At 43.6% G+C, this 71,712-nt stretch overlaps 5 protein-coding genes across 6 annotated transcripts; 3 read left to right on the forward strand and 2 right to left on the reverse strand.

The window, feature by feature from the left end:
• The first annotated feature begins 4,600 nt into the window (after window positions 1-4,600).
• Window positions 4,601-7,589, forward strand: hopx (HOP homeobox). The gene is made up of 2 exons (XM_084456544.1): window positions 4,601-4,812; window positions 7,347-7,589. The coding sequence occupies exons 1-2, from the start codon at window positions 4,663-4,665 to the stop codon at window positions 7,422-7,424; spliced, it is 228 nt and encodes a 75-aa protein (XP_084312670.1). The 5' UTR covers window positions 4,601-4,662; the 3' UTR covers window positions 7,425-7,589.
• A 9,634-nt stretch (window positions 7,590-17,223) lies between these two features.
• On the reverse strand, window positions 17,224-21,754 carry arl9 (ADP-ribosylation factor-like 9; the record flags this gene model as incomplete). Its single annotated transcript, XM_084456562.1, has 4 exons — window positions 17,224-18,178; window positions 18,554-18,729; window positions 19,297-19,471; window positions 21,509-21,754. 4 exons carry the CDS (start codon window positions 21,752-21,754, stop codon window positions 17,999-18,001), a joined length of 777 nt encoding a protein of 258 aa, XP_084312688.1. The 3' UTR covers window positions 17,224-17,998.
• A 533-nt stretch (window positions 21,755-22,287) lies between these two features.
• Window positions 22,288-31,701, reverse strand: srp72 (signal recognition particle 72). The gene is made up of 19 exons (XM_084456396.1): window positions 31,598-31,701; window positions 30,912-31,032; window positions 30,657-30,780; window positions 30,253-30,396; window positions 29,833-29,944; window positions 29,702-29,733; window positions 26,343-26,467; window positions 26,024-26,081; window positions 25,778-25,909; window positions 25,510-25,638; window positions 25,280-25,352; window positions 25,054-25,118; window positions 24,832-24,927; window positions 24,585-24,688; window positions 24,375-24,452; window positions 23,776-23,913; window positions 23,628-23,665; window positions 23,344-23,503; window positions 22,288-23,056 (listed from the first exon to the last, which is right to left on the reverse strand). Exons 1-19 carry the CDS (start codon window positions 31,698-31,700, stop codon window positions 22,876-22,878), a joined length of 2,013 nt encoding a protein of 670 aa, XP_084312522.1. The 5' UTR covers window position 31,701; the 3' UTR covers window positions 22,288-22,875.
• A 3,737-nt stretch (window positions 31,702-35,438) lies between these two features.
• LOC311324160 (centromere/kinetochore protein zw10 homolog) lies at window positions 35,439-40,876 on the forward strand (the record flags this gene model as incomplete). The annotated part of the gene is made up of 10 exons (XM_084456563.1): window positions 35,439-35,543; window positions 36,346-36,480; window positions 36,993-37,031; window positions 37,192-37,266; window positions 37,491-37,684; window positions 38,035-38,150; window positions 38,979-39,173; window positions 39,485-39,621; window positions 40,248-40,376; window positions 40,745-40,876. 10 exons carry the CDS (start codon window positions 35,439-35,441, stop codon window positions 40,874-40,876), a joined length of 1,257 nt encoding a protein of 418 aa, XP_084312689.1.
• Window positions 40,877-41,231: 355 nt separating this feature from the next.
• Window positions 41,232-44,887, forward strand: LOC311324254 (leptin receptor overlapping transcript-like 1). 2 transcript variants are annotated; one of them, XM_084456678.1, is made up of 5 exons: window positions 41,232-41,326; window positions 42,126-42,201; window positions 42,310-42,496; window positions 42,714-42,826; window positions 43,004-44,887. In XM_084456678.1, coding segments are annotated over exons 1-5 (393 nt in total). In that variant the 5' UTR covers window positions 41,232-41,310; the 3' UTR covers window positions 43,005-44,887. The 2 variants fall into 2 exon arrangements, with proteins under 2 accessions (XP_084312804.1, XP_084312803.1); XM_084456677.1 differs by having other exon boundaries at window positions 42,714-44,887.
• Window positions 44,888-71,712: the final 26,825 nt, after the last annotated feature.

The following is a 71,712-nucleotide window of genomic DNA, read 5'->3' on the forward strand; positions in this document are numbered from 1 at the left end:
TCAGTCCAGGGCCCCCTTCCCTCATCCCAAGCCCCCCCACTCCTCCCCACACACACACACACCACAGCACGCCTTTGATATTTTCATAGTCATTATGTCACAGTTTCCCATTCAGCCTTGTACTATGACCACATTCTCCCATCTTGAAATCCAGAAAAGTTCTGTCCTTGTTATGACTACAGCAAATGTACATCTGATTTGAGTCAATCATTCAGAGATGTGCTTCCTTACCTCCTTTCTTCCTTTTTGGTTTTCTCAAAGGAAACTGAAGTGGACGTCTTGGCTCATGTTGTTAAAGCTATCTACTATGATACGGTGTTTGTAGTTTTTGGGGTGAAGCCATTGCTCCACTAGAAAGTTAATGATGTGCCTGTCTTCTAAGCTTACAATGGGGTATTGTTTGACAGGATATACCACAGATAACAGCGGTAGTCAAAATAGGGAACGATGTTCTTTGTAGTATGTAAAGGAAAAATAAAGTTGAAAGCCATATTATCTCCTCTCCACCCCTATGGTAAAATAAATGGCTCTCCTACATTTACTTGATATATCTTTTAGACATGTTTATTTTCATATATCACATAAAACATATGTCATCTGAGGATATAGTACTACTTTATTGTTGGTAGTTCTACTTCAACATCTGCTACCTTTAAAAAAAAAAAAATATTTTATACACAACCCAGTCTCTCTACACGGCTATTTAGCCTAAATGGAAGCTTCACATTCTAGTTCTCATCACCTCTGTTTATCACCCAGTGTTAGGGGACAGAGTGAACACAACACTGTTTGTTCAGCTTTCCTGCAGCCTGAAACACAGCACATGGACAAACTCCCGGGCCCTCCTCCTCCTCCCGGGCCCTCCTCCTCCCTCTCCAACGCAGGCCGTTTATTTTGATGAGCATTCCTTCTGGAACAGGCCTGACTTCTGAACCTGAACCATATGCAGGGTGTCCTGTGAGCCACTTGGCTGGAGGCTTCCATGGAGACCTTTTGTCCCCCACAGTATATCAAGTCGTTTGCTTACAGAGTAAATACAACTTTCTTTTTTTTCATGAAAGACTGCATGGGTAAATCAAGTGATGTGAAATGTTTGGGGAGATGTACTGTATTCATTGTCAATGGCTGATGCAGACTCAGTATCATTGCTGTTTTTTTGAAGATGTAATCTCTCTCAGCTCTTTGAAAAGCCTGAGCTCTTGAGCATGGTAAGGTCAGCTCGGGGCCAACAGACTACCCCAGCCAACAGACTCCTGGAGTAGTTACCTAACACGTGGAGGTGTCACTAGAGTGCCTATAGAGGCCCTGTCCTGATGTCACAATGAATAAATCTGCATCCTGTCACTGCGCTCTAAAGCTCAGCTGCTCCGCCCTTCACACTGAACCTCTTCATTGGTTGGCTGCCTCAACCCGCAGGAAGTCCTTTCCTGCTTCTTGCACGAAGACTTGGCTTCCTTCGCTGCCGCTGGTCATCGGTACAGTGTTCAGGGCTTCCTCTCGGAGTCGTCTGGCTGTGCAGCGCAGACCGTTCCATCTCTCTCTAGCTCCGTCTCTCCCTCTCCGTCTCTCCAAACACTCAATAACATAGGAGGCTCATTTCCGCCCCTTCCAGGTCCATGTGAATTTGAGTCCAGATCCTATTTCCAGATGTTTTTGTTGGTCCCGGGGTGGGGAGTTGGAGGGGAGGACCGGTCTTATGTAAGACCCGCGTGCTGACCGCCACCTCCTTGAATAACTGACTCGTGCTCCCTGGCCTTTCTAGGCAGCAGCATCCGTTCCAGATCTCTTTAATGGAAAGGAGACTCCTGGTCTGGAGGCAGAGGGGTTAACATGGAGGAACAGAGCACTGGTCTGGAGGCAGAGGGGTTAACATGGAGGAACAGAGCACTGGTCTGGAGGCAGAGGGGTTAACATGGAGGAACAGAGCACTGCAGAGGTTTAGACCTGGTAGCCCTTCCTTCCTAGCAGGTCATCTATAGACTGTTTTTCAGACATGCGTCTCCATTTCTGGAAGCGGATTTAAAGGAGCAGTAAAGGGAAAAATCATGTTTATCCCTGTTTTAAGGTTACTTATGATCATATACAATGGTTCAGATTAAAACGTTGACAAAACTAGCACTTTTTGAGAAAGTCTGATAATTGCTCTACCACCGTTTAGGTCATACAATGGATGTGGGTGGGCACCCTGAAAAATCTTTCAAAAACATGTTAAACTCTCGATTTCAAAGACAAGAAGCTCACCGAGGAGGTAATGAGAGTGTGTGTGTGTGTGTGTGTGTGTGTGTGTGTGTGTGTGCGCGCGCGCGCGCGCGCGTGCGTGCGTGCGTGTGTGGGGGGGATATGGCATAGGGCCCTGTAAGTCGAAGATCATGACATAAGCATGATAAGCATCAAGTCTTTCCTCCGCCTGTGTGCGTACTGTACTATGCATACTGTACTATGCATACTGTACTATGCATACTGTACTACACCACGTCAGTCAGGGCAGTGCATTACCAAACATAGTAGGACATGATATCAGCCTTTCATTCACTATAGTTCAGACAGAGGTCCGGTGATGAGTTGTACTTTGACATCCCCCCTGTCATTAGTATGTGTCAAAACAACCCCTCGCCTCTAACCTGTATGCTATATAGCTCTGGAACAGACTTAACTCAGACCTATAGAGAAAATGACCCGTCTCACTTTGAGAACGTTGCGTGTGCGAGACCATGAGTCAGACTGGAACTGGAACAAAACATAGCCAGTAAAGTACAGAATTTTATCTGTTCACCGTCATTCTGTGTTTGATTCCATGAATGGTTAGTTTATTGTGTTAATTACAGTAGGATATGATATGGTCGCTGAAGAACGTTATCATATCAAACAGAGGGTATCCTCCTGTGGGTCAGGGTTCTGCGGTCTTAGGGTCATGATTCCGGATATGTTGAGACTGGCCTGTGTAATATTGGGAGTTCTCAGGCACTGACCATTATCTCATTTCAAACAGTGCGAACATGATCCTGTTGTGGGGTGTCTAGTTTTTGTATTTCAAAAACAGACCTATTACCTATACCTGTAGTTCTCTCTTCAACTCGATATGTAGGCCTATAACAGCCGCATGCTTGATTCCTCCCAAGGTGGCTAAGGCAGGAATGGTAATGCATTCACTGCACACTAATATTTATTAGGCCTAACATCATGTTAATTTGCTAAAATAAAAACATTAAAAGATGCCAGTCAGTCTGGGGACAGTAACCAGGGGGCTTTAACTTATGAAATAGTGGTGAGTGATGGTCCTTTCACAGAACTGTAGGTTTAATACTTAATGATAACTGTCCCTCTATCCTTTTATAATCTATGTTGAGATTTCCTGAGATATTATTTGGGTTGCAAAATACCCCTGAACTTTGGATCAACCAGGATCTGTCTTATCGGTGAGTGGTGTGCGTTCGCGCTCTTGACCAATGTTTACCTTGCAAAAATATTGCAGTCATAAACTGACAGTTTGGTGTTGTAACATTTTACTCTAGGTGTCGTTTTACACCTCCTGTTTTGCTTGCCAGTCAACGTGGAATTTATTGTCTTTTATAGCATCCGAGTAGGAAAGCAATTATGAACCCTAACAGGTGCATTGAAAGAAAACACAGAAGGATGCTATGAGCTACTAAACTCTTCAGTCCATCCATCACCAATGGAATCAAGGCAGGGCTTCTAACATGGCCTCTAAGCCTACTCCTACTCCAGCTGTTCTGTGAAAGGGGCTCATAATTATGGGTCTAATCCAAATCTAAAAATAGCATCAAAAGGAACTCTGTAGAGAGTTGTGGACATTTTCGTGCCAGTATTTACTCAATTTTCATGAGAAAGTAAACAAGGCTACATGCCATGGGCATTTCTGCTGAAATGATAAGGTCAAATTACTGTAGGCTACTTAAGAGTTGTAAGAACAATTACTGAATAAAGAACGTTGACTTATTGGCGCTATGTCTAATAACATTTGCTTATAGAGCTTTATGAGCCATCAAAGTGGTGATTTTTTAAGAGAGCAGAAAATAGCATTTTGATATAGGTACGGGCTACTGTTTAACAAACCATAATATTTCGCTCAATTTTCAAAAGCATTTGGCAGAACATTGACTGTAGTCTACCTTGGATGGAATAACCTCCTGGCAGGCTATGGGTTACAGGTGCAACGCGTCTAACAGCGTCACGTTCTTCTAAATGCCGGACGAACAATTGTGGCATGTTGTTTCACAAGAGTTAGGAATTGAGATAGGCCTATTTGACCTTTTCAATAAATATGCAACTGTGTGGGCTTCTGCCACTTTAAATTGTTGTCCATACTTTGCGTCAAAGTGAAATCACATTGTATTTTGAAGGGGAGGGCTTTGCAGATTTGGTTAGGGTGTTGGAGGGGGGGGGGGGGGTAGACAGCTGACAGTAGTAGCTTTCCACACAGTTCGCTCTCATTGTCAGTGTGGCATCAGTCGGGTTGTTGCTGTAGACTACAACTGCTAGGCAATTTGTGTTTGTCCTTATCTAAAGCCTAGCCTACTTTCTAGCTGCGGCTGTTCACTGACGAACACGCGTCATTTGCATGGGAAGTTAATCTGCGAAGGGTTCTAATTCAGTGCGTTAAAAACAACTTCTGTGACTGCGCGCTGTTTACGCGTGGGAGGAATGGCTTCTAACGGGATGGAGAGTATGCAGTTAGCGGAGGACCAGATCAAAGTTCTCGAGGAGAATTTCTCAAGAGTCAGCAAGCATCCTGATGAAGCCACGCTCATGCTGATCGCGGCGGAGTGCGGACTCTCTGAAACAGAGACAGCGGTGAGTTTTCAGTGTTAGGTTGAACTTCCACAGACTAGATCATAGGCTAGGCGACCATATGGATGGAGAGATAGACGCAACCTAAAGTGTTACAATGAGTTGCAATGTTCTCATAGCAAATTCGTGCCATCTCTGTTGTCGATATCTGAAATAACCAGCGCGTTCTGAATTCTTTCTGGAAACCTGTGTTAAACTTGACGTTCAAATGTCCTGGCAGTGAATGCAGTGCTTTCCAGCGAGTTCTCTCCTCGTTACGCACGCATCATTGAACAAATACTATGCAGCGACTCTAGAATGTATGGTTCGGTTACTGAATAGTTTCCCCTTGCCTGTCCCGTGGCGTGGTCGTCTGTTTGCCAGATACTTGTCATTTGTTTTCCAAATGTGTTTTTCCATAGTAGCCTAGAAGCTTTGACAACGTAGCCTATCCAGAACAAGTTCTGTCTGCGCGCGTCAAGCTGGTCGCATGTCCCCTGCGGATCATCACTGTCGCATGCCATCCTGACCTGTCCACCAAAATAACACGATGACAGGACGCATCATCACTGTCATTCCAGCCTCTTTTATCATGCAATACCTGTAGCTGTAGCCCCTGGAAGGCCCGAATTATTTAGACTAGATGGATTGGACTCAATGCTGCAGTAGGCTAGGCCCATAAATCATCATTATACCTGGTTAATAGCCTGTATCAACATGGTCAGGGAGGGAACTCCTCCATCACAATCAGAGGATGAAACAGTCCATTTTGTGAGTAAATGATAAGTAAATTATGGGTATTCAGTTAGATTAATAGGTTATAGTTTGTACAGGAACTGGCAATTGAGTGGCTATTGTGCAGTGAAGAAGCAGATGTAAAGTTTCAGGGCATGTTTGGAAGGCAAGTGATAAGGTCAGTGATAACACCAATGCGAACTCTGAAGGCGTTGACAACACCTTACAAGTATGCAGACGTTTCTAAGCATTCCACTGATTGCTTTCTCAGTCCTCCATTTCAGTATGGTGACATTGGAGAAATGCCATACTGTAGATTGAAGTTGTTATTTTCTTAATTGTTCTTTGTGGGCCTGCTTTGATCTAACTTGCAAATATATCAGCCCATTCAGTATTATCTCACTGACATCACCTGACCTCAGGTTAATTTCATAGTCAAATATCAACCACGGTGGTGTGTGTGTGTGTGTGTGTGTGAGTGCAAGACAACAATGAACCATTCCCAATGGCCGTACGCCTAATGTCTGCGAGTGAATTGTGTCCCGCTGCCGCACATAATTTGCCTACAAGTCAAGTATTGTCAACAACACAGATCAACCCAGTGCCTCGTGCCTCTCTGGAGCTGTCGTCTTCTCCCTCCCAGACCGGTTGGGCCTGCTCTGCTGCACTGACGACGTGTTTCCAGCGGGAGTGTAGAAAGGTGGCAGAGGCCCTTTCCATCTTGACTGGGCGGAGTGTGTGAGCTCCTGGAAGTGAGGTCAAATTATTGGCCTCTCATCAAAAGACCTGACGTCACTGAAAGCTGACGTTACAGCTCTCACGTCTCATGACTGGAACAGCAACAAAGCCATGTTTGATATGAAGAACACACCCTGCTCCCACTCACAATGAAGCAAAAGCATTTATATTAACAATGTGTTTCTACCTCTTTATGGCATGTTTCACTTCTCTCCATAGGTCTGTCTGTTTCTAAAGCACAAAAGTGGCCAAAGGGTCACATGGAAATACTGTAGTGATTTCCTCAGCTAATCCCCGAAATAGTCATCTGGAGGAGCAGCGTTTAGGATTATGTAGTTACGCACCATCTATAATGGAGGAATTATATTTTGAGTGTATGGGTTGCCCTGATACTACAGATTATACTGAAGCTGATTAAATTAAAATCACGTGTTCAGTCAGGAATGTGCAAATGATTCTCCACCGGGGTGTTGCTCCGAATGGAGTCATGATGAGGAACATGGCAGCGGTGCGCTGGCTGGGTCATCGTGAGTTGTTAAATGCGTTCTTAACCCCCCCTCATGTCCCAGCCTTGTCTAGATGATCTCACCACTGCTGTGGGTTCCTTGACAACCTGGATTCCAAAACAATGACATGTCAGGCATGGTCTAATCATTTAGCGGAATCAGTTTCTGGTGAATGGTGAACGTTTGTTGTAAACCAAGACGGCTCTGGTTAGTGATGAAATGCTGGTATAAACTGTCAGAAGACAGCCAGTTGTTTTCTCAGTGTGTCAGTTTAACATTATATTGGAAATTATGTAGAAGTTTTTTTTTATTACTAGAAGAAGAGCACCTCCATAGACAACACTATTGTATGTTGCTTTGGGGGACAATTCTCTGGAATATTACTATCCTGTCTTATTTTACAGGATGTGTTCCATAAGTGATTACCTCACCCATATCAGGTTACAGGTCCTGTAACTATTTGTGCTGAAAATGACTGTTGTTTGGAACTAAACACCTTTGGAGGACAATAGGAGTGATGTCGGTGGTACTGTCACCTGTCTCTGACACCCCCCTGGGGTTTTGTCTTGTTTGTTTCAGAAGTGGTTCAGGCTACGCAACGCGCAATGGAGGCAAGCAGAGGGTCTTCCTGCTCAACTGGGATCAGTGAAAGACTGAGACTGATGTCACACAAGAACCTCCGACGTCTCCTCTTGCCTTCTCCCACCCGCGCCCCTACTGACCAACTCCCCGGAAGATTCTCCCTTCTCATGTCTTTCTCTCTTTTCTATCTATTCTAAGCTATTTTCACTTACGGAATGTGAAGCGTTTGCGAGTCGTGTGTTATGCCAATATATAACCTCCATGTTTACATAAATAAATGTTATATGTTATTATAAGTTAAAGCTGTCGTAGAATGTTTTGAAGCTGTATGTTTCGTGTGTCCTGTGATGCTCTGTGGAGGTCTAATGAGGAAGCAGAGTCACAATGGCGGGAAATAGACTTGGTTGTGTTGTTTGTCGCTCAACAGGGAGCAGGACAACAATAAACTTTTCATGGGACTATAAAAGATGTAAGGGACTGCTCGCGTTACAATACCTTCAACAGGAATCAAATCAAACATCGGCAATGCCGAAACACACACACACACACAAGTGGCTGGAGCGTCCACTGATGGAAATTTTCTCCTGCTCTTAACCCATCCCATAATCCTTCCCCCAAGGGCAGCTGAAAGCATCAGACAGCGTTAGCAAACTGTTCTTCTGCATGTTTTTGCATATTAGGTTATAGGGTTCTTCATGGGGGAAACCCTTGGTTATAGGGTTCTTCATGGGGGAAACCCTTGGTTATAGGGTTCTTCATGGGGGAAACCCTTGCGAACACCGGGAGAAGAAAGAAAGGCCTGAGGCGACAGTATTAGGTACTGCGCCACCGTGACGCATGTGAGCGATTTGGGGGTTCAGAGTCTTGCACAAGGACACTTCAGCACACTCCTGAAGCTGGGATTGAACCGGGGACCTTGTGCTCCCCAGCCGGCTGCTCTACATCCTGAGCTGTGTGCTGCCCCGCAATTTACCATCGACCCAGACTGGTCGGTCTGCGGTGCCAATTTAGAGGCAAATTTAGAGTGAGAGACATGTTTACGGTCACCAGAGTAAACAACCAGCAGGTGATGTCATCTCATTATCTTGTCTTGCCCCCTATCTGATGGGTGGTACAGCAGAGGTACAAACGGTCCAGGAAAGAGATGGACATAATTATGCTGAGAGAGAGGGGGGGGGGGGTGAGATAGAAGCCTGATACTAAACTCCCTGTGCAGGGGGATGGAGGGGGGAGGTAGATGGAAAGTGGAGATGCTGTTGCTCGCCAAAAAACCCAGAGCACAGACGGCACAGGTCGTGGGAACTGTCAGCATAACAAGCTCAACAGAAACGGATACCGACCCAACAGGTAGTTCAGGTCGCAATCAAACACCCCTGGGTTTGACCCAGTCTGTTGTGAGTGAATGTATGCAGGAACATAGAGCTCTGTGGGGTTTCATTCCTGGGCCTGGGGGGTTTTTCCCCCGAGAGCACAGCTGGGTGTGAAAAAGAGTCACACCCACAGAAAAACAAATACGTTTGTTCCTGAACAGTGAACACAGCAACTCAGAGAAGCCAACACTCAAACCAGTTTGAAACCTAACATCCACTGCATTTCCCTTCTTCCCTCCGAATCCCTCTAACAACATAATATGCACGCAGATACAAATGTAGAATTTGGTCTGTTGTTCTGCTAGTACCACTGTAAACATTGTAATAGCTTTTTGTCACCCATTAACTGAAACAAATGAATAACAAAAGTAATGTTTAAAACTCCAGATATTTAAGAAACATATCCCTCCAATTAACATTCTGTTAGTTAACTGATAGATCATAACATGGAGACAACGCCATATGCCTCATTATGTAATTTCAACCACAACTGAGTGGACTGAAAGGCTTGTTGGAGTGGTGGATGATGGTGTGTGCTAGGAGGGCTTGGTGTTGTGTAGAGAATTTGAATGGACTGGGGCATTGTCTGTTGCTAAGAGGAGTTAACAGGGGCTTGTGGAATCTGTCACTGCAGGCCTGGTGGTGGTCAGAGGCAGGAAGATTCACTGGTCCAGCTGGCTCCATTGGATTTGACTTCAGAAGTGTCCAAGCCAGACCGCCAGACACAGGGAGGGCTGCCCGCCTCCTACCGTTGACTGAGCAGTGCTGTGGGGCCATGATGCTCCCAGATACCCTTATTGAATCTGACACGGTTATGGTTACCTAAGGGTACCATTTGTAATCAAGGGTGCATGATCATCTAAGATCAGAACAAAACCACAACAAACTGAGTTCCAATTCAGCGGATCACAGTATGTTTGCAAAGAACCTTACATAACTACTTCTCTGTCAATATATTCCTAGACTAGAAGACTTATTGCATCAACGGGAAATGTGGTTTAACTGAAGATGCAACACCCTTTCCGTGAGGTTGCTACACATCACTACATTTTCTTTGCATCAAGAACTTGGACTTGAATAGTCCAAGTTTACTTTATTGTCATTGCACTGAGCACAACTAAATTAAATGGCAACACGTATAGTGCTTTTACATATAACAAACAGTTTTATACACATACTATACACTATTATTATTATGATTATTATTAATAATAATAATTATTATAATTATTTATTTATTTTCATTTTTCGTCACCAAAGGCATTATGAGAAGGATTGACAGAGTGAAACCTTGGGGGACAAAGCACCATCTTACCAGTGCATTCAAAGCACCATCTTACCAGTGCATTCAAAGCCAACAAACAGACTTCTCTCGCATTAATACTAATCAGTGTGCTTCCTGACAAACTGCCAGCAGCCAGATTGAGACAACCTTATCAGTGTCACTGTCTGCTGCCACAGACAGATAACCTACAGCAAAGGTTCGAACTCCCAGCCAGAATCAGTGACACCATGGGAACAGCAGTCACTCACATGAGGCACACTTGAGGTGCAGTACAAATTGTCCTTTACCCCAGATATACTGTAGGATCATCTTACCACACCAACTACAATGATGACTGAATAGGTTCTGTGTTTATGTGTGCCGTGACACGTTGACAAGTCAATCACACCCCTCCTCCTCTTGGTTTCACCTTAGCTGTGTTCGGAATCGCTCCCTATTCACTATATAGTGCACTATATAGGGCGTCAGCCATTTTGTTTGTAGTGTCCGAATTCTCCACGGAATTTTCGTTCCCTATATAGTCCACTATTTATTACCCACAATTCACCTTGATTTGCAGGGAACAGTGCATGTACCCTACATTTTCTCCGTTCCCTAGGTAGTTCACTACATGGTGAACCCTATAGGGAATAGGGAGTGAGGGAACGAGGGAGCGATTCCGAACACAGCTCTTGTCTCACTTTACCCAGCAGTCTCAGTTCACCTGCAGTCTAATCCCACATGATGTCCCACGCTGGCAGAATCTCCAGGCCAGCATGGCCCCTCTGTGGCCCCCCCCCCCCCAACGGAGCTGGCTGCCCTATACCCTCTCCTGAAGGGCTCTGAAATCCACACAGGCACCTTTGAAATCCATCTGGCTGCTTTTGACACAACCTGTACATGTGCCTGTATCGTATATATAGTGATTTTAAGACAAACTCACAGCATCCTTCGTAAATTAAACCGTGGCCATCTTGTGGGGTTTTACACAAAAGTGGACCTTTCTAGAGGAATTTGAAGCAACAAAATATGATTTATTAGTTTGTGTGTTGGAATGTATGTGTTCTTTTCTTTTAACTCAAGCAATGAGATAGCACTGTCTACATGCGGGAAATCTTGCAAACAGGTGGTTATAATATTAACAGAAAACCCCCAAATGATTGAAAGTAGAAGTGCACATGAGGATCATTTTACCATACCTTTGCTCATTTCAAAATATGGGAATGCATTCACTGGAGAATGAGGGACTTTTGGATCTGGGAGGAAGTGAAGGAGAAGCAAACAACTCAAATTGTCAGAAAGCAGCCAATTTGGTTTGGTCATTTGCTAAAGTCAATGAACTGTGTTTTAAGGCTTCGGTTTTTATCCATTAAGTTATCCAAGCATAAGTCTCATTGCACATGATTACAACACCAGAGGAAGGGACACAGAGCTGCTGGTCTTACTAAAGCAGATCCTATACCAAACACATTCTTTTAAAATGAGATGTTATCGTGAGAGAATGTTTCAACATTTTATGAATATGTTTGGCTCCGCTGCCATTTTGTCCCCCCCCCCACCATGGGACACCAACTGGGGCTTGTTGGGGATCACAATGGTACCAGGGTTCTACCACGAGTCCATACTGGCTCTCTCAGTGGAATGTAGTCCTTAGAGAGCTCCCTTGCCACTGAGAGGGCTTGTATACGAGAGGATGCTGTGGCATTCTTTGCTCCCTTTGAAACCTGTTACAACACACAAACGCATACTGGGAATCTATGCCTGTTTATGAAACCATTTACTGCATTTAAAACCATTGAGTTTTGAATTTGTAACTTTTTACTGAACTAAAGCTTACCACTATCTCAGATCACAACAATAAAACGGTGTCACTAGGTCAAAAAGTTGAACTGTGTTATGTGGTGTGCGTGTGTGTGTGTGCGTGTGTGTTGAGGGAGTGTTCTCACCAGCCATATGGGTTCCTCTGGACGGCCTCGCTCAAAGAACATCTTACTGTCCTTCCGCCTGGGCAGCGAGAGCTGGTCAAGCCTTGAGGTGGTATGGGCCACTTTGGCAGCAGGGGAAATGTATGTTGGCACATTCTTCAACACAGAGAGAGGAGACTTCCTCAGTATGCTTTTTTTCAACCAGAGATTGAGTGCCCAGAATTTCATCTCTTCCTTAAGGCATTAGCAACACCCGGGTGCATGTTGACTTGATTTGCTTAATTGAGCACATAACTGCACAGTTACCCACTGAACTGAATGACTAATACACCTGTGAGGCCAAGCACTTACCTCCTTGCTACTTCTGAAGCTGGGATGGTCCTGTTTAGGCTTGGCTAGCTGAAGTAGGCGTGGCGTGGTCTCTGCAGCTTTCGCCCGGCGGTCGAGGTGCCAGATAGGACAGCTGTGCTCACACCACAAGGTATGAGGAGGCCTGCGGGACCAACACAGAACACTTCCTGTACCCACAAACAATAGTTTTCCACAAACATCAATACCTCAACAAAACTCCGCACAGACGCAAACTTTCCCTTTCTTCATGGTATGCCTACAGCAGTGAGTGATAACTGAACAATGACAAGAACCCACACTGTTCCCTATGCTCATTGTGTTGTCATGAGAATCCTGGCTGGGTCTGAGCCCAACAGCACGTTGCTGCCGTTTTTTAAGATTTATAAAAAGACTTCCGCTGCGGTCTGTGAGCGTCCCAGGGGTTTGAGCTGTGAACAATAGCCCCTATTGTCCATTTTGTCTCCTCTCGCCCACAGTTTTCTACTGAAATAACACATGGCTTCCTAGTCCAGAGAGGACTCATTTTAGACCTGGGCCAGATTGCTTTGCCTACCTTCATACCCAGCCTCTTGATATGCGTTTTGTTTTGGTCAAGTTTGAGTGACTTGGGTCTTTTACCCCATTTCCTGGGAGCTGCGTCTCCTGGACTTGGGTGTTGACAGGTGGACAATGTGCTGGTACTGGGACACGCTGGAGGAAGGACGGGATGTCTTCCTGGAGGAGTTTGACTCCTCCTCCTCTTTCCTGCAGGGAAACAGGAGCAACTGCCACCTATAAATAGGATGTCTCGTGCCAGAGAAGGAAAAATACATTTCCTCCCAATGACCTATTGTTGAAGATGAGTAGGGTAGATTACTACTGATGCCAGTCATAGAGGAATTGTACAGAATCCCTGTCGACCCACACATTTTTAATAAAATGAGATTTTGTTAAACACTTAGGCATATATATTATATATATTAGGTGTAGATGAAACATCACTAGTGCCAAAAAAATGTTTGTATGCCAGCAGCACCCGAGCAGCTGAATTTAGTTTCTTCATTCTCTCATTTTGGCCCCATAGTTTGGTCATAAACAGCAAACTCTGAAAAATGGCAAATATCTGTCTCAAATTAGGTAGTAGGGTGAGGTTGTATGTGGTGAATCTCAAAGGAATTCAAACATTTGCACATCTCTGTGAAATCAAATGCAGAGCTTTCCACTGTGTAGGCCATGCAGCTGTTTCATCCCTTACAACACATGCTGCCATATTCAGTTGAGTAGATTCATTATTCATAGAGATTGGCTTCCAGGGAGGACATCTGATCAAATTGTACATTTTATCTAATGTCCTGGGCTCTACCGAAATGAAAGCTGTGGATGAAATAAAGGACTATGAACATAGTCAACACATACAATATACCCTTGGGCATTACTGAGTAGCATATTTCTCAGAGCAATCACCTCTCATGTGGATTGCAACTTCACCATTAGGATCTGGCAAAGAGCCTGATCATATACTTGCAGTCCAAGCTTTTAGAGTCAGTCGAAAAACATCAGACTTCAGCAGCAGTGTAGTGGTGAGTGAGTGAAGAAGTGGTATACATATAGTGGAGGAACCAAACCCTCAGCATTTGGAGATACCCCTCCAAATAGAACAAAACGGGACTTTTTTTTCATATCTTTAATATGTCCCCTTCATGAAATGGATTGTCCCAAGTTTTACTTTTACAGTACTGCAAAAGTCATGAAATTCATCCATGAAGTGACTTACCCCGCCTAACCTGAAAGAGGGAATTCCAAGATAATCCTTTGTCATTTTCTACCAGATGGTTGTTTTTACATCATACTTGCACAGATGGTCTACAGGTAGTGTCCCTACATCCCAAAGCAACAAGGATGCCAATATTTGGTTCTATTTTGAATCAGCAGCCTCCTATATAAGGCCTTATTATAGGCGGAAATAGCAAAAGGTTATTTTGTATGAGGAATATTCACCTTTAATCCTGGTCCTACTCTTCTATCAGGGATAGAACAAAACCTGACCTTATTTTTTCATAACTTTGACTTATCCCCTTCATAAAATGAATAATGAGACGTTTTACTTGTTTTGAAAAAGCCATGAAATTCTTCAATAAAGTGATTCACCACATTCACAAAAAAGAGCCAAATACTCCAGGCCTGCCCTGAAAAAGGAGTTCCAAGGTAATCCTGCATCATTTCCCATCTACTGGTTGGATTTACTTTATATTTCCACAGATTGTCTACAGGTAGAACCCTAACACCCCAAACCAACCAAAGTGTCACAATATGAATAGCCAATTGCACAACTCCAGTACTTCCTGAAATCAGATATGCTTCTCTATTTCCTGTCCTACACTATTGGATGAAGTGATTAATCAGGTGTGCCTGACTGCAGCACAATGATCAGGCTCACCTGAATAATCATTTCATCCAATAGTGTGAGACAGGAAATAGAGAAGCATGTCTAATTTCAGGAAGTACTGGAGTTGTGCATATAGTGAATTGTATTGTGAATCAGCAGGCTTTTATAGACTACTAGGCCGTGTTACAGACAGATACGTCAAAGTTTTTTTTTTTCATGAGTTTCTAATCCTGGTGTAATAATACTGTAAAATGCCTTCATACAACACAATGACTGCTTAATAACAGGGAATACAATTTGATAAAATGTTTTCACCCACTTCATATTCATATGTAATCTATAGATGACAATTATCTTGGAATTCCCTCTTTCAGGTTAAGCGTTTTTTGCACTGTTTTGGCCTATGGGGTAAGTCACTTCACGGATGAATTTCATGACTTTTGCAGTAAAAGTAAAACTTCGGACAATCCATTTCATGAAGGGGACATATTAAAGATATGAAAAAACAATGTCCTGTGTTGTTCTACCCCGTGGAGGGGTATTTCAAAAACTGGTTGTGAACGCGGATCTACGCAAGTATTTTGGAGCGCGCCTTGCGTCAGTGTCCCTATCGGTTCGTTAGTAAATAGCACTTGCGCTCGCGTAAAGTACCATTTTTGTCATGACACACGTTTCTACGCAAGGACGCGTCAACGTCACCTTGCGTAGCTAGCGTAGCTTGCGTTGACTATGAATGGGTCTAAGGCTCTTTTTGAGGGTTGGTTCCTCCACTAATACTATAACAGCCAATATTCTGAAATTGTACCACTTTTACATCAGTGGTAGATAAAAAGTGAGTATACTATGTTGTCTGTTGATAAGGAAGTGTGTATACTGTGTGTCTGTTGATAAGAAAGTGTGTTTACTGTGTATAACCACTGTGTACACCCTCGACTACTCTAGTGGATTTCAGCAAAAGAAATTCCCACTTTTATGGCAATGCAGCACAATAACAGCAAGACTGAGCATAAGCACTGACTATGCTTGTTTTCTCAGAATGGCTGACTCATACTTTTTTCATAAAGTCATCAATAATAGCCATGGTGCAATTAGGGTACAATTACCTCAGCGCTGAGAAGTCTCTTTTGTGCCTAGCCAGGTATTGGATTCTTTGTGTTGGAACGGCTCCCAGTGCAGAGTAAGACAGGGGCACTATAGACTCCTGGTTACCCCAGATGAGCTTCCTACTGGGTCAGTAAGATTATATACTTTCAAAAATCACTTACACATTGTCATCAATATTGATGTCTAACAAAAAGGCCTGGATGTGCAATTTTTGGTTTCATTTGTTGGGGTTAACACAAAACTAAGGTGCAAAGCATTGGCCTGCTCAACTACATGGAGAGTCCAGTATCTAATATGTAGAACAGAGCTTATGAGTAAAACCTTTTTCTATTCAAACCGACATTCAGTGTAAAAGTACTTACCAGGGTGTTGTCACCCATATTGTTTTGGACTCTTTGTGCTGGGCAAGTTCCATGATTCTACAACAGAGTGCAATTAATTCATTAGATTATCTCGTATTACAATAAAAAAAGAAGAAAATCTGCATAATGAACAATACAAGTTCCTTGTCTTTTTGAACATCGAACAACATAAGAAATTCATAAAGATTTGCACCTGTTTGATGGACAGGTTCTGGATTGAATTCCTACAAAAAAGTTATCAAGACAAAATTATTTTGACATTATGCACCTAGTGATCAGTGGTAGACGTTAGAATTGTTGGCTATATTGCCAATGTGAGCATTTGCTCCACATCTACCTGCTTTTCCAGATCCCATCTCCCCAGGACAGATAAGCTCTGTGTGCTCAGTGCAAGGGCTGGACTGCCACCGCCTGTGTGACAATGGGCTTTGTTGTTGTTGTGACACTGGGAGTCCTTAGCAACTCATCACATGGCTGGGACTCCTTCTTGAGAGGCAACAGGCTGAAAGAGGAGTCCTCTAGCGCCTCTCCAGTGTGCTTCTACACTGTGTCTCAAGACTTCCGACAGGAAGTTACATGAAAAGTGATATATCAAGGTCAGCAAGGGACAGTTGCTTAAGTATTTATGGGGAGCTGTTTATAAAGAATTCCAAAAATAAATGTGTGCTGATAAGAGTATGTCAGCAGCTAGCCTGTTGAGATAAATTGTAATTTAGACCAAACCTCAATACTGTACGTTCTAATTCCTAATTCCTTATTTCAGTTATAATGAGATGTAAGATTGCTGTAATGCTCTTTCTGGCCTACCAAAAAAAGCCCCCAGCCTTTGAAACACCCTGCCAGAGGACCTGAGAATGTCCAAGACCGTGGTAACTTTTAAGCGACACCTTTTTAATATTGCTTTTACCACATTGATTTTTTGTTTCTTTTGAATCTGTTCTCTGAATCTGTTGTCTTTACATGATTTATTAGTAGCTTTTTATGTAAAGCACTATGTGGTACATTGATTTGTATGAATAGTGCTATAGAAATAAAATGACATTGACATGTACAGCAAGAAAGGTGTCACAGATACCATTGTCACCGCAAGGTTTTTTATTTATTAACATCAGTCAAGTTTGTGACTAAATAGAAGAAGTACCATAAAAAGGATAACAAATTACACTGAAATAACCAGAATAACTGAAGATGTTTAATAATTGAACTGAGCATGTTTAAGTTTAGTCAAATCAATCTGAATCTTTATCATGACAGTGATTCAATTTGCACATCTCTGGGTGCACTTAAAAGTCTTAAATACCAGTGTTTTGAAATGAATAATTGGACATATCAGCAAAAGATTGTGTAGGTAATTTGGCATCTTCTTGAAATGCTTCAGAATATTTTGATTCATTTAGATAAATATCAAACCATGTTGAGAAAATATACCTATTTCTACATTCTCTTTTAAGACACAAAATGTTTCCATAAAAAATAAACAATATGCACAGTGCACCTATAGAGTCTTATACTATAATTATAAAAGACTATAGTCTTATACTACAGTTATATAGGACTATCTATCAACAGAAACTGTCTAGTAGTGTTTTGTGCTCTACCAAATAAATAAACCTTCACCTGTACCATAGATCTTACAAATAAATAAAATCTTTGGTGACCACAACACTCCTTAATGCACACCAGATGAAAACAGGCAGAGGTTAGATTAAGGGCAACACATGATGCTAGAGAGTCCTAGCTTGTAACCACCACCCCTAGGATACAATATGTTTGTTTTCTCTCTTTAGGTTTCCATCAGTTAGGCTTAATTTTGCAAGCATACAACTGATTCAATTATCCCAAGTGCTGAACACACACTGTAAGACATACCAAATGTAATGAGGAGAAAACAAACATTATTTGGGCTCTTTATCTTCCAGCATACACCATTTGAACGATCAGGTCCCGCGCATCCTGCACGCCAGTGTTGACTTCCTGGTCCCCCTTCTTCACGTGAGTGCCGATGAGGAACAGCTTGCGCTCCTCCCCCACCTCAGCCAAGGCCAGGGCTTCATGGAGCTCTGTGATGCTGCAGGCCCCGGGTAAGTCCTGGAGATTAGACAAACACACAAAGACATCCGTTTGTGCTTATGCTTGTAGACGCTGGAGCAGATTCTTCTTCAACGTTCATGTTTGATTGGTGGTAGTGAAATTTGAGTGGATGGTAGGGGAATCGAGAGATATGCATTCAGCCTACTGGGCAGAAACTACTAATTTAGATAAACAAAACATGATAACAATAAGAAACTATGATCAAACAATACCCTTTTCATCATAATTAGAGGCAGAACTTGAGTCATAAAAGTGAGCCTGAGATTTGAATGGAAAGCTGAGCAAATGGAGACATCTTCCCATTGTCTGTGCCTGGGAGGAATAGCCAATCACAACGCAACACTGACCTAGTGTTCGCCTAGTCACTCTCACCTGCTTATTGGCCAGTACCACTAACGGAAGGTGGGGGTCTGATGCAATCAAGTCATGAAGATGTTCCTTGGCCAGAGTAAACTGGTCAGCTTTGGATGAGTCCACCACGAACACCAGCACCATGGCCTTGGGCATGTACCTTGTCCAATATGCCCGCAAGTTCTCTGTACCACCAACTACATGACAAAGGATAACCACAATTCATTCCTCAGTCAGATTATCTTTTAAGTGATTGCATGGTAATAACACATCTTTTGCCATGTTATACACCTCAGCCTCATCAACAAGGCTCGTGTCCCCCACTGACAACCCCCCACCCCCACCCCCACCCCACCCCACCCCAACCCCGCCACCATTGAGACACTTGCACATGCCCACTGAATGTACAGTACATAGGACGCACCGCACTCACATATCACGCCAGACACACTATATACATATATACTCACGTACACATTACACTTGCACACTCACTGTATGTACACTGACCACACCACATTTTGTATATTGTTTTCTATCTTATCTTACTTTGCACTCGTATTTTGTACTTGCTCTTTGCACTGTCCTGTCTTTGCACTGTTCCGTCTTATCCCCGCACCCTCTCTAATGTTGTCTCCATGTTTTTCACCATGGACGAAACAAATTCCTATTAATTCCAATAAAACGATTTCTGATTCTGATAATTCTCTCTTCTTGTGTGTGAACTATGGTGTCCTGTCCTGTATAGGCTAAGTTGTATTTACTTTCTAGGAACTCGATCTGCAGGTCCTCTCTATTGATGGAGACAGCATTGAAGCCTTTGGTAGGGGCCACATCCTGCTCAAGGCTCCCAGTGGCGAAACAGTGAAGCAGGCTAGTCTTCCCTGCCCCATCCAGGCCCAGGACTAGCACCTGCTTCCCTTTCTCTGCAGGCTTTGCCTAGGACACAAAGAGACACAAACTAGGGCTGTGCAATAGAATTGATACAGCAATAAATCGCAATATTTTTTCCTGTGAAACTGTATCGATTTTCTGCAGTACAGTATTGATACAGAAAAAAAAAGCAATATATATATTTTACATTAATCATGTTTAAAATGTCCTTAGATTTAAAATGTCCTTATATTCCCTCTGCCCTCTGAATCACCTTCAGGGTGTGGGCGAAGAACTTAATTGTATTTTCAGTTGTATTTTAACATTTTCAGTAAATTATGTAGAGTATCACAATGTATTGCATCGCATCAGAATGTATCCATATCATATCATGACCCATGCATAGTGATATGCATCATGAGTAGGGCTGTATATCATCTTGGATTTCGCGATACGATACGCATCACGATACACAGGTCACGATTCGATACGTATCACGATACAGAGGTCACGATACAATACGATACGATACGTATTGCGATACACACATCATTTACTGAAAGATTTTAAGTGTTCAAGACTGAAAACTGAATGGCTCAAATGCACTATATAGATAACTCAAACTCAATGACTGGACAGAGAGCTAGCTAATAAATATTTTACATTTGATATCCATGCTTTTTAAACTGTCAACATTGTAGTATTTATGGTTTTTCAAAATTATTTATATGTATGCTTTTTTAACTTAATATTGTAGAATATGCTTTTTAAACTGGATTTAAATTTTTTTTTTTTTTTTTTTTTTTTTTTTAATTTTACAGCGCCCGGCTGTATCGATACTCCGGGCTGAAAGATCGATACAGTATCGCGAGACTACGTACCGCGATGCATCGTTGTATCGATACAATCCTACAGCCCTAATCATGAGGTCCTTGCCCAGCCACATACATGTGCAAAATGTGCCTTGCAGGCAGCATTTCGGTTGTTGTTGTTGGTGGTGTATTTTGAGAACCCCAAAAACGTTGATCATACACTCGTAACTAGCCTGGGGCCTATTTGCTTTGCAGTTGTGGTTTCCGGTCTAAGTGAATAGTGAAAACCAGGCATACCCATAAACGATGCGATGTGACAAGGACTTCTTCTGGAATAGGCTACTTCGTTTGGTAAACAAAGCGAATAGAAACCAGTGACGCGAGCTTATAGGTCCATGGACTCATATCCCCACGAAACCAGGCCAGGTCCAGCCTGGCTTATGTGTGTTGGCTGGCTTGTTTCTGTGTGGGACTGGTAGGACGGTAATGTCTGATAAATAAAGATGGGTCTTGTCACCTGGACACATCAGTTCCAATGCTTCCAATGCTAATCCAGCACAATGAGAGCAGGATAGCCAGTTAGCTCATGAGCTCACAACAACTAGCAGCAGCTTCCATAACATTAATAGTAGCAGTCAGTGGCTAAAGCAGTTACACTGATGATTCCTGTAATGTTAGCTATTTTGCTGCAATGGGTTCAACTTTTGTTTCTGGATAACGTTCATGACTTGCTGTTTTGCACTTCCCTTTAGGTGGTGAATAAGTAGACCCAGGACACAGTGGGTTATTTGGACATCTACTAGGATCTTGATATTATATTGATATGAAAAGATATGAAAGTAAAGTATTTGCCCCTAGAAGTAAATTGTAATTAAAATGGTTCATTGTAACATAAGTGTAAGCAGACTTGAAAGGTCACTTGACCACTGCCTCTTGTGGTAGCAACATAGAACTGCAGGTCAACAACGACAAGGAGGAAGGGAGCGACCAATAGGATTCCCTCTTCTTGGTGTGTCGGCTTACAGCCAACACACAAAAAGCGTTGAACTGCAAAGGCGCATGCGCCAGATCTGCTGCGTTGTTAGCAAGGCACGAGAAAACAGTAGGCTGTGGTTAAAAATAGGATTTTAATCTTCTGCACAACCCGAGCACGCATGATATTCGTACTCCAAAACATTGCATAGTAATAATGGGCATACAAACATAAACATGCACTGCGGTCAAAAGCGTACGTTACCTCGACACATCTTTTCTGCATTAAAAGGTAAAACACGTTAGCGGACCTACCAACCTCGCTTACAGCTGCTGGGGGTTTTTGAGCTTCCAACGTTACGTCTTGTTTTTGAACACTTTCTTCTCTCGTATCCTTAGTTTGTTTTTGTGCGGGTTTTGAGGTGTATGCACACCGCCCTCTTGGCCTCCGTGCCCTTTTCTCCTCCGAAGACACATAAGACACATAAGTCCAGATGAAGTATGCGACTCCTCCCGTGAGTGCCAGACCCACGCCCACCCACCCAGCGTCTCTGAACCCAGGCATGGTCGAGGAAGGTTGGAAACGTGTTCAATATTTGGTTTATAGTGTGTAGCAGGAAGTTTGCGCTTCTTTTCACAACAAGTGGATTGGAAGTACACTAAAACGTAATTTCCGGCCTGGTGGAGAACACAGGAAGTGAATTTAACAAATACAATTGTGACTTTTGCCTAAAAGACAAAACGTTCACTCTGCTCAAAGGGAATGGCAGGTTCCCTATGTGAGAAAATTAGAGTAGGAAAGATTCACATAATCAAACTGATTGACAGGTCGATATCCACTTGACACCCAGTTGGTGAAGTTGATTTTTAACAATTTGCAACCACAAGCAAGATAGCTCCACCTAGTGTGCTTAGGTGTGTAAAGACTGAACTAAAGATTGGGGTACATCCATATTGCCTTGGGTAGCCAGCTCCAATATTTACAACTCAAGCAGAGGTTGCAAATATTGGCAGATACAGCCAACAAGTTGGACATCTTTTTTTAACAGACAGAAAGAAGACAAAGGGCAGAGTCAGTTGTCAAGGAACCCTATTTATTAAGACATAACCAAAGGGACACGCATTTGGCCAAATCGTTTGCTTTTATCATTGTAAATAGTTCCAAAAACAATGTGCAAACGACATATTTCCACCCAAGAAAACATTGGACTTTTCAGTTGAGACTAATTTAAAAATAAATATTTGAAATTTGCATAAGCAACCTGACTTTTTGGTTGATCATGAGGTTGAGGGATTGAAACTGAATGGGTAAGTTAAATCAATTAATGTTTATGGTACAGCAGCCTCAACTTTATCAGGCCCTGTTAAATGAAAATACTGTAGGTAGGGGAGATGACAAGAGAACAGAAGAAACTCCAGACATCGATTCGGTCATTTGTTCTCTATATCTTAGAAGAATCCCTCAACTCAAGGGAGGTAGCAGGGCAGGGCATAGGGGCCTTCTACAAAATTTATTTTTAACGTATACAACTAAACATTCATTGTACAGTTGTTTGGATGGTGTAAAAATAAGAGGAAAAGTTAACTTAAAATAAGACGACAAAGGCTCATCATTTTCTGTGATTTCCTGGCCATGTAATGCAATTCCTCCCCCTTGGATCAGCAGCTTATCGTGGCATCCTGTGTCTACCAGCCTCCCTTGCCTCCTTTCTTCTTCTTCTGAGGGGCCTTCTTGCGGGTGGCCCCTGGGGCTGCGGGCTTCTGCTGCCGTGGGGGGACCCCATTGCCGCCGGGGGCCGAGGACGCAGCGGCAGCTGAGCCTGGTCGAGGGGAGGTGGGGGGACTGCTGGCCGTCTTACTGGCGTCCCTGGAGCACAAGAACAGTTAGTTGTTAGACGTGCTTACAATTATGTTTACATGCACTTGCGTGTGTGTGTATGTGTATATATATATATATGTGTGTGTGTGTGTGTGTGTGTACAAGTTGAGTGATCCGTCACTGAATGTGTGGGTGACTAAACAGTGTAGATGATCAATGTTCACTCTAAGAGAGCTCTAGTGGACAGACAATAAGCAATGTCAGGATGAAACTCAAGTATCAAGATTCAATTCATGTTGATATAATGGTGCTGTGGAAGCTGAGAGTTGACTGACAGGTCAGAGGCGGCTCCTGACGTGGCTCCCTGCGTTCCCTTCCCCACTTGGTCCTTCTTCTTGCCCTTCTTCTTGCCTCTGTAGTAGGTGCGCTCCCTCATAGGCAACCACCGCTCAGGGTCAGGGGTCGCCTTGGGGTCACAATTCTTGGGCAACTTGCCTAAACATTGATGAGAGAAAATAAAATGTCGGATTTTATTACCTTGTGGCAAAGGAACATGAATTTCATTTTCTTTGTCTACTGTTGTGTGGGCAATAACTGAAATCAAATACTTATGACATACCCTTCTTTTTCTTCTTCTTCTTCTTGATATCGCCCTGACTGTAAAGGGAACCAATACTGATTATGTTACCACTTCCAGGTTAAACAACTTCCACGATCAACGACTTCCATGTTTACATGCACTCAGATCTAGCAGTGTGTCGTCTCACCCTTGTTCATTAGGAAGGTTCTCCCCAGTCACTTTAGCAGCCTTCTTCCTGACATAGTTGGCTCCGTGAGAGTTCTCCAGCTCGTCTACGTCCACGTTCAAAGCCATCTTGTCAGGGGAGGGGAGGTGCTTGCTGAGGCTAGGAGAAATGGTTAAGGATACAACTACAGTGCATCCAGAAAATATTCAGATCCCTTCACTCCTTTTTCCACATTTTGGTATATGCTTATTCTAAAATGATTATTTTTTTCTCCTCATAAATCTACACACAATACCCCATAACAAGGGGCACAGCAGGACAAGCCAACACAGGTTTTTCCAAATTTTGGCAAATGTATAAAAAAGTAGACATAGTTTGCTCTTTTCAATTAGTCCAAAATATATTCTTATCAGGTGCATGAGCCAGAAACATGAGATAAAAATGGAAAGAGCTTGCACACTGACACTGCACACTGACAAAGGGATGTCCATTTTATTATGCTCTTATTTTTTTAGGATAAAATGTATGTCTTTTGGGCTGAAACTGTTCAAAAAGGGTCTCTAGATTCCTTCAACAGTGATTCACTTCATTTAAACCATAGGAGTCTGAAGAAAGGATACGACTTAGCTTTATCTGTGTCCACCAAAGAGTAGGCCGAGATGAGTTGCGCCAACGTGTGGATGTCATTGGTGTTCTGCCTATATGACGAGCAGAGCCATGTTAACTTGCGACAAATACTACACAGATCAATGTCCAGTACCATCACAACACATGCTATAACACAATAAAACATATACTGTACAACAGGAGGACCTGAGAGCGATACCCACTTCCACAGCTGTTCCAGGTCACTGATGGCCTCTTTTTTCCTTCCATACTTCAGCTTGAAATTAGCAGCTTCTCGTACAAGTGCCAGGTGAGCAGAAGAACCAGGCTGCGGTCAATAAAAAGACATTCAGAAACAACATTGATAGTTTCTCTGTATTAGAGTGAACAATACTATGCCCGGATCAGTCGGTTTTGTATAGGTTAAATTGGCAAATAAAGTATGTAATTAAGCTTGGTGCTGACACAAACCTGTTCCGCTTGGTAGAACTGAATAGCTTGGCTGAAAACGTCAATAGCACTGTCGATGTCCTCCTCATGACTGTACATTGTTACGAGAGCTGAAATCTGAGAGAACAAGTACTATTTGTAAGCTGTGTATTCCACAATTAATGTCCTTGTGTAAAATCAGAACACTGAAATGCAAAGTGATGATAACATCAAAAAGGGTGTTGGAATGTGATGTGGACTTGCCATCCCCTGCTTGTGCTTGAAATCTTCAATCGACCTCAAAATGTCACAGGCTTTTGTAACATGACCTATGGAGAAAAACCCCATAAGGGAATTAGTAAAGACCCCTAAATGTTATAACTTGCATCTCAAATAAGTAAACATTATATAGTTGATGCAGGCTTAAGTGGGCGGTTTATCCTAAAGAGCAACATTTGTAAGCAGAAAGGACTTGAGAATACAACAATACCTTGAGTCAAATACAGTTGTGCCATTGTAAGTTTGATACCGGACGCACTCTCGGGATGCTGATCGGAGAAGCACTAGAAGAGACAGAGACTGAGTTCAGAAGGAGATATAATTGGTATAATTGAGTAAAGATATTACCCACAATGATGTAATATTCAACAAACCAGACAATCCAGAGCTGTTGGTTGTAAGTATAGAGGGGGGGCTGGGGGGTAAAGTTTTGCCCCCTACCTGCAGTAGCTCAATGGCTTTAGAATGCTGCTTCTCTCTACACAGCTGGGCAACCTGGATGAGAACCGGCCGCGGGTGACCCGGGTTCTGGGACTGGAGACAGGAAGACAGCTTCCTGCACTGGTCTGCCTGTTAGAGGAGAGGGAGAGCGAGACAGAAATGGACAAAGTATTCATGGTAGCTGTGTGACTGGGCAAAAAAAAATAATGAAGAGGTTCAAATGGTGTGTTTGAGCATGACACTTTGGTATTGGGTTTCAGCATGTTACCTGGTTAGTGTACATAGCCAAAAGGGCCTTGTTGAAATCAATGGCCTGCAGCTGCATCTTGGCCAGTTTATACTCCACACCATCAGCATTTGTCAGCTTCACTTTCTTCTTTGAGTCAAACACATTTTGGTCCTGGGACAAAAGATTAAAAAAAGGACATGAGCGAACCATTTCATCCACGCCCAAAGCCAGCTAAGTTTATTTCCCATCTTTTCCCAGCATTATGGTGAATATTCATGTACCCACCTTGTTTATTGTAATGATGTTGTTGGCAGTTACAGCTAGCAGTCCAACATCAGATGGCCTACAATTTAGAAAACAAAACAAAGACTTTAACTTTTTCAGTTGCACCATCTAAAACAGTAACACTTCATAGACATTAAACATTCTTATACTTGAATGGGCACAGTTGCTGAAATCCAAAGAGTGGATGACCAAATTAACAACGAATCAATCACCCAAAAATAATGTAGCCATAAATAGTAGCATCTGTCCCATGTGATCAGCAGCAGGGGATAGTTCAGGGATGCAACATCTGAATGCCCTGCTATGGAAGGACACTCACTTGAGCTTGATGACTTGATTGTAAAGCTGCAGTGCCTCGTCTGTCCGGCCCTGCAACTGCATGACGTAGGCCATCTGAGAGTGGATGACGGCCAGTTCAGACTCGATGTCTTCCTCAGTGACATCCTGGACAAGACAACAGAACACTGACTATATTAGAACACTGACGAAACATCTCTAAACTGTAAATGTATGTCACCACCTATTAGGGATGTGCACGGTTAACCAATTTCTCGAGTACCCGAGTAGGCAATCTGCTAGTCGGAAAATAAATACTACTCGGTTAATCTAAAGGCTATACAATATGGCATGTTTGGCCGTGAAAGCGCGCATTTCTGAGCGCCTGTGCCCTTTTTCAATTGTTACCAAAGAGGATAGAGCATTGGCGGCTGCCTGGAGAAAAGCGCTGTATACAGTCTTTTTTCGAGCGCTCCGGCTTTTTGAAAACATTGCCATCTCAACTTTTCAGAAAGGTGCTGCCAACGTCACTGCGGCTCTTTCAGGCAACCAATGATCAGATATTAGATAGGGCATGACTCGTCAGCTGTCTGGGAATCCCGGGGGAACCCCTGCCTGGCTATTAAACGGAATATCTGAAAGTGCACCGATCGTAAAAATAATAAATGCAGCCAGTTGTCAGGCAAGGCAAGGCAAGGCAAGGCAAGGCAAGGCAAGGCAAGGCAAGGCAAGGCAAGGCAAGGCAAGGCAAGGCAAGGCAAGGCAAGGCAAGGCAAGGCAAGGCAAGGCAAGGCAAGGCAAGGCAAGGCAAGGCAAGGCAAGGCAAGGCAAGGCAAGGCAAGGCAAGGCAAGGCAAGGCAAGGCAAGGCAAGGCAAGGCAAGGCAAGGCAAGGCAAGGCAAGGCAAGGCAAGGCAAGGCAAGGCAAGGCAAGGCAAGGCAAGGCAAGGCAAGGCAAGGCAAGGCAAGGCAAGGCAAGGCAAGGCAAGGCAAGGCAAGGCAAGGCAAGGCAAGGCAAGGCAAGGCAAGGCAAGGCAAGGCAAGGCAAGGCAAGGCAAGGCAAGGCAAGGCAAGGCAAGGCAAGGCAAGGCAAGGCAAGGCAAGGCAAGGCAAGGCAAGGCAAGGCAAGGCAAGGCAAGGCAAGGCAAGGCAAGGCAAGGCAAGGCAAGGCAAGGCAAGGCAAGGCAAGGCAAGGCAAGGCAAGGCAAGGCAAGGCAAGGCAAGGCAAGGCAAGGCAAGGCAAGGCAAGGCAAGGCAAGGCAAGGCAAGGCAAGGCAAGGCAAGGCAAGGCAAGGCAAGGCAAGGCAAGGCAAGGCAAGGCAAGGCAAGTTTATTTATATAGCACATTTCAGCCACAGGGCAATTCAAGGTGCTTTACATGAGACATTAAAAGCATTAAAACAAAAAGCAAGACATTAAAGACATTTAAAACAAAAGGCAGGACAAATTAAAAGCATTAAAACAAAAAGCAAGTCATTGTAGACATTTAAACAAAAAGCAGGACAAATAGAATACAGGAATAAAAGTTACAGTGCAGTATACTGATAAACATAGCTCCTCTTAGAAAGCAGTGGCAAAAAGAAAAGTCTTCAGGCTTGTTTTAAAAGGGGCAGTGATGACTGATTACTAGTTGATTACTGTCTAGCCAGCTAACTGGTTACGTTTTAAAAGCTATATTTATTTACATGGACACAGTTCTTGGGTGCAAAGTTACGTGGTCACAAAAACTAGCAATAATTAGCCCATGGGCTTGCTAATGCTCGCTATCCATGGTTCGGTTTTCCATACTGTTAAGCATTTTCGGATCAAACTACACCGTGGTTTTGCATAGTGTTAAAGCATTTTATGGATCGAGCCTCGGACTTTCAAACCTGTTACAGCGTAGGTAGCCTATGAGAGAACTATAGACTTAAGCCTATATACAGTATATGCCACTTCATTTGTTTTGTTTTGACAATTAAACGCTGGTACCGGGTCTCTGGTTTTGTTTATCTGCATACTGTGCATAGTAGGCAGTGGTGTGAGTGAACTTTGTACTCTGGCTCCAGGCAGCACTCCCATCATTTAGCGGTAGGCTAATCATGTTGGTAATGAGGTGGTGCTGAAAAAGACAGCGAGTACCAGCACAGGTCCATGTGCGTATAGCCTACTCCTATAGTTTTCCAGCCTGCTATACATACATATTGAATGAATAGGCCTGTTGTTCAATAAATCTATTTAGTTTTGCATGGACATTTCTCTAATGAAGGCTTGACGCCAAAACATCCATTATTGTCCAATAAATTGGAAATAGGCAGTGAGTGCCGCGGTGCTTTTAAGATAACGCTAAAAATTAATTCACTTGTTATCCGGCATCGGCAGTAAAGGCTTGGTTTAATACTTAATTTATATTAGTAAATTGGTTGCATATTGTAGGCTTAGAGTTTTCAGAGTAGCCTAACGATAGGCTTAATAGGCTATGAGCTGGGCAGTGCATCCACATTAAAAGGCTGCGTTTTTCGATTCCGATAGCTTCATGAAAACCTATGGGTTATTCAATCTGATGATAAGTAATGCATCCAACCACACATCAGCTTTTAAATATGTTTATTTGCAAGGGCATGGACGAGACATGAAAGCACCGCCACGGTAATAACGGCGGAAAAAAACGTATTCCCCTCCGAGGGGGCCGGGGTTAAATGCGCTCTGTCTGGACGGTATCTTTTTTTGAGTAATCTTTTTTTTGAGTAATCGGTTACTCGAGTAGGATCAGGTTAGGTTACTCGGTTTTAAAATTAGTCGAAATTCCCATCCCTACCACCTATAGACCCAAATGGCTGTAGAGCTTTGGTCCCCAACCATCGGGCCGCGGACTGGCCTCGGAAAGTATAGCGTAAAATTTATTTTAAAAAATAAATAAAAATAAATAAATAAAAACGTTTTTTGGGGGGTGGTGGGGTAATACATTTATTACATTGAACTGCGTTCAGTCTGTTGGTAATTTTTTCACCAGTAACCACTATCTGTGATCCCCACAACAATTTACAGATTTTGAACCTCCGACCTGGAAGTTCCAAATAAAGGAGCACTTCCAAGTTGATCTTGAGCTAGCCACGTTTATATCAGTGTGTTGTTAGGCCTACTTAAACTTATTATTAGGCCTATAATAATAATAATAAATGCATGTAATGTGTTTAAATCAGGCCTACTTCAACTTATGAAAAAGCGACTACACTACAACGTTATAGGCTAAAAAAAAACAAAAACAGTTTTAGGCTACCCCCTGCGCCTCGGAAAATGTGGCTATATGAAACCGGTCCTCGGTCCCTGTTGGGGACCCTTGCTGTAGAGTATATCCTTGAGTATAGTCTTTGAGTAAGGTCAAAGTGTCCATGGAATTATAGTAAACAAAATAGTACACTTACAGAATCTTCTGACAAGGAAATCCGACAAAGCTCTGTAAAACAGAAAATGCAAATTTTTAATGAAAAGAATGTAAAACCAGAAACACCCTATCATATGGGCTGTATGAAGACAGAGTTTGAATGAGACTGACCTTCAGCTTGCCGTAGTTTATTGAGGGCTTCTGTAAGCTGGCCCTGGCCAATGAGAGTACAGGCAGCATTGTAGCACAGCTCATATGTCGTCTCAGGCAAGCCTAAATCATCCTGCAGAAAGAGTTCAAAATCATTAGTAACAGAGGGATTAACACCCAACACACAGGGGTTGTGAGAGTTGAGAGTATCAACCAGAGAATATCAAATTGACATACAAATCAAATCATATCATGCATGCATGAACATATACGATATGCAATATTAGATCCCAGCACTTTCATTTGCACAGTGCTTACAGAAACACCAAAGGAATGCCAGGGCATTCAAAGGGCAGGAAAGGAGTGCCAGGGCATTCAAATAGTCAGAGGAGCCCAGAATTGAGTGTGTATTGTAGGTAGACAGCCAGACAGAGGACCCACCGGAGAGGCTTTCTCCCAGGTGCTCATAGCAGCCACCACGGCAGACAGGTTGGTCTTCCTCTCCTCCTCGTACTCATCTTGGGAGTTCCTGATCAGGTCTTTATACACAGCCTTGCACTCATCATAGCGCTCCAATCTGTACAGCTACACAATGATACAAGGGGTGTGGTGATTTTTGTGTCAGACAAAATATTACCAGTGGGATTATATTAGACTATAAACCTACCAATCACGTTATGCTGAGGTTAATCACTATTGGTCAAATTACGATCGATAGTTCAAAATAACAGGTCATTTGTACGATAGGTTAGGTTTTATTTTAATTTTAAATAAAGCATCTTAAATGTTTTGTCTTTTGTCATCTTATGTGCAGAGTAGATGCGTGAGTATTAGCCTAAACATACCACTTGACCATAAAGTTCCTTCAACTTGTCTGTCTGTTCTGTGGCACTCTCAATAGTCTTCAGCGCACTTTCCACTCTGTTCAATCGGTACTCGCAATAAGCCTTCTCAAAAGCAACAAGTTCACTGAGGAAGAGCAAAAACATTCCACAGAATTAGGATCTTGATAACACTTATACAGATATACACTTTTATTGAAGAAATTGGTGTCTCAGTGTAAAAGGATTGGTGACACAGACATGCGATAGTCAACATACCTGCCAAGAACTTTTGAAAAGGTGTTCATGACATTCAAAGCCTCTTTGAAACTGCCATTTTGGGCAAGGCATACTATTTTACAGTGAAGGGCAGTCACGTCCTCTTTGACTTCGTGCAAAACTGTAAAGGGAAATGCAAATACTTTAAATGACAGAGGTAGTTCACAGCACACAGAAAGGTCACGTCATCAATGTCCACACTACTAGTACTAAAATAGACCTTTAGACAGTTAACGAATTCACACATTGGGCCAATGCAGAATAAAATGGGCTAAGATCAAGAGCTACCAAGACTGTTGCAGCCTATGGTCTAGCTGTCAGGGTCTCAAAACCAGGGAGGGACACGTAATCGTATTCAGGTAGCTAGTGCTAGTAGCTAGTGTGCTAGTAGCTAGTCGTGGCTTGGCTAACGTTAATTGCAAGTTGACAAACTATTTTTTATTATATTTTTAATTATTTAAATCAAAACCCGTACACCCTAAATATATACATAAAGAAACGGATTAATCAGGAGACTAGCTAGTTCATCTAAAACTAATCCACCAGCCCAGCTCCGTGGATGCTACATGTTTGCTAGCAGGCTAGCTAGCTCGCTAATGCTAACCACTATGGGAAGCTGTGGATGTTGCTTGACCTAAAATAAACAATAATTGAGAATATAAACGTTTGGTTGTAGAAGATCCTACTTTTGTTGACCGCTTTCAGGGCCCTGGTGAAGTCTCCGTTCTGCCCGCAGCGGTTCACCTCGGTCCAGAGCGAGGCCACGCAGGAGAGCCCTCCACTCGCCATTTTCAACCTGGCTGACTGACTGAGAAGAAGAAGTCTCGGAAGCACAATGTTGGTTCCTCCGGGTTATGGTGCGTTCGTTTATAACTGGGAGGTGCAAATTGCGACTTGCTAGGAATGATTAAATAAAACACCTCATGAACTCGCACTTCCTCGTCGCAAATTCGGATATGTTTCTCAGCCCCCAGTTGCTCGAATGCACTAGATATAACTAGGTAACTGTGATATAATGGTATATAGATATAACTAGGTAACTGTGATATAATGGTATATAGATATCACTAGGTAACTGTGATATAATGGTATATAGATATAACTAGGTAACTGTGATATAATGGTATATAGATATAACTAGGTAACTGTGATATAATGGTATATAGATATAACTAGGTAACTGTGATATAATGGTATATAGATATAACTAGGTAACTGTGATATAATGGTATATAGATATAACTAGGTAACTGATATAATGGTATATAAATATCACTAGGTAACTGTGATATAATGGTATATAGATATCACTAGGTAACTGTGATATAATGGTATATAGATATAACTAGGTAACTGTGATATAATGGTATATAGATATAACTAGGTAACTGTGATATAATGGTATATAGATATAACTAGGTAACTGTGATATAATGGTATATAGATATAACTAGGTAACTGTGATATAATGGTATATAGATATAACTAGGTAACTGTGATATAATGGTATATAGATATAACTAGGTAACTGTGATATAATGGTATATAGATATAACTAGGTAACTGTGATATAATGGTATATAGATATAACTAGGTAACTGTGATATAATGGTATATAGATATAACTAGGTAACTGTGATATAATGGTATATAGATATAACTAGGTAACTGTGATATAATGGTATATAGATATAACTAGGTAACTGTGATATAATGGTATATAGATATAACTAGGTAACTGATATAATGGTATATAGATATAACTAGGTAACTGATATAATGGTATATAGATATAACTAGGTAACTGTGATATAATGGTATATAGATATAACTAGGTAACTGTGATATAATGGTATATAGATATAACTAGGTAACTGTGATATAATGGTATATAGCTCGAATGCACACAGGTCGGAGGTAGGTATTTTGCCACTTGCCACCTCCGACCACAAACGAATGCACCATAAGGCATGGGTTAAAGGGGCGTGATTTTTTTTCCCAACCCACTTCTGCCATAACCACGCCCCCGCGAGTTTTCATTGGGTTAGGGTTAGGGTTGTCCAATGAAAACTCGCGGGGGCGTGGTTATGGCAGAAGTTGGTTGGGAAAAAAAATGACGCGTTAAAGGGACATAGCACACTGCTGCCTACATGTTCCCGAGTTCCAGCCTAGAAAATGAAATGAAATGTCACAACTAAGTGAATTAATACATTTGAGTATTTATTTATTTATTTTTTAACATGAAATATGAAGATACGGGGGGATATGATGGTTTCAAGATTTCAACAAATTTACAACACAAATGTAATTGGATATTGTTTTTATTCTTATAAAATGTGTAGTAGTCAGGATTCTATAGAAGATAGAGCCAGAGGTATATTTAGGGGCCAGGCAGCGTAACTGCCGGAGCCCTATTGTATTTGCCTATATTATTATTCTCCATCTTCCACTGAAGTCTAACTTCCCGTGGACAAAAAATCACCAACATTTGCACATAGCTCCAGTACTATACCCAAAGTCCTCACCCTGCATTGTAGGTCAATAAACCTCAAGGTGGCGCTACAGCAACAGTCTAAAGTTTAAAACTTTAAAAAATCATAACAAATCAGCCATAGGTGCTATTCAGTTCTGTATACAGTTCCTATTAATTCTCGCCAAATCAATGTCTGATCATCCTCATAAAAAGTGACAACATTGGCCACATATCCAAGATGTAGTATGATTTTTTTCAGAATTTTATCTCAAAAATTGAATTTTTTAAAATATGTTTAATTCTGTCCTCTGAAACCAACACTTCATACAAAGAAAACTGCGTTACCCACAATCCAACGCAAACTCCACGAATCTGAGACATCACTGTTAGCAACCCTACCCAACCCCCGCCGAGGATTACAATGACTAAATCGATTGATTGGCAGCTGACTGAGCACACAGCTGCTGAAGTTAATGTTCAAATATGAAGAAAAGCAAACAAAACCTGTAAAGATTAATAAACATATCTCATCCCACATTTTTCAATCAATTAACACCAAACTTGCTACACTGGATCTTCAGACTGTAATTCACAAACTCATTGACCAGATTATTGAATTATCAAAATCGAGCTTATAATGCATCAAAAGGTTTTACAAATGTTTCACTATACCATATGAATGTACAAAATGAACATTGGAATGTCAACTTTCTTGTTGTCTTCCTATTCTCTCGCTTATTGCTCCTAAACTTGTCGGAAATTGCCTGGCCCCGCCTCATCGCTGCGTAGCAGCTTTAATTCGTTTTAGATTTCTATTGCAGCTGAAATAAATCGAAGTAGCCTAGTCCGTTCAAAACGATGACGAATAACTTGGAATTGCATATTAGCAAACTAAATAATATGATAGATCGTCTTCACATTGCAAAGATAGTGGGAATCAAGTAGCCTGCAACTCAATTTGATTTTTTGGCTTTAGCGCCACACATCATCCCTCCACACCGCGGGTTAGACCGGGTATTCTAAACGAAGTGCAGAACTACCCTGTAGAGAGCGGGCTTCCTTCAAGCTACACACAGCCAGCGCACCACAGCCAGCGCACCACAGCCAGCGCACCACAGCCAGCGCACCACAGCCAGCGCACCACAGCCAGCGCACCACAGCCAGCGCACCACAGCCAGCGCACCACAGCCAGCGCACCACAGCCAGCGCACAGCCAGCCAGCGCACAGCCAGCGCACAGCCAGCGCACAGCCAGCGCACAGCCAGCGCACAGCCAGCGCACAGCCAGCGCACAGCCAGCGCACAGCCAGCGCACAGCCAGCGCACAGCCAGCGCACAGCCAGCGCACAGCCAGCGCACAGCCTGGACCGCTCAAATGCATCTGAATCCCAAATCGCGCACTTAGGCGAAAGAGCAGAGCACTCGCGGCCTTGTGGCCTTACATGCGCGTTCCCGCTAAGTCCACAAGGGCTCAGGGTAGTTCCAAAACGGAATTGCTAGGTCCACAAGTGCGCCACGCAGCCATTTTGCGCACTGTAACCGCACTTACCGAAAGTCCGCAATTTCACGGACTTAGGAGCAGAAAATACCCACAGCCCACCGCGTCTCATGTGACACGGTGCTTGAGTGCATCCGAGTCATGATCCGAGTGCATCACACATAAATGATGACATTTGCAGATAACACAACATTGATCTTGAAATCCACATGCTGCAAACATATCCCACCCAACATCATTTTTTATTTATTATTAAATTAAAACAGACGTCAATCGGTCAATTTGCAGAGCTGAAGGGAGCGTCAGAGCAGCCTCTGCGTCGGAGGAATGCAGCAGCCAATGAAAACGAAGTGGGAGGGGCATTGAGCTAAATTGGAAGTGCTGTCCAATCACGGCCCTGCACCCTCTGGCCCTTCCAGCTGACGTCAATTAAGTGCTCAGGCCTCAGGTATAAGTGCGGTTTGCGCACTCAGGTTGGGATTCAGCTCTTGACCTGGCCAGCCTAACGTGAGCTAGCTAGAAGTATTACAGCTACGTGTGGAAACGAATGGAAAAGAATGGCGTCTTTTGTGACAGAAGTGCTTGCTAGCTCTGGGAAACTAGAAAAAGAAGACCTCACAAGTAAAACAAACAAAGTGTCACGGAAAGTGAAGGAAATTAAGGTAAGTAAACTTGAACTTGGCTCACGACTTGACTAGTGTAACGTTAGCTAGTGCTAGCTATACTCCTAGCTAGCTGGCTAGCAAACAACACATTTGTAACGTTATTTTATTCTCCTGAATGTGGCAGGGCATATTTGCAATGTTTGGTGTTGGTGTTAGACTCACTGCAACGTTAGCACTAGCTAGCCTAGCTATCTCTCTAGCAAACCCACGACTGGTGTCAGCTACTAGCGAGCTAATGTTAGCTACTAGCTAGCTAGAACTACTTAAGTTGGCTAGAACTACTTAAGTTGGCTAGAACTACTTAAGTTGGCTAGAACTACTTAAGTTGGCTAGAACTACTTAAGTTGGCTAGAACTACTTGCTGGCAGCTAGGGAATCAATGAGCAGGCAACAATGAACAATAAGGCTTACACCTCTAACATGTCGGCTAGCTAACTAGATTTCAGAAACAACTGTCCTACTATCAAGTAAGAGTCTAGTTAGTTACATTATAGCCAATTTAGTGAATGACGTGTCATCACATGCTGCACAAATTCCCTTCATGTGGCTTTCTTCTAGCTAACTCAGTGATTGAAGAATCATGTTTTTGTGTAGCTAAATACAACAAGTGTAACAGTGTCACACGTATTTACAATAAGGCCTAAAGTTACATAGTGGGTCCGAATGGAGTCAGTGATTTGGCAATTAACTTAATCATTTTTCCAACATCTTTCACCAGGTAATGTCATATTGCAAAGTACATATTTCATATCGAGGATGTCCACCCTGATCTGTTTGCTGTACATTTCTCTGTATCTAGGAAGAGGTATGCGACATGATCAACAAGAGAGGCAACGAGTTCCTTCCCAGCATGCAGGGCGCCGAGGCTCTCATGGGACAAGCAGACGAGCTCTCCAGAGAAATAAACAGCATTAAGAGTTGCATCAAGACAAAGGTCATTCTTTTTTTTTGTACTTTTTATTTTTTTTACTTATGTCTTTTATGGTCTTTTGTGTGGTTGGTGGTGCGGGCAGCAAGATACTGTTGTGTCACTAGTTTACATTTGTAAACAGATTATTTCATTAGCATGCAGCTATTTTTGAGGACTTCTCATGAGCAGAGAGGCCCAATGTTACATTGTGGAAACATGTCATGGATACGTGCCAGGGCTACGCTTTGTTCTGTATGTGACTAAGTGTTTGTTTGTGCGTGTGTGTATACAGCACATTTAGGCCGTAGAAGCCTTCTTCATTGCACCCGAAGAAGGATTCTACGGCCGAAATGTTGTGCTGACAACCATTAAACTCACCTTGGGAGCTTATTTCAGTGTGCGGAGAATTTTTTTCGTTTTTTTCGTTTTCATGTTATGTTTGATCCAGCACCTGCGCTACTATGATGTGCACGCATTCCTTTAGGTGCACGCATTCCTTTAGTATTTGACCTGTGTGTGTGTGTGTGTATACACAGGTGCAGGGAAACATAGCCATGCTCCGACACCTAGAAGAGGTACACCTGTCTCCTTGGTATTTTAACACGGCGTGGCCTCTAGTGACACCTCTCTCACCTACATACCCTTGTGGGAGTTGAGCATGAACAGGGTATATACGTGTATTGTATTGATGGACTTTGTCCTATATGCTCATGTTAACTCTGGTCGATGTTTTAGTTTCACAACGCAAAGGAGTTCGACAAAGCTTTGCAGGAGAAGAAATACGTCATTGCAGCCAAACAGTTAGAAAAGGTAAGATCTGCAAATGAACCTCATCATTAGTGGAGAACAGTGCTTCATATGGGCTATGGGTGAGCTTACCAGGACATTTGCAGCTCTGTGATCCTAGCTCTACTGTGAACCGCTTTTGAAAAACTCATCCCGTGCCGTTTGCACGGTAAAAGGAACAAAAGTGTTTCTCTGTCGGTCTTTACTGATCACCACGTCCCCCCCGCCCCACCCCTCCTGGGTTCCAGGCGCGGGCCAGCACAGACGCCCTGAAGGCCTGGAAGGGGTCGGAGCTGACGCTGCTGCGGGCCCTGGGCTCCGAGCTCACCGTCCAGAGAGAGAACCTCATCTACCACCTGGAAGACGAGTGGAAGAGACTCGCTGTGTGGAAGCTGCCGCCCTCCAAAGGCGAGTCGACGACCGAGTATCTGAGTAGTGGAGTGTTTGTCAATACTAGTTGTCGTAGGTGTTTATAGTTGTAGTTTCTCAATGCAGGTGTCATAGCTGGTACTTGCGTGAAGTAGGTCTTGATCAAGGATTTGTGGGTTGGTGGGGTACTACATGTACTATATCATCTGATTCATTGTGACACATAAAATATTCAATTAGCGTTAACATATTTCACTTGCTCTTTCACTTGCTTTGGGTTTAGATTGGACAGAACATGAGTCAACCACAAAACCAGCGCATCCTGCTGTTAGTGACTATTTCTCTCTCTCCCTCTCTCTCTCTCTCCCTCTCTCTCTCTCTCTCTCACCTCCAGAGTTGCTGGGTGTGACGTCCTTCCTGCAGACGGAGTTGCACCTGCCTCTGGGCGACGGCGGGGACGCGGAGCGCAGCCCTGCTGGGCTGCGTGCTGCAGGCCCTGGCTGTCCAGGGAGAGCTCCAGCACAAGATCAAGCTATTCAGTAAGACCTACGTCCGCCTCCTCCAGCCTACCTTCTGGATTTCTGTTACGGAAAGCTGCAACTTGCTCCTCTTTTCGGATTTAAAGGAACACGCCAATTTGGGGGGAAATTAGCTTGGGGGCGGGGATTACCATCTTCCCCAGAGTCAGATAAGAAGATGTGTACCTTTCTGAGGCGCGGCTGTGGCTCAGGAGGTAGAGAGTGTCGTCGAATGATCGTAGGGTCGGCGGTTTGAATCCCGGCTCCTCCTGTCCGCGTGTCGAAGTGTCCTTGGGCGAGACACTGAACCCCAAATTGCTCCCAACGGACAGGCTAGCGCCTTGCATGGCAGCGGTCGCCGTTGGTGTTTGAATGTGTGTGTGTGAATGGATGAATGAGACGCCATTGTAAAGCGCTTTGGATAAAAGCGCTACGTAAGTGCAGTCCGTTTACCATTTACTTCTCCTCTCTGTGCATGCAGGAGGAAGCATTGAATCCCGCTAGAACCGTTAGCCTAGCTTAGCTGCAATCACCGGAAGTCGATTAGCACCAGTTAGCCTAGGCTAACGGGTCTCAATGCTTCCTCCTGCACACACAGAAGAGAAGGGTACGTATCTTATCTGACTCTGGGGAAGACGGCAAATAAGCTAGTTTCCCCAAAAGCTGGCATTCTACCGTCTTCCGAAATCCTTCTTATGCGGTTCCACTGACACCGGTTGCATTCCGCGTACACCCTATGTGACTGGTTTTCTGAGGCGGCTTTCACATCTGTTTCCATTTTCCCTGGCTGCTTGCATTCTGGTCACTTAAAATGGCGAGGCTCAACCATCTACCCCCCCCACCCTCAAGGCCAGGTGCTGTTGAAGTACATGCTGAAGCCCCTGATCACCTACCAGTCCCTCTGGGTGGAGGTGGTGACCCAGCAGGGGGGAGGCACCCTGGTCTGCCTGCAGCGTCTGGAGACCCCCGAGGAACAACCCAGTCCCACCCAGGTCTACAGTAAAGTTCTGGTGGTCCTCCAGACCCTACACTCACACCTGCTAGGTGAGGCCTAGCCCTAGCACGGACCATTTCCGTCTCCGGCCTCGTGTTTTAATGAGGTTTTATTAATTTTATTTTATTTTTCTTTTGAATACCGGTTTCAGTACGTTTGTGACACAGCTGGTATGAAATGTATCGGAGAACCAAGAATTTACACATAAATTATTTGATTATTTTTTCATATCAAAATACAGATTTAGTGAGATTATTTAGCTACGCTTGGGTTACGGTGGGTCACTGATCATAACCGGTTCACGGAAATAGATTTGGGCTGTTTTAACTCGACCACGTCGTCACCCCGCCCTCGTCCGCAGACGTGTCGGTGGGAGAGAAGAAGGTGTCCGTCATCCTCGGGGACCTGATCTGGGAGGAGATGTCCAACTGCATCATCCACGAGTGCCTCCTGTACTCCATACCCGCTGACAGCAGCCAGCTGAAGAAGTACAGCGTGGTATGTATGTACCAAGGCCGATTGCAACCACATGGCGATCTTTAGGGGCGTGAGTGTCATGTAACTCATGCAAGAACAGTTATTGTCGAGGCTGTTTCCAAGGTTTTATATTCATTCATGCATATAACCAACCAACCAGTTAGTTAAATAAAACACATACATGTCTGTATGTTTACCACCAGTAATGATTAGGGATGAGCTGCGTAAAGTTTTTGGGGCTTTTTCCGGATTGTGCTGGAAAAAGAGCCAAAGCTCTGGGGCGTTGAAAACGGAGAGCACAGTGACACCTGGTGGTTTGCAGAAATCATAGCAGCCCTCACATTGTAACTGAAGTGGAGACGCCTACTGTAAAAGGCGTGTTCATTGTGATGTTTTGATATTCATGTTCACTGATTGAAGAGTTGCGCTAAATATATAACTACATAGCCGCGGTCTTCTTTTTCAAAGCTTTTCTGGTACATTTGAAGCAGAGCCGGGGTTCGGATCTTATCAATCACGTGGCCGCCGTCGTCTGACGCAAGCTCCGACTCCCTGCTGTCGTATGTCTGATCCCCACCCCGCTATTTATGCCTCCTTTCATTCACACCACCGTCCCGTTGCCTGTGTCCCCCCCCCCCCCCCCCCAGGTGATCAAGGAGACGGAGGAGTTTGAGAAGTCCCTGAAGGAGATGCACTTCCTGAGAGGGGACTCCACGGAGCTGCTCAAGTACGCCAGAGACGTCAACTGTCACTTCGCCACCAAGAAGTGCAAAGACGTCGGAGATGCATAACACCGTCAAAGTATGGGGCTGCTGCAAAAATTATTTGGCAACATTACATTTACATTACATTAGTCATTTAGCAGACGGTTTTATCCAAAGCAACTAATAATAATTGCATTTAACGTAGGAAAAGCCAATTTACTACTACTTGCCAGAATTCACAAGTGCATCTTTCTAAAACAAGTGACTAAGAGCATAATCTAGTGCTGAAGGCAAAGTGCAAGAATAGCAATCTAAAGTGCAATACAATACAATAAAATACAATAAGTGCTTAGGAGGGAGGATTACCCCCCTACCCCCCCCTCAAACAAATGACCGTTTACAGCCACGAATCCTCCAACAAACGTCTGTTCCCACACCAGATCACCTCGGATTCCAAGCTGCCCAGGCCCGGCCCCGGGGACAAGGGGAAGCGCGAGGCCAAGAAGCCCCCCGCTCCGCTGGAGGAGGTCAGGCTGGAAAGCGAGAACCAGCTGGGGGCCAAAACTTGTTAAAATGAATAAACATATCTCATCCCACATTTTTCAATCAATTAACACCAAACTTGCTACACTGGATCTTCAGACTGTAATTCACAAACTCATTGACCAGATTATTGAATTATCAAAATCGAGCTTATAATGCATCAAAAGGTTTTACAAATGTTTCATTATACCATATGAATGTACAAAATGAACATTGGAATGTCAACTTTCTTGTTGTCTTCCTATTCTCTCGCTTATTGCTCCTAAACTTGTCGGAAATTGCCTGGCCCCGCCTCATCGCTGCGTAGCAGCTTTAATTTTGTTTTTTGCTTATGACCTCTTTTTGTCCCAGTGTTGCGCATGCGCACTAGTAACGGGTACTGGCTATGCGTTAGCCCTCTAGCTAGCAGCAAGGGTGTATTGTTGTCGTGGGTTGTGCTTCAAGCAGGTCAGGACCAGAAGATATGGCCGGGATTAAAGGTAAGAAGTGGTGATTATAACACAATGAATCCATGGCTCATTTAATTCCTTCTAAAGAAAGGCTGGGTGTGATGTTACCATAGCTACACAGTGAGTGCTAACTAAGATGTTAGCTAGCTAGCCAGGCCAGCCAGCACTATCTAACTATCTAACTAACTATATATCTAACTAACTTAGCTCCCTATATAAGCTACAGCGGTTGCTATTCACTAGATTCTTAGCATTTCAAGTCGGTTGAAGGTTGGTTGCTATTTATGATGAGCTGGAGCCTCGAAGCGATGTTGTCCGACTCTAGTTAGGCTAACGGGTAACGTTGTGACATTAGCTGGTCTGGATGGCTAGCTAGCTATCTAACTGTCGCTAGGAGTGATCAAACTATTTCTAGTAGAGCTAAGTCTAACGAATAATAATAATAAGTCTAACGAATGAGACTAGCTAGCGTGGGATATCTACTAGCCCAACCACTGCATCAGATATCATCACACGTGTTCATTATACACATTTATTCTAGCATTTGTTAGCTGTCGTTTATCGTTATTCAATGTTTTCGTCAAATGTTAATACTCAGTTACTACTAGCCAGCTATATATGCTATGCGTCCCGTCTAATCCTGAACAAGAGCTGATTACATGTGAAATCATCTGATATCACATGACTGCTACCTCCTTTGAGCCATAGGATTAGGGCCTGTGAAAGATCAGATGATCTTTCAAGACTTAAGACACACACACACACACACAAAGACTGGTTGTGTGTTAACTGAGTAGAGAATGCTAATTGTCCCACTTCTCTCCCCCAGCTCTGATCAGCCTGTCCTTTGGAGGGGCCATCGGGCTCATGTTCCTGATGCTAGGCTGTGCCCTTCCAGTGTATGAGTGCGTATCTCTACCACATCCAGTCATCCAGCCTTTGTTCTGTTGGACTAACTATTGCCTACATATGATCATTGATAACTGATGCCAGGAACGTGTCTCTCTTCACAGCAAATACTGGCCCTTGTTCCTCCTCTTCTTCTACATCCTCGCCCCGATACCGTACTGTATCTCCCGGAGAGTGGCTGATGACACAGACTCCGCCAGCAATGCCTGCAAGGAGCTGGCCATATTTCTCACAACAGGGATTGTGGTTTCAGCTTTTGGCCTCCCGGTCGTTTTTGCTAGAGCTGCAGTTGTAAGTACATTCATTAGTACACTACACTTCTTACTCTTAGTAAATACCCCATTGTGTACAATCACATAGATTAGGCTACATTAATGTAGACAACTATTCCAAAACAGCACTTCAAATGATTTTATTATTTGTCTTGGTGTAAATCACAGACTGCAAGTAAGCAGCGCAGAATTTACCAACGTGTGTTGACTGAATTATTGATGCTTTTGCCTTGCAGATCGAATGGGGAGCATGTGCACTTGTGCTAACGGGGAACATAGTCATCTTTGCCACCATCCTGGGATTCTTCCTGGTCTTTGGGTCGAATGACGACTTTAGTTGGCAGCAGTGGTAAAGATGGGGTTTGGATTCGGGACCTTAGTCTAAACTGTTTTTATTACTAGCTTTATTGTTATTATTATTATTGTTATTGTTGTTGATATGATTACTTTTATTGTTGTTATTTATATGGTCGCCCATCCATAGACACACAAACCCTGTGCAATAATCTGTTTTACTGTTTTGCAGAATGTGAAATTGACTTTGGCTGGACATTGGTGACATTCCCTCGGACGTTCTTTGCTTCACATTTGTGATTGGCGTGCAAGCTCATCTTTGAGTGTCACAAGTAACTAATGATGAGATCACTTTGTCTCATCTTACGTGTGCAAATGTGCAAAATCCAACGGAATGTCAACCGGGGCTCGGGAGTGACACATGGGACAGGGCCATAAGATACCTTTTTTTTGTGAAGAGGTTGGAAGCCTTTGTTTTGATAGTTACTCAGCACAATGTCACATTGGTAATGGTTAGTGTAGGAACTTCTCCCTCTTCTTGTGTTGACATGAGACCTTCGGATGACCTCCACGTCTCTGGAGGTGATGTACTGTTAACCTTGCGTGTTGTTTTAAGGAATGTGAATGCCTGATCAGACGTTCACATTTGAACCATGGATGGATAATGCTAAAGAACTGACTACAGATGATGGAAGGATGCTTTCAGTATGATGTTCCACCAGTGCTCTGTCAGTCGCTCACAGATATTAATTTTAGATGGGAATAACTTCATGCTATATTTGCTTTGATTAGACTGAGCAAGATTTAGAAAGCATTACAAAAAAAACTTCACAGTCAACGTAGGATTAAGGACAGCCATTTGGAAACTTGGCCAAGTTAAGACCTGGGCTACTTATGACCTCGCTCACTCACAAATAGACCTGGATTTAAATATTCCAGTGAGACTATACTCTGTGCTACAATTACTTTATTTTTTAAGTATAAAATCTGAGCAATTAATCTGTACTACAAATGTACTGTTTTGGTCATGATTCAGCCTCTGAATCGGCTGCATTTTCAGATTCAAGCTATTCAATATTGAATACTCAAGCTATTCAATACTTCCCTGAAGGAAGGAACTGGCTAAGTAGTAGAGTTGACATATTCCACTTTAAGTGTGGTGTATTTGGTTTGTTGAGATGTTGGCTTTTGTCATCATGGTGAAAGAGTGAAGTGCACAGTCAGCTGCAGCTTAGAAGTTTGCTGTTACATTTAGCTGAACTAGTCATAGGACTAGTAGCCAAGCAAGGTATTAATTATTTGTTGCCCCATGTGTACTGGTCAAGTCAGTTGAGTGGAAGGCTGAGTGTCCTGAAGCTGTTTTTTTTGCTTGCTTCTTTCTCTTGGGTGGGATATTTCTCTTTATTAACAGTGGTCTTTGGAGTAGACAAAACCTGTATAAGATTGTTCCAACCTAATTGGAATTAAGCACTGATTAATCAGGTACCTCTTGAACTGTCTCGCTATTTTGTGAGTCTGTAAAATTATTTTTGCTCGTCTTCCAGAGACCACATCCTCAGTGGAGAGTTTGACTGTATAAACACGACCACAATGACGGCCCTTTTTGCACCTTTTGCGTTTCTGCAGACATTTTAATTAATCCTCGCTACCTTTATTAACAAAGGTAATGTTACAAACAAATTACTGGTGTTTTTGTTGTCCATTTTATCCCACTCAGGTTTGAGCTGAAACAAAACAAACACTATCCACATTCCAGCATTCATTTGGTGGTGTGGTGGTGCATCTACAGTGTCAAGTCAAGCAGGTTTGATCTGCAGACTTATAACAGATCCACTGGTTTATTTTAGAATTGACCAAAATCAAATCCCCTATACTGTATTCAGTGTACTGTATACACAAAAGCATGAGTTGCAGAATCTGCTAATTTCATTCATATATGATGGGTTTGTCTTTAACTGATTTCTTTTTGAGAAATGTTCTCTCTCAGACCTGGAGGAATATTATATTTATTTTACAGGACACTTTGTGTAGATGTCCAAATGCCATTTTCTATCTACAATGTTTGTGTTCAAGGGCAGAGATCAGCATGGTGGTTTTCTTTTTTCTTTAAAAAAACAAAAAATTAAATGCCATTTTTGAACATCCTCTCGTTGAATGAATTATGCTTCAGATCTCATCATTGCAATCGGGTCTGATTAAACCATACACACCCAGGTTACCATTAGCTGGATACCAGAAGAGGCTCTCAAATATCCTGAGGATGTCCACATGAGGTATTGTGGTTTTGTATTCACGCCTACCTTGACTTAACTAGACCAGTAGCTGTGGTGTGTCTCCCCCACCTGGCGAGGAATCTACAGCTCAACGAAGGCCTTAGGGCCCACGGTAGCCTCAAAAACATTATGCGAATAGGATGATGAATCACATTAAGTTGTAGACACACGTCTTAAGGTCAGCTGTACATTTTCCTGCTAGATGGAACAGGGGCCCCAGAGCAGGATAGTGTAATCTATTACGGCAAAAGGTTGAGTTGCATAATATAGGGTGTAGTTCAGATGCCAACCTAAACGTGCCTGCTAGCTACAACTAGTCTCTGACAGGCTGACGGCTATATCTCCCATTGGCTTCACTGGGAACACATTTCAGATTTGCATATAACTGGATCCAACACAAATTCATAGGTTAATCCTCAGTATTCCATCTAACAGCCATCCGTGTGTTAACATGTTCAATCAATGTGATGATATATACTGTATATATATATATATATACATAGGCCTATATCATCACATTGATTGAACATGTTAACACGGATGGCTGTCAAATATATAAATGTTTACCCCGGGCAATTATTTTACTCTACCTTTGTAGAGGTGCAAAAGGCATAGGCAGATTAGCAGAGCTCCATGCTAATTGGACACACCCACACTTTGCCTTACAGTACAGTAAGCAGCTTCACCCACAGACCACCTCTCAACCATCACACGTCTGATGATAGGGCCTGCCCTTTCGCTCTGACGATCATGGAAGAAAGAGGCTGGAGCCCAGGTGAGCACCAGTGAGAGAAGAACCGGTGAACTGGTGAAAGGACGATGGGGATGAGGAGGTTTTTTTTCCGACCACCGAGGGATGAGGACAACAGTCAGATCAACTACCTGACAGCCAAGTGCTGCCGCCTGGCACATGAGAAAGGTAGGTCATGGCCCACTAGAACACAATTTATGATATAAACTGTATTGAGTAGATCTATCTGTCTTATTTATGAAGATGTTATTGTGCAATTTCTAGCTGACCATACCTTTTTGTGTGTTTAGTTCATGCAGTTTTCTCTTCTTTGGTTCTCTGTACTTGACCATTAACAGTCATTTTTGGTTTCAAAGTCATCCATGTCTCATTAATAACTTTAAACCGTTCAAAGTCCAAATGCCATACTGAGATCATAAGGCGTAAAGGAGGTTGCTCATACACTCATGCTTGCCTTTACAATGGATAAATGCACACATGGAAAAACGTTCCATGTTTTTACTTGAACACCCTCTTCCAATCCCCTATCACCAGACATTTGTGTTATGGTGGTTGAGGGGTGGTCTGTGGGTGAATAGTGAATAGTTTAGTAGTATATGAGTATAGTAGTGAATTAGGTTAGTGGTATATGAGTATAGTGAATGAGTAGTAAGTAGATTGAAGTGAGTAGCCTAACATGGCCATGGTCCCCTGTGGTGTATAGCAGTGCTGGAGAGGGAGGTTCTGATGACCAGAGAGAGAGAGAGGACCCTGCAGAATGATCTGGAAGCTGTGGCCGCTAAACTCTGCCAGCAGGAGCAGATTAATATGAAAATGAGGATCAAACACAACCAACTGCTCAGCACGATCCACCGCGAGCAGGTGACGCCATTTTGTTCATCTTAAGAAGGGTTGTCCATGAGTCCTCAAGGCTGACCACTGTCTCAATATGATGCATTTATTTTCTCCCCCATGGAATATAAGTAATGGCTAATTATGGTGTATTTACGTACCACTTACAACTGTGATAGTAAAGAAATATTTACATTGAAATGTACATTTGCCCTGAATTGGCATTAAGACTTATTTGACTTTCCAAAACTACAATTACAGAAGTTTTACGTGCGATGCTGGAATAATAGAAGTACAATGTAATTGCGCTGTAGGCCAATTAAATTATTTTTAATGCATGATTTTACACCCATTCACCAGTGAAGCGTTTTGATTCACTGTCAATGCAAAACGCCTATTTCATTGTACAGTAAATAAGCCAATATGTACAGTACTAAAATCTCATGACACTTTCCTAAATCTTTATTCTGTTCAGCACACACTTTCAAGTTTGGGCTTGCCAGACACTTTTATCTACAGGCGTTTTGGATAAGACTTCTGTCTGCACTCTCCTGTCTGCTGGCTGGATAGGAATATTTTAATAGATATAACATACCATCTGAACTCAGCCCAGTAATGAAAAATGTTCTGCAATGAAAAAAATCTAACGAAAGCATGGTAGTCTTTGAGAATTCACTGAAGGGTTTATGGCAAACTTGTTTCGAGGCGCTTGTGAGTCTGCATGTTAGATCCTGTTTGCATATTGGATGAGTATCGTTAACTCCTTTGATGTGCTTTCCCGTGCACTGCTGCTGTTTCGGCACGTCCTGTGTATGTGGCCCAGGGCCTGGTAGAGGTGCTGTGTCAGCGTGTCCACACGGTGGTGGAGGACAACTCCAGAGATGCTGCTGTGCTGGGTCTGCAGCTGGAGCAGGTGAACTCAGACCTGCTGCATCTGCAGAGCTCTGAGGTGCAGCTGGAGGGCCTGGTGGAGGAGCTGCACACCGAGGCCCTTCAAAGAGCCGCAGTGACAGAAGACCTACAGCACCAGCTGCACAGGTAGATAACTGCTGCTAGTTTTAGCTTTGGGGGAAATAGCTAGGGTAGCCATTTTTATTTTGTGTGTGTGTGTGTGTGTGTGTGTGTGTGTGTGTGTATGTAACCCCCAATGTTGAAATCTGAAGACATTTGTTTTAAAATGGCGGGGGGGTATTTAGCTAGGTGCCCCATGGTCTACCCAGCTGTGAAAACTAACCAAATGCAAAATCAAAAGTCAGCCCAGATAAGGGCGTATGCTAAGCAAAGAAACATTAAAATTAATGAAAGTCCTAAGTTTTGCTTATCATCTACAACAAACCGAGCCAAGTGAAGCTGTCCCCAACCATTTCGAAAATAGATCTCCAGCAAGGAATAAAAACACAGTGGTTTGGGATTGTGATTTTAGGTCATCAAAAATATGCTCACCATTCTGTAATTTGCTGACTTCAAATCCCCACATAAAGTTAAGGAAAGTTGGCAAGGTGTCACTATATGTTATCACAGTGTGATTCCAGGAATAGTAGGCTACTCCACTGGAGACATGATAAGAGACTCATATTAGGTCAACACAACCTCTCATGTTGGAATTATCTTTGCCTGTAAAAGATTAATGGGAGGGAGTTTCTAAAAGCATATTGCAATAATTCATATGCCAGGTATTCCCTCCCAAAACAATGGATATTTTTCCTCTAGAAAAGGGATTGAGATGAGCACATTCCTGAACTTGGATGGGCTTTTAGGTGTTAAGCTCTTCTTATCAAGCATCTTAAGTCAGGCCTCTTTGTCTTTGCTTCACAGTAAGACCTATGAGTTGAAGGAGCTCAAGCAGAGTTACTCCCAGTGCTCGGTGGAGCTGGAGGAGCAGCGTAGCGCCCACCGGAGGAAGGTGCAGGAACTGCAGCAGGAGAACGAGGGCAGTCTGAGGAAGCTGCAGGAGACGGCTGAACAGTTTGAGTGGCTGTGTGAGCAGCAGCGCCACTGGATGAGCTGCGTCAGGAGGTACGCTACCATGACATGACATTCCCTCTGCTGTCACCACCGGGTACGGGCACAGACTGACAGGTGGACATACATACATACATACATACATACATACATACATACATACACATACATACATATACATACATACATGCATACATACATACATACATACATACATACATGCATGCATACATACACATACATACATACATACATACATACATGCATACATACACGCATACATACATACATACATACATGCACATACATACATACATGCATGCATGCATAAATACACATACACACATACATACATACATGCATACATACATATACATACATACATACATACATACATACATACATACATACATGCATGCATGCATGCATACATACATACATACATACATACATACATACATGCATACATACATATACATACATACATACATACATACATACATACATACATGCATGCATGCATGCATACATACATACACACATACATACATACATACATACATACATACATACATACATGCATGCATGCATAAATACACATACACACATACATACATACATGCATACATACATATACATACATATACATACATACATACATACATACATACATACATACATACATACACACACACATACATACATACATACACACATACATACATACATACATACATACATACATACATACATACATACATACAGGCAGGCAGGCAGGCAGGCAGGCAGGCAGGCAGGAATGGTAAATAACCTAGATAATATTTCTCAGGTTCAAAGACTGCCGGTCAGAGGAGAAGGAGGCCCTGGTTCTGCAGGTGAACAGGTTGGAGAAGGAGGTAGCGGAACTTGGGAGGAGCCCGGTGAACGTGAGCCCCGACCAGACCCAGCGCTTCCCCCTGGAGGACACAGAGAGTCGGTACAGAGATACTCCATGTGGAGTAATATTTCATTATTACAGCAGGGGGGCACAGACCCACATTCGCAAAAACCCTTCCATACAGTGAGCAACCCCCTTCCCACATGACAGGGTCCCCTCCTGGGACGCAGGTGAGCTGGCCGGGCTGCAGGCCCAGGTGGACGGGTGGAGAGGACTGGATGAGGATCTCTTCAGTCAGCTCACATCCAAGCAGGTGATTCATATTCATATGACCTTTCACCCTTAGGCTCTGCTGTTCTTCAGTCGGAAAGGACTGGATCGGTCCAAGCTAAATGGTTCAATCTGTATCTCATGTTGATAACTAGGAAGTTTGTTTGCATCTGTATACAGTAGGTAGCCCATTCCCGCCATACTCCTCCGTCTCTGAGGGTTGGCACCGGTAGTCCTACAGGACATGAGGGGAGTGCTGTTTGAACCTTTACTGACTCTTAATGTTGAACAGAGACTCCAGTGTGGGATCCTGCTCAGTCTGCCTCTGCCCAGCACTGGTGCGCTCTTCTCAACTATTACACAGATGACACATGATTGTAGGAGGTTTTTGCCAATGGGATGTGCTTCATTCTCTGTTGACTGGCTCTGCAGCGCATATTTGGAGATTATTATTCTGATTGAGTGCAGATGATGCACAACCGAGACTCCCTACAGAGCTGTGAGGAAAAGGAAGCACTGTGATGCAGCAGGGACAGCAGGAGACATAGAGGAAGCAACCGTATTTAAACACAGAACCGGTTTTATGTGATTTATTGACGGACAACTCACATTCTAGAGGCAAAACTCCTGTTAAATTTGAAGAGATAAAAATATCGTCACTTATATGAATGTATGGGGATAGAAGTAAAGGGAGAGAGCAGCTGTAGAATTTTTCCAGAAGGCGTTCTCACTCACTCACTGTAAAATTGTGTAGGCTTTGTGTGTGGTTTATGTTCATTGCCTTTGGCTGAGATGAACTCTAGTTTATTTTTGCATTCTCAGGGGGGGCACGCTGTGGACGGATACCAAAAACCTCCCTGAGGTCTCAAGACTGAAATCCATCTTTTTCCCCTCCCTCTTTTTTTTCAACTGAAGAAAGGCATTTTTATCTTTTGGCTGGCTTTGTGGCTGGCTTCCCAAGTACTGTATTGTACTGAACCGTAGCCTCACGGCTCTGTTGTTGTTTTCATTGTGTACCTGTTTTGAGAATAACCAGGACTATAAACAACAGTGCCATACTTTTCTTTCAAATCTTTTGTCACGGCATTGAAAGTGTTTGTCTCTTTGGCTGCGTTTCCCAGTCTGTTTTCAGAGACACTGACAGCTGTAATCAACCAGTGAGGGGTAATATAAACCCCACCTGAGAATGCTGTGTTGTTACCCTGCCAGTCCTCATGATGAATCTCCACCCAATGTTCAGGAAAAACAAGAGCACATGTTTTTATGGTGCAGCTAAAATCCCACTCCTTCTCTCATTCAGCTTTTGAGATTCCTCCTACATATGGTATACAATGAACAACGACTACCATAACCAACCATAACCCTAACCTTAAAACCTAACCTAACCCCAACCATAACCCCAGTCCTAGCCCTGGCAAATAGCTGTTTGTTTTGTTGACAGATTCTATTTTGGGGTAATTTCTATGAACCACCAGGCATTTCAACGGCAACAGTGTGAAACCTGCTGACCTATACATGTGTTCTGAATGGCAAAGGTGTAGCCAAAGATTAACTAGGTGTGACAGCTGGAAACGAGTTGGATTTGCACACAATAAATACCTGTGCACCGAACCATACAGAACTCACTCTGCCAGAGTTAGTACTCATAGAGTTTATTAATAGAATAATTATAGGTAATACTAGAATAGCATGTTTATATTCCACATGTATAGCAGCCAGGGAAAATACACTGTAACACATTAGATACATTCAGAACCAGGACACATCACATCCATTAAAATAGTGAGACTTGTTAAAATGGCGACCCGGAGACTTGCATTGAATACGTGTGGCTTTTACATTAATCTAATCACCTGCTTGTCCAAGCACGAATTCCAGTGCATAAGTCATGTGTATGATTTTGAAGTAGCTAAGTTTGGGATTCAGTCATTGTTGTAAATAAGACTTGAGTAGCACCAAGGGTTCATTTTTGGAAGGCCTTTCTGAGTCTCTTCAAAAAGTACCACTCAACCTGTGTACATAACCTTCACCATGTGACCACTGGCTTACTTCTCTCATACCAATATTTCCTTGCTAATCAAAGATAAAAAAGAGATGAGGTTTTCACCCTGACTGAGTTGAAAGTTGTTTACTCGAAAGCCCTTGGTGTGCTGTGCTGATGTTTGGTTTGAACAGATTGATTACTATGCATGTCCTGGGGCCTTTCTGTCTCTCTCCGAGGAGAGGACAAACTGTTTCCCTGCATACTAATGTGAAACAGAGTGAAATGATGCAGTCCTCTCCGCTTCTCTCCCTGACTCAGTGTTTACAGCGGTATGTAAATGTTTAATAGTGGTGTGAATAAACACACACAAGGGTTAGGTGTCGGAATTTGGACAGGGCCTGTTTGGTGACGGTGCGGCCAAACTGTGACAGCCGCGTACACTACACCCAAGTACACTACACCCAAGTACACTACACCCACGTACACTACACCCACGTACACTACACCCAAGTACACTACACTCAAGTACACTACACTCAAGTACACTACACCCAAGTACACTACACCCACGTACACTACACCCAAGTACACTACACCCACGTACACTACACCCAAGTACACTACACCCAAGTACACTACACCCAAGTACACTACACCCACGTACACTACACCTCAACAGGAACATCCTCGAGACAAGATGCTATTTTTATCTTAATGACATCACTCAGAGAAAGAGAAATCAAGTGAGGATACAATACTTGCTTGGATGTGCGGCAGAACGAGCGGGCAGTTCAATCACCCCAGTTCCGGGGGCCAAAGTCATGGCAGTTTTCCTCTCTTATCAGGAAGTTGGGATGTCATCGATTTTGGCAGGAGGCTTCCCTCGCTTCCTGTCCGTCCAGAGTCTGTTTAAGTCCCTTTGGAGGGCGCTAATGAAAATGAGAAGTGTTTCTGTGCTCCAGAAGCCTAACTGAATAGCCTGAAGAGCAGGTCCTCAACCCCGGGCCCCTGGCCTCTCCTCCAGCCTCAACACCGGGCCCTTCGCCTCTCCTCCAGCCTCAACCCCGGGCCCCTCGCCTCTCCTCCAGCCTCAACACCGGGCCCCTGGCCTCTCCTCCAGCCTCAACCCCGGGCCCCTGGCCTCTCCTCCAGCCTCAACACCGGGCCCCTGGCCTCTCCTCCAGCCTCAACACCGGGCCCCTGGCCTCTCCTCCAGCCTCAACACCGGGCCCCTGGCCTCTCCTCCAGCCTCAACCCCGGGCCCCTCGCCTCTCCTCCAGCCTCAACAGCCCCTCTCCAAACTAAAGGGAGAGGGCTCCCAGAGCATGATGTACGTGTGCCTGTTTCTGAGTGTGTGTGTGCGCGTGTGTGTGCGTGTGTCAGAGTGTTGACACAGCGCTGAACCCTCGTTGGCGTGCGACAGCAGCTAACTTTACAGCCCACGGGGTGAGCAGCGGCTGACCCCAGCAGGGGGGAGGAGCTGCAGACTAGCCCCAGACGGCTGCTCCAGGCCAGCTGGGCCACAGGGTGCACAGGTGAAGCAGAGAGCGTGGCTCATTACCACATCAGCTGGAGGGGAGAGCAGGACTCCCTTTACTGCCACATACTGTAAGACGTATGTCAGAGACAGAACACCTCCAGCCCGACCAGCGTGTCTGGGAGACAGATGGGCCTTCATATTTTATGCAGAAACGTAGTTTCAGTGCTGTAGGGTATTTACCCTGGCACGGAATATTGTACAATCTTATGCCAAATATATTTCATTGTCATTATATGGTTAATATTCCTGCTGAATTACGGTACTTTTCGAGAGAATGGGTGGACTGTTTTGCCAAGATTGCGATCCCCTGGGGACAATATCATATAGGTTGAAAGTTACAACTGCATGTATTGCTATTCGATCGTTCATTCGAATTTTTGACCCTGAATTCTACCATAGATCATTCCGTCTTGTGCTATACATGGGAATGGATACATCACTTCACGTACAAGTCTACAAGCGCAATTGTACGAATGAAGCGTCACATACCTCTACGAGACACAAGGCTGTCTCCTACAATCGCTCCTCAGCAGCTAGACGTCAGGAGGACATCTGGCTGGCACCTACGGTACACGGCGTACAAGGTGTACCGTGCTGGAGACATTTCCTCCTCCAGTTAAGGAGACATCTGCGATCCATTCTCTTGCGGGCCTGAAACAGGCAGCCACCCTGTGCCAGGGCAGGCTTCTGGGGCGCCATTTTTACTCTGCTGTGTAACTCGGGCTGTGTTTCCTTTTCTTTTCATCTCCATGAGCATTCCAACTCCTGACGCCCAATGGAGTTTTTTTTTTTCACCGTTAAAAGAGGAATGAAGAGACAAGCCTGCTAAGTATCCTGGGGAAAAGAAGTTTGGAGGTTCTGTCAGCCATCACTAAGAGGAGGGGGAGGGATGTCTTTCTTATCATTTCTCTCCTTCCCTCCCCTCCTCCCTCTTTCTGCTTGGCCATTAAAAATGAGTTGAGCTACCGCCCCTACCGCCCCCTGCACTCCGAGGGGAGATCCATCATGTTGTGTAGAAAAGACCTGCTGTCAGTGCCCCCTAAATCCAGGTTCCTTCCCAGCATGCCCCACCCCTCCCCCGATGAAGGAAAGAGATTGAGAGCAAAAAGCTTCAAGGGGGAAACATGTCCATAGGCTTTGCATAGCATTTATGGACATGGTATTCTCAAACACAGAGTAACAGGCATACGTTTAGTAAGAGGTCATGGTCAGGTTGTGTGAAGGGCAGCAGGTTGACACAAGGCTACGTCCTGGTTTTAGGGAAAGGTGATACTGAGTTACAAAAAGCTACTTCAATATTTCCACGGCAAGTGTTCCATTTTGGAAGACCTCTTCAATGGCATTTCAGTCAACCAGTAGAGGTCCCTCTTGCACTAGTATTGCTGTGTGTGTGGAAGTGTTCGGCATGCGCTAAGACATCTCTCAAATGTGTCTTCAATTAGTGGGCTTCGCTCCATACTGTTCACTGAACTGGAATGTCTGGTGAGTTTTGAGATAACCCCATGGATCTCCTTTATCTGCTCCTATAAATCCACATTCTATTTGGACATCTTGACACATTTGTAAAGTAGAGGTTGCAGATTTTTAAAAAAGCCACGGTTTGCTTTCGTTTTCTTTCAGTGCATGTTAAAACGTAGCACTAACTTACTTCTCTGCACATGAATAAACAGTGCCTGTAGTAATTATCTCGTTAGCTTTATATGCACAAGGGACAGCCTGTTGAGGTCATGCTGTAGCTAAGCAGTGGAAGGAGAATATGAACCCTTTGGACTGACGGAGATTCTTCAGCAGTGGGGTGCGCAGATGAAAGCGGTGGGGTAAGTTAGGACACATACTCACAGGTACACACACACACACACACACACACACACACACACACACATACACACACACACTACACCCTCTCCCCAAACCTCCCCCCCACACACACACACACACACACACACACACATACACAGACACACTACACCCTCTCCCCAAACCCCAGTGTCGTGTTATTGCATAGTTTCCCACCTGTCTGGTGCTGTCAGCGGACTCATCTCTGTGGAAGCCTCCCACCTCCTCCTCGCTCTGCTAGACTCCCAAACAGTAGTCTGCTCCCCAGCGGGGGAGAGGCCTCCACCAGCCCAGTGACCGGCTCCTCCGCCGCCACAATACAGCCGCCCCTTTTGCCAAAATTAGGGATGACAACAAAGCCTAAAACATTTGCAAAACAATCGGAAAAGTTGAGCTACCCGCTGCTGGATATGATCTGCGCATGACGGCCCGAGTGCTTTTTATTTTTTTAATTGTCAACATTTTGTCTGAGAAATAAAGGTTCTCCAAGACCCCGCTTTCATGCCCTCACGCGTGTTCCAAGAAATATGTTTTGAATAAACTAATTAGGGACTTGAATATGGTGCGTGGCACAGTGACCATAGTAACAATATGAAAAATATGCATGTTGTTAAACAGAGGGTTGAGAGCACATTAGCCTTTCCATGCATGTGTAATGTGTGTGTGTGTGTGTGTGTGTGTGTGTGTGTGTGTGTGTGTGTGTGTGTGAATGTGTCTGTGTCTGTGTGTGTCACATATATGGGGGACAGGAGAATTGAACCATCTGTGTCTCCTGGTTCGGCCTCATCATCAGGCAGTGTGTAACTCAGCCCAGCTGTCTGGGTGGAAAAGATGCTCCAACCGAGTGGCGACCAAGATTACAAAAGACAGGGGGGAAAAAACATGAGACAACGCAGATGCAGATGTTGCTTTCTATAAGCTGCCCATCTTAACCCTGCCTGGACTGGTTCCGTGAATCACCTCTTGTAATGACCTGAACAAAGCCTTGTAGCAGACAGTCTGGATGTCTCTGGGTTTGGGTGAGACAAGGTGGCGTTCTAGTCTGGTCCTGTCACCACAGGTTGAGGGTGCAGATGTAAGCTGGGCCATCAAAGACCCACCGGACCCTCGAAGACTGACCGGACCCTCGAAGACTGACCGGACCCTCGAAGACTGACCGGACCCTCAAAGACTGACCGGACCCTCGAAGACTGACCGGACCCTCGAAGACTGACCGGACCCTCGAAGACCGACCGGACCCTCGAAGACTGACCGGACCCTCGAAGACCGACCGGACCCTCGAAGACTGACCGGACGCTCAAAGCCTGAAACACTTGGGAGGCCGGGAGGTTCATCATTGCCTGTCTTGTAAGCTGCATGTATGTGAATACAAACTGTAAATACAAATGGTTCTACATATGTCTGCCAAGAAGCAACATTCCACAGTCTTTGTCTTCCTCCTTTGAGGACAACTTTCGTTAGGAAACAGATGTGTTTGGGTTAGAGGATGGCTCCATGAGCAGTGATGTACAGCCTCTCTATCAGTTCACAGGTCTCAGGGTTGAGAAACAGGCCTAAAAAGCACAACGTGTTCTATAAACTACATCCATTAAACTGAGTTGGTGCCAAGACCCAACTCTACAAACCCACCTCTAGACCCAACTCTACAAACCCACCTCTAGACCCAACTCTACAAACCCACCTCTAGACCCAACTCTACAAACCCACCTCTAGACCCAACTCTACAAACCCAGAATCTCGCCAACGTCCCCATAAAGACACAACCCATTCAGCGTATAAAGTATCCCTGTTCATCTGAATGCTGGTGTATTTTCTTTGTGGCATACCATGATTTTCAAATCCTCCATTATTTAGGTTTAATTTCGTTTTTATAAAGAAGGGTTTCTTTCCAGGTATTTTCATTGTCAATTAACCTTTATGAATTGGTGTCAAGGGGTACGGGTTGACATTTGCACCAACATACTCTTTGGAGGATTTTTGGCAGTAAAAAAGAGGAAGTCACCTCAATGTTGAAGAGAGGAATGTAGGCTTTCAACCATGTGATACAACAACACACATTATTCATAGGTACTTCTAGGCCTCTTTCCATGCAGCTTCATGTGCACAGTGAAACATTAGGCTTTGTCTGAACAAAATGCCCAGTTTCTTTTCACAAGGAGACTGGTGCCAACCTCCAGAACAGACTCAAGTTGATGAAGGGGGGGGGGGGTGGGCAACCACAAGAGCACTGCAGGGTGCCTCTGGGTTTTCTCTTGTTAACATAGTCTAGCATTAGCCAGTAAGGTGCTTGTATGTGGTTCTTGCTTTGTCTTAACTTTCGACTTAAATACAGGGATTCTACTACTTGAAAATAACACTCAACAACTCAGCATAAAATGGCAATGAGTCAATAATATTATTGATTACTGACTTTTAAAAATTACATTAGGGCGGTGGATCTTATGGGTAGCTAACACTGCCTCAAAACCAAGTACTCATATTCATTGATGCATGTCTGCCTATCCTTAGTCTTACAGTTACCAAAGAAACAAATGTTTAAAAAAAAAACTTTAAAAAAAAGTCACGCTCCCTGCAATGTAATTCTTTTGACCATGGAAACAATCAGTGGTGTTTTGAGCGAAGGCCAGGATGCAGCATACGGCTCTGAGCTCTGTTGGGGGATAGAGGACCTAGACTGGAGGCTGCTTTGATTTTCCATGTATTGGAATGGACTGCTGGTGGACATGTTCCCACATAAGCCATGACCTCTGTGGAGGTCCATGGTTGAGTCTGCTCCAGAACTCCGGCAGAGCTGCGCTGTCTTCCTCAGCGCCAATGTTTCCTTCCTGCTGTCCCCATGTGGGAGGCAGTGGACCCCTCAATCAGACCCGGGTCTCCGCCCATCAACTGTCCAGTGTCATGAGGAGGGCAAGGTTTGATGTATTGAGGAAATTGGTTCTGTGTCTCACGCACGCACGCACGCACGCACGCTTTCTCTCTCTCTCTCTCTCTCTCTCTCTCTCTCCCTCTCTCTCTCAGTCTCACAGACTTCACACTCGTGACTGTCCTAGATCTCTGGCCAAAAGCATTCAATTCAAAATAATGATACCAAGCTGTCTAATGAGAGAAACATACCCATACTCAATAATAGCTAACAACACTAAGAGAGCTCTGTAGTAAACCTACATAAAGTATAATCACCACGAAGGCAGTACATGACTCCTGTGGCGCCAGGTAAAGTAAGAGATGTGTGTGTGTGTGTGTGTGTGTGTGTGTGTGTGTGTGTGTGTGTGTGTGTATGAGTTAATCCCGGGTGGCCCTTTCCTCTCTTAAACTTTTCCATCAGAGACAAAGTGTGAAACCAGGGGGAAAGTCTCACATTTTTATAACATTTGGAACAGTTTGGGGCACAGATGAATTGCAGTGTTATTATTTCATAAAATGGAGGTTGGAAGCTGGAAGAACGAAAGGATATCGTGCAGAGTGTCTTTGTACAGAGAAAGGCAAACAATACTCTGTCTTTTTTAGGCTTGATGAATCCTTTGAAATTGACCACTGCATACATTTTCCATCCTCCTTCATGAATGCAAATAACTTTGTTTGTTCATGAGCCTTGATTGATGCTAGAAACCAGAGTTTGGTCGCCGTGGTTCTTGGCACATCAGCATTTTGGGAAGAATTCATAAATGTAGGGAAAGCCGTTTTAGAGCAATCCAATGTGAGAGCAAACACTATTGGCTGTACTTCTGTTCCCATAATGTGAGAGCAAAGACCATTGGCCGTGCTTCTGCAGCCCTAATGTGACAGCCAGCACCATTGGCTGTGCTTCTGATCCCATAATGTGACAGCAAATACCATTGGCTGTGCTTCTGCAGCCCTAATGTGACAGCCAGCACCATTGGCTGTTCTGGCCAAGCTATGGCAGCTGCAGGGGAAAAAACAACATGGCCGACGCTGTCCCCACGCAACCTGTGCTCTTCTGACATAAACCTGCATTTTGTCAAATAGTCCTAAACCACAGCAGAATCTGAATCCGGACCAACAGGCGCTGTTTTCATACCAAGGAATATTTTCTCTAACTTCTAAAGCAATAAACAACACAGGCCAATATTAACCAAAAGAGCCAAGAGTATGGAAACAATTATTGAAAAAAAAAGAGGAAAAAAAGAACATTGGCATAATATATGTCTAAATTCTCAGTACAATTCTCAGTGCTATCTATCTATCTATCTATCTATCTATCTATCTATCTATCTATCTATCTATCTATCTATCTATCTATCTATCTATCTATCTATCTATCTATCTATCTATCTCTCTCTCTCTCTCTCTCTCTCACACTCTCTCTCTCTCTCTCTCTCTCTCTCTATATATATATATATATATACACATATATGTATATATATACATAAAGGACTAAGGTTGAACAATAAAACAATCTAAACTGTGTAACATGTCTAGGACTGAAAAGCATTAGCTGGTTCAAAGACATGTCTTCATTAATCTCCTCAAACGTGCAGCAATTTTGATATGAAGTCCTCCCATTGAGATACGTAGAAACTGGACCTTCTTCTCCTCAATGGGTTCAATTCTACTGTCTGCTGTGAAGATGACGTGATACAGTGTGTTCTGGCTGCCTGTGAACTCAAGATACATGCTTATTTAGAAAGCAGGAATGAACACATTTAGGGAGGGAAAATGTGAATATGCTCTCTCTCACTTCATATACGTGGCGTTGTACTACACAACATCAACTTTAATGTCCAAGAACTTGGGTCAAATGATTCAGAACGTTCATATAAACGGTAAATCTGCCCATTAATTGAATTTGTACAATTCTGTTTTTTGGAGGGTTGTTAGTGATATCCAATAGCCCCACATACCTAGTTATTCTGCAATGTCCAAAACCAACTGGACCTTTTTCCTCTCTCTCTCTCTCTGTCTCTCTCTCTCTCTCTGTCTCTCTCTCTCTCTCTCTCTCTCACTCTCTCTCTGTCTCTCTCTCTCTCTCTCTCTCTGTCTCTCTCTCTCTCTGTCTCTCTCTCTCTCTCTCTCTCTCTCTCTTACCTCTTGGGGAGTTAGGACCTCCAGTGTAATTTACCCTTTTTTTTCTAGTGAGGAAATTAGTCACCAGACATTTCTTTGTTTTTTTCAGGATCGCTCCCTTGCATTTATTTAGTTTGATTGAACCCTGTGGTTGTTAACCAAGGTTCAGTAATCTCTAACATTCTAACAGAACTTCCTCCAAAAATACACAGCATGAAGAATCTTCCTGTGTTCCAGTGCGCCAGGATGGGGATAATTTAAACAGAGACAGCCTCTCTTGACCTGATTGCATACGTATAATTCTCTCAAATTGCATGGAGGACAGGTTTAACAGTTGTGTGGTCTTACGAGCCTTGCCTCATGCCTCTAGTTGCCCAGTGACACATATGTTGTATTCCAGGACACCGCTGAGACCTGGGTGGTGTTTAAGGTTTGCCAGACCAGCTAGACAAAACAAGTTAACCCTCTGAAAGAGAAATATCACTAAAAAAACAACAAACCTAAATACACAGGAGGAAGACAAAATAAGGAAGACATTGCGGATGCTCAAGAGCAGGGGGAGAAGCCTCCAAGATAATCCCACGCAGCAATCCTAGGAAATTGATTGGCAAAGAAAAACAGTGCTTCATGGCAAAAATATTGTGGTGGTGAGTTTGGTTTAACACAGTGGTCATTAAGACTCAACATTTTGATGATCAGATCAATATGTTTACAATTAAAATGGGACACCCTATCACGGTCTCGGATGCAAGGTGACGACTATGTCAGATGCTTGTCTTTTGTATATTCTAGGTTTTTATTAAATTAAATTAGGAAGGCACTTATCAATCCTTAATTTAAAAAATATATTTTTTTAATTTTCCTATTTCAAATGCCATGTGTGAGTCATACAGGCACTTGTGGGTTGGGATACACAAACTTTCATCCAGCATATACTTTTGAAGGAATATGATTTACTGATTCAGACTAAACCTTTTTGGATGTCCCCCTCAGTTCTTGTAATAGCTTATAATGCATGGTATGAGATTCCTTATAGATTGGTGATGCTAAAAAGAAATTGATTCAAAATGTTAAAGTTTCTATGATAAAACCTTGCTATCACATAGAACTCAACATCCACATACTGCAGCTACGTGTGGTCCCTAAAACAGATTGTAAATACTCGAGTTTTATGCTTAAATTTTCACAATAGCTGGAGGCTAGGTATGTTCACTTTATTATTGACATCTCTACAGCTACGGTCACCTTCTGACCCTACAGGAAGAAGGCCACGGTTGAGGTACCAGCAGGTCAAATTCAGCCCAGTTCCTCCAAAACAAATAACTCAGGGCCCATGGTCTTTGAACCTGCCTTCTCCCCAGATCTCCAAGATTAACACCACTCTTACTTTGGCAAGTGATATATGGTTTCCCATTTGTCGTTTTTATAGTGCCCTCTGCCCGCAAGGTCACAAGAGGTCATGGCATGAAATGTTGGGTGAAGTAATTATGGAATTAAGGATATCTACTAATTTAGCAAGTAAGCAAAAAACTGCACTCCTGCATGGCTGTACATTTACTTACAAAATGTGTTAATTTCATCAATTTTTCAGGCATTACATATTATGTAACTCATTCACAGTTTAGGCCACCCATACCCAACTCAGTGATCCTACGGCATTAAACATATCAGGAGTTGACTGTGTCATCAATGTCACAACGCTGCTCCTCACCTCACGGTTGTAAAAGAGCCTTGGTGTGATAGGGCGCAGAGCAGCAGTCTATGGAAAAGTGTGAGTTATAAATTGATATAAAGTGTTTAGTGTGGGAGTCAAACCACAGCGATTTGTTAGAGTGCGCAGGAAAGAAATGAATACTCTAATGAGGTTTCTTAACAGTGACTGTTAAAGTCATAACTCTATTGTTTGCTATCAACACTGGTGTACTATGCTGGACTGGAATGTTTTAAGGAAGAGGTTTTGGCTTTTTCTCTCATATATGGAATGGGGAGTTCTCAGTGAGAAGTTGGTCAAAGGCATAATAAATAGGTCAATAACTTTTAGCGCAAGCTTATCGTGAAACAGTGCAGCTGTGGTTAGGAGCTTGGGGTTATTTCCATTGGGGCAGTTGATAGTCCCTCGATTTTGCCATCAATGGTTACGATGATGAAATGCAGGTGTGCTTCCTTTAGGCAGTAAGAACTTTCTAGATGGACATGAACTCACTTGAGATAGTTCCTGAGGGACAGGACCTCAACTGCAGCTGCAAGACGGCAGTAGAACAATGTCTCCTCTCTACACTTTACGACTCTCCGCCTAGACCCTCTTCTGCTGGAGATAGCACGTGATAATGGGTTAGAATAATCGTCACACCATTGCTGAATGATTACGAAAAGACCCATTTGGACCTTTGACCTCTAGTCGGGATTTACGTCTGACCTCGGTGAGCTCAGAATGGCCCTTGCCACCCAATCAGTGCCTTCTCTCTTGCTGTGCGGGCTGGGCCTCGCAAACCGTAAAGAGGCTGATTTCTCTGTGCCCGATTCAGGATGAGAGGAAAGCTGTGGTCACAGCTCAATCTGTCCCACATGGTGAAGAGCCGGGAAGCTCTGGGGCAGAGATGAGAGGATCCGTGGGGGGCATGACCGAGGCCTCTCCTATTGGTTACAGCGGAGGGCACCGTGCCGTGTGTTCCTCTCACTCTGCTGAGCGGAGCCAAACCCAGCTGCATTGACCTGCCTGAGCAGATAAACATGGCCGCCGCCCGCACCGTGCTGGGGAGAACAACGTTGGAAAAAACAATCTAGCGTCACACTGAAAGGTTAAGGTTGACAAAGTAGTTTGAGAAATGTTATCGAATCGGTGCGGAGATGGAAATGTTCTTAAGAGCCTTCAGTGGACAAGGTAGCATTACTAGAGCATTGGGTTTATTTTGTCTGTACTGACAATCTGATCTCATGCCAATATTCTACTTTCATCAAGTGGTAAGATTTCAGAATCTACACTAAAGGGATTGAGAGTGAGGATTTCCATATAGAGAGTGATGGAATACATACTTAAGTGTCATCCTGGTCCTCTGGTTCTTGTCTATGAATGGTGGAAAGCAACAGAACTCACTAGACGCTTGTATCACACAACTCTGCGAATGCAATAAAAATATATATAAAAAAGAGGCTGCTTGGAAGAGTATGTGGTGGGTAGGGGGGGGGATCTCTGATCTGTTGCAGCTGGGGTTATCCCATGCAACCCCCCCCCCCCCCTTCCCCCAACATCCACTCACTCCTTGCGCAGGAGACCCAAATCCCAAACTCCCCATGCTCTGGGGGAGGAAAGTTTTGCTCGCACAACCGCTTTGACTTGGAAGTGTTTGTAGGAAGAGGTAAATGAGCCATACAGCAACATCACAGGGGCAGATATTGTGTAATTACCTCATTCACACATGGCCACCATAACAGCTTGAGATAGACCAGTGACTGTGTGTGACTCAGTGCCAGTGGACCTCAGTACTCACAAATGTGAGTGTGTGTGTGTGTGTGTGTGTGTGTGTGTGTGCGTGTGTGTGTGTGTGTGCGCACGCAGCTGGTTAATGACTCTTTCTTAGGGCCTGATATTCACAGGCTGATTGCCTCAAAAAGACAGGTTGGACACAAATGTGTGTTTAGTGGCATGTGCGTGTTTCTGAGAGTCTGTGTGTGTGTGTGTGTGTGTGTCTGTGCGTGTGTGTGTCTGTGCGTGTTATGGGGTGTGATTCGTGCCAGCGTAACAAACACTCAGTGCTTTCGTCGCCTGCATTGCGTGTATAAAGGTACTTTGGCGAGCTGATTAATAGGCGTGCATATACGCACGCGTTACGAGTCGCTCGCATTCTCAGAGGGTGACGTGTAAAAAGTGCCGTGCCACTTTTGCGCACATGCATGTAACGTTTGCACGCTCGTGTTAAGTCAGCGGGCACTAGAAGCTGCGAGCGGGGCTCATTTGTCCATATTGAATAAAAATTAAGAATATTTATTTGCACTCAATCAAATTCCAGGACCCTCCTTGCATAACTTTTCCTAGATATGTGTCGTTTTATCTCCACTATCGCTACATTTTCAAATAAGAGTGCGCACGAACTGGTGCTGACGGTGCTGCAGCGCCCTCTATTGACAAGAAACACGTGTATCTGAACATTTGTTTTAAATTGCGAAGAAAGAGTCATTCAGATATTAGGCTTTATTAAAAACAAGTTGCTTAACATGTGCGAATTCCATTTATTGAGAATGCATTACCAATTGGCAAGGACGAGATTAGAACCAGCTATGATTTAAAGGCAACTGACCTTACACGTGCGGCCGCTAACACGTCTGCTGCGCTAGCAAGGCACTGGCACGTTTGACACGTCGCTATGCAATTTCTGCACACATTACAAGACGTACGTACGTACGTACATCTATGATTTTACCAAACTGTCATGTGTAGTGTTGGTGTCGCATATGTGAGGCGCATCTAACCTGTAGTGTTGCCGTCACGCACACGATGCGCAATACGTGTAAACAACATGTGCACAGCGTCTGCGCTACAGGTACGTTACAGCTATGAGACGTCTGTCTCTCCATTGTTTGTCAATGGAAATTATACACGTGCGTTTAGACGTTTGATGTCATCGCATCTTCTTAAGTAGGCGCAAGTCAAGCGTTTCAGTATGGTGTGCTGGCACTAATCACACCCCATAGTGCGTGTTTGTGTCTGTGCGTGTGTGCGTATGTGTGTCTGTGCGTGTGTGTGCGTGTGTGTGTGTGTGTCTGTGCGTGTGTGTGTGCGTGTGTCTGTGCGTGTGTGTGTGTGTGCGTGTGTGTCTGTGCGTGTGTGCTTGTGTGTGTCTGTGCGTGTGTCTGTGCGTGTGTGTGTGCGTGTGTGTGTCTGTGCGTGTGTGTGTCTGTGCGTGTGTGTGTCTGTGCGTGTGTGCTTGTGCGTGTGTGTGTCTGTGCGTGTGTGTGTGCGTGTGTGTGTGTGTGCGTGTGTCTGTGCATGTGTGTGTGTGTGCGTGTGTGTGTGTGTGTGTGCGTGTGTGTGCGTGTGTGTGTCTGTGCGTGTGTGCTTGTGAAGGGTTCAGATGACTCTGCCTTTGGTCCCAGTACTCATAAGCACAGAGCCCTCTGGAACTCTTAAAGTTGCACAGAAATGAAAAAAGCATTCCATCCCATTTTGGTTCACATAATTGGTCAAAGTGTTCACCTATTCAACGATGTATGCCAAACAATTTACAAAATTCTACTTTTGTTGTAATCTTATATCAAAGTATATCATTTCTTACTTCCTGGAAAATGGTAGGTCACGTGCAATTATCAATCAATCAATCAATCAATCGAAGCTTTATTTGTATAGCGCATTTCATACCCAGAGGCAACACAATGCGCTTTATTTAATTTACTTTAATTATGACACCAGGTACCTTAGATTTTAGGCCAATAATCTCACGACATCCACCCTGTCAATCAAAACGTCAACTACTCTGCAGCCTCCTGCCTGCTTGATAACGTTCCAATGAAATTCATCTAAACGTATGTCCCGCCCTTGCAGCCCGTTTCAGGCAGAAATACGTCAAAGTACGGAAGCAAGATGTTCTCCGAACGTCCCTTTCGGTGTATCTTTAACAAGTCAAGGTGGTCTGGGATGGAACCAGTGGATCAGGAGAGAGAAATCATCATCCAGCCAGTCTGAGTTCATCTCCCGAGCTTGGAGAACACTGTTCATTATACCGCTGTTTGCTCCTTATTAATATGCTGATGCATCCACATTTACATTTCAGTCATTTAACAGACACTTTAAAAAAAAAAAAAAATCTGAAATGACTTAAGATAAGTACATGTTGTAGAGTAAGTGAACACACTGTACATCCTCAGTCATCGTCAGTAAAGCCCTCAATAAAAACAAGTGCCACCAGCAGTGACCGTGCTAGAGAGAGGACAAGTCAGTTTTATTCATTTATTAATTTATATACATATTTCAAATGTTGAAGTAACAATGGATAACTCTTGGGGTGGGGGTTACAGGCTGGAGAGGTCAGTGAAGGAGGGGGCCCAGGTGTGCTAAGGTGTAAAAAGTCTAAGCGGGTTGTTTAAAAGGTTGAATGAAAGGTCACTTTCATCAAATAAAACAGCGTCCAGACCCATATTCTCCCAGTAACCACAAGATGACACCTGGTTCGGGATTGAAATCCCCTCTCTCAGCACTGTCTCTTGGATTGAAGGTGAAATCCCTTGTCAGCAAACACCAACACTGTTCAACCCATGTCCAGTCCCCCAGCCACAAGACACCCTCTTTTAATATCCACTCACTGGCTTAACCCAAGACTGCATTTGCACCCCTAAAACCTCTACAGTGTGCCTGTGGACTCAGACGTCAAGCACATGTTAGGAACGTCCCTGCTGGATGATGGATGGCGCTCTGAGGCCAGATTATTGGCAAGGTGTCTGTTTCATTTGGAATCCCTCTCTAAGCATCTCCACAGGTCTCATTTTTCAGCCCTTCCTCTACACAGATGCTACCTCTTCACATACTGTAGCTTTGCCTCTCTCTCTCTTTGATGTTTTCAGCTATGTATGGGCTCAATTCTACCAGGAGCAATAAAGTATCATGGTTGAAAGTGCTAAATGTGACAAAAATAGTTGTGGGAACTCTCATCATTAATGTAATGTGAGACTCAAGTATACTATTGATTTATGAGTTGGGTATGACAAGGGTTGAAAAACCACAAGACAAATAGGCGCCTCACATGGAACGTATTATGTTGATGAACCTCATCAATTTTTCATACATTGTAATTGTAGTTGGGAGGGAATACACAATATGAATCCATCAGGACATCTGCAATGTTGAGACTGGATACAAACGTTTGGAACATGTTGAAAAACAGGTTGCTTCTCCTGCTTGACCAAAATGCAGCTGTCATCATCCCTGCCATTCTCTGGAAACATATTAAATAGCCTTGCTATCTCGGTCTCATACCTTTCCTCCGGCCAGACCTGGTCATGGTACTCCTGGGATATGGAAAGGACTTTGGTGACAGTCCCAGATGCTGTGAGATCACTACTGTTTTATAGGACTAACCGTTGGAGCAGACCTTCCACTAAACATGGGTTTGGGTGGTTACTCTCGAAAGTAGTTGGCAAGATTTGAACGTGCACTGGCTGAAGAACCTGAGCTTAATACCATTGAGTACAAATGTCAAGATTTCAGTGGTGCAGATGGTTTGGTGGCTGTGCAAAGTGACCTTGGTGTACCTGAGGCCTTCATGAGCTGATGCATAACCTTTAGCTTAGTGGGCTTATGCAGCCTTGTGGCAAACAGGAGGCCCACATCTACTAAACAATACTGCACTGCTCCACCATTATATAACTTGACACAACACAGCAGCATAGGAACCACAGTACTGCACTCATTGGTAATCTAACTCAGATGGTGAACTAGAGTGTATTGCAATGAGTCAACTAGAGTGTACTGCAATTATACTGGGCAAACATCTGCAACCTGTATTGACCACACATTTACTAATAACAGTGAATTATGCTCTAAAGCAGTATCTGTCCCTGTGGGGTTCAGTGATCATAATATTGTGGCTTTAGTAAGAAAAAACATAGCTCCAGAGTTGGGCCCAAAGTACTGTGTAAGAGGTCATATAGAATGTTTTTGATAATCATTTTGTTAGAGACATAGAGAATGATGAGTGGAAGTGTTGGCATTAAATTAGGTGGAAAAAGCCCTCAAGTTATTTGCTGAACTATTTCTCTCATCAACATGTCCCATTAAGGAAATGTCAGTAAGATCTAATAAAGCATCATGGATGGATGAAGAACTTGTCTATGCGAAGTGTATGCTTAAAAGAGACAAGCTGAAAAAAGCTGCCTTAGATTCTAAAGGGACTGAAATGTGGAAAATGTAGAGTGCTGTCTAATGAGAAATAAGGTTACTAAGTTAAAGAGAAGGAAGAAAAAAGCATATTTTCAAAACAAAATTCAGGAGTGGAAGAATGACGGTAACAAACTTTAGAACACCCTGAATGTTACCGTTTGGCGTGCCCCAGGGGAGTTGCCTTGGGCCGCAAACTGTTTTCAGTATTTACCAGTGACATGCCTTATGTTTTGGATAAGTGCAGTGTTACTATTTGCAGATGATACAACTATATATTTCACATCAAATAGCATAATGGAGTTAAATGACTAGTTTGGCACTGTTATAAGGTTACGATCATCTACAACGGTCCATATCAAAACCGACTTGTGTATTCTTGAGATATTGATGTTCATTGCTCACGTTCATTGCTCATGTCACAGCTAAGTAGATAATGGATCTCGATGGGCCTGTAGATTATCCTTCAAAAAACACCGTAGGTGTGAGCAACAGAAAACTACAAACTGTCCAAAACAATTCAGATGTTTCTGGCTGCAGATTAATCTAAACCGCTTTGGTGTCTACCAGTCAATGGATTTAATAAAATGATAAATAAGACAAGATACAAAGCATACTTTGCGATTGTTTATGTCAGAATATCAGTGAACACCATTGACCATTTGGTTTCCTGTCTTTCTTTTTTAAGGAAATAGTACATGTAATTATTCCTCCAGTCCGGATCCAGACCGAACCACAACTGTCTCTGGACTCTGAGCAAATTATAGGCCTACTTTTCATAGTATTATTTCTGAGACATTGCTGCAACGCAACAATTCTCCGCTTTCTCCACTGCAAGCAACAATTCGAATGTCCTCTGCTTTGAGGGGTTGGCGTTGGCAGTGTTGCCAGATTTGGAGATTTTCCATCAATGTGGGCTTACTTTGATCACATTGGGTGGTTGGGAAATTGTCCATCTGATCTGGCAACACTGGAGTCATGCGAGTTGACAGCACAGATGAGTTGACGGCGCAGCTAACGTTAGTTTCGTCTGCAGCTAGCTAGCTAGTAGCTAGCCTCACATTAGTTTTAGCCTAAGTTATTTCTAGTATAGCTGGCATGTTTAAAAGTGGCCAAAATAAAAGTCAACAGTGAAAATAGACAATTCAGATGAATGGATAAAAAATATGCCTTCATCTTCCCTCCAACGAGGATCAAACCAATGTACTTAATATGCCAATAAACGGTAGCTCTTGTGAAGTGGCAATTTGAAGTAACACTATTAGGCCTTTTCCACCGCTGGAACTTTCCCCAGGTACTAGGGACTTTTTCAGGTACTGGCTGTGTTCCCACCACTAGACCCAAGGTCTAGGACCTAGTACCTCAACCTAAATCTACCCCCAAAACAGTCCCTTCTCCGGGGGTAGTACTAATCTGGGGAACAGGCACTTTTGGGGCGGGGTTACAGGCAGATTATTTCTGATTGGTCAGCCATCGTGACGACTCAGCAGAAGACCGATTTAAACCCGCCATTTTTAAATCTGCAAGCACAGCCTATTCCTGCGACTGCACTAGCTTTGTACTGTAGCTTACATTTTTTGGAAAAAACATGGAAACACAACAGATCAGCAGAGATCAGCAGAGATCCAACTACAGATGGACCGACGAGGAGGTGCAGGCATTGTTGAGCATTTATGCCGAAGACGATATCCAGCATAAATTGTTCTCAGTGGTCCGGAATGAAAAGGTGTATGCGGAAATAGCCTTGAGGTTAAGCGAGATGAACATTTACCACATTACAAAACAGGTTCAGGTCAAGATCAAGAGTTGAAACAAGACTATTGGAGGATAAAGGACCACAACAACAAGAGCGGCTCCGACCGTCGAACCAGCAAGTGGTTCGACAGACTCGACGCGGTGCTCGGCCACAGGCCGTCGTTCTCCAGAACAGCGACAACCAGGGATTCAGCTGTTGCGCTGTTGGAATTGATTGTGGCAGACAGCGAATCTACTGAAGGCAACCACTAAAACTACAAGTGTGATTTTGTTGGTATAACATTACAGTTCTTACCATTCTTCTTCTTCGCTGTTGATGTTACAGGTCTATGCTCTGCCTGGTCGCCATATAAGCCCGGATTCGATTCATTCGCGCCCTTCTTGCCTCTGCAAACCGCCTCCGTGTGTTTTCAATCTCCATGTCCATGTCTGCCAGTCTCTTGACTGCCGCCTTGACTGCATGAACTCATTCATAATATAGTACAGCCCGAGTAACAGCACCACAAGCTCCATGTCCTCCATGTTGCAGGCTGTTGCCAGTTTCTTGTTACCTCCATACCTGGAAGAAGAACATACATCAGAACATACGGCACCAGGCGAATTTGCCTACTCTTCGGGTACTTCGGTCCCTCGGTGGGAATGCAAAATTCAATGGCCTGCACGAACCGTTTAAGTCCCTGAAATAAGTTTGGTACTAAAAAGTACTGTACTTAAGTTGGTGGAAAAGCGGCATATGAAACAAAACATATGGCATTTTGAAGTGACTTTCCAGAAAAATCAACGGAATGAAATCAGAAAGGAAAGGATACAGGAGGTGAAGAGATAAGACAGAAGTTGAGGAGAGGAGACAGGAAGAGGAGAGGATATAGGAGGTGAGGAGATAAGACAGGAGATGAGGAGATGAGACCGGAGGAGAAGATAGGAGACAGGAGAGGAGACAAGTGGAGAGGATACAGGAGGTGAGGAGATAAGACAGGAGGTGAGGAGAGAGGAGGTTGAGAGGAGAAGAATGTTCATAAATGTTCTCAAACCCACATCCACATAATGAAATAATAAAGATAGATTTGAATTCCTCTTTTACAAGGTGAGGAGATAAGACAGGAGGGGAAGAGATGAGACAGGAGGAGAGGAAGGAAACAAGAGAGAAGAGGATATAAGAGAGGAAACAAGACTTGAAATGGTTTGATTCACCTTTGTTGGGGGTGTGTGTGAACCGGTTGGGGGGGGGGGGGGGGGGGGGTTGTGTTATAATTGTTTTCTTAAAAGACGGACCTTTGGATTGGATTGGGGGAAAAAATGGTGGACCTTCAGGATTGGTATTTAAGTATGCCCATAGAGATCCATTGTGTACTTAGCTGTGACATGAGAACATTATCTGTCAATTTGGTATGGACCATGGTAGTATCGTAAATAGCCTTATAACAGGCCTTATAATGCTAAATACTAAACTAGTTCTTTAAGGAACATAATTCAATCTGAACTGCAACTATTACTTTCTGGATATGTGAGACTTGTTTTGAATGGAGCAAAAACTAAAAGTATGATGGGCCAATCAACTGCCAATAATAATGACAATCAGATGTGCCTATCACTCAAAGGTTTGGATATTGAACAGGTTCAAAGGGTGATTTTGCTTGGTGTCACACTTGATTGGCAGGGGACATTGAAAAATATTGTTAAGAAAACAGGTAGAGGAATATTATGCATCAGAACGTGTTCCTTTTTTCTTACCCTTGTGCTAGTGAGACAGGCAGTAGTTTCATATCACATTGATTACTGCTCAGCAGTCTGGATGAGTGCAGCCAAAACAGATCTGTCTAAGCTCCAAATACTGAAGCTCCTAATCAAGCTGCCAGGCTGCACAGCCCTGTTGGTTACGTGTAGGGCAGACTCTACTAGGCCCGTCTCTCAGGGCTCAGATCAGAGGGGAAGCTGGCATGCAATCGAATGGGTTTCTTTAGGAATATCTGTTA

Source organism: Borostomias antarcticus (genome assembly GCF_949987555.1).
Source record: "Borostomias antarcticus genome assembly, chromosome: 22".
NCBI lineage: Eukaryota > Metazoa > Chordata > Actinopteri > Stomiiformes > Stomiidae > Borostomias > Borostomias antarcticus.

What these genes read in the sequence shown, in the direction of transcription:
- hopx (XM_084456544.1), top strand. Translation starts at nt 4,663, where the DNA reads ATGGCTTCTAACGGGATGGAGAGTATGCAGTTAGCGGAGGACCAGATC. An exon ending in TCTCTGAAACAGAGACAGCG is followed by an intron (nt 4,813 to 7,346) that starts GTGAGTTTTCAG and finishes TGTTTGTTTCAG; the next exon opens with AAGTGGTTCAGGCTACGCAA.
- srp72 (XM_084456396.1), bottom strand. Translation starts at nt 31,700, where the DNA reads ATGGCGAGTGGAGGGCTCTCCTGCGTGGCCTCGCTCTGGACCGAGGTG. An exon ending in AATCAAGTCATCAAGCTCAA is followed by an intron (nt 26,082 to 26,342) that starts GTGAGTGTCCTT and finishes TCTAAATTGTAG; the next exon opens with GCCATCTGATGTTGGACTGC. An exon ending in AAGCCATTGAGCTACTGCAG is followed by an intron (nt 25,353 to 25,509) that starts GTAGGGGGCAAA and finishes TGTCTCTTCTAG; the next exon opens with TGCTTCTCCGATCAGCATCC.
- LOC311324254 (XM_084456677.1), top strand. An exon ending in TGTGCCCTTCCAGTGTATGA is followed by an intron (nt 42,202 to 42,309) that starts GTGCGTATCTCT and finishes CTCTCTTCACAG; the next exon opens with CAAATACTGGCCCTTGTTCC. An exon ending in TTTTTGCTAGAGCTGCAGTT is followed by an intron (nt 42,497 to 42,713) that starts GTAAGTACATTC and finishes TTTGCCTTGCAG; the next exon opens with ATCGAATGGGGAGCATGTGC.